We start from the raw sequence: 72089 nt of genomic DNA on the forward strand, positions 1-72089 counted from the left end.
TGTGAGAGTTGGACTGTGAAGAAAGCTGAGCACTGAAGAATTGATGCTTTTGAACTGTGGTGTTGGAGAAGACTCTTGAGAGTCCGTTGGACTGCAAGGAGATCCAACCAGTCCATTCTCAAGGAGGTCAGCCCTGGGTGATCTCTGGAAGGACTGATGCTAAAGCTGAAACTCCAGTACTTTGGCCACCTCATGTGAAGAGTTGACTCATTGGAAAAGACTCTGATGCTGGGAGGGATTGGGGGCAGGAGGAGAAGGGGACGACAGAGGATGAGATGGCTGGATGGCATCACTGACTCAATGGACGTGAGTCTGAGTGAACTCTGGGAGATGGTGATGGACAGGGAGGCCTGGCATGCTGCGATTCATGGGGTCGCAAAGAGTTGGACACGACTGAGCGACTGAACTGAACTGAACTGAAGGCCTATCTGGACTATCAGCTAGCTACAAGAGCAATCCTGGCAAATTGTTTAAATTCTCTAAGATTCTTTTTTTTGGGGGGGGGGTACACTTTGGGGCAAAAATCCTTGATTTTGCTACCTTGAGTCCTCTCTGTTCAAGTCTGATATAACAGATTGCATATGTACTTTATAAAACTGATCTCCCAACAGATAGTATGGGCAAATTCAGATGACTTGACAGAGGGCAGCTGCTTCTTGGGGTTTGGCTGTTACTGATGGGATGGAGTGCAGAGGAGTGGCAGAGAAGAGGATTGTAGAATTTTTCTAGACTATTGTTTTCATCCAGAAAGTAACAATGCTCTTATATTTGAAGACACCCACCTGTATATGCTTTGTTTTTTCTAGTAGTCATGTATGGATGTGAGAGTTGGACCATAAAGGAAGCTGATCACCAAAGAATTGAAGCTTTTGAACTGTGGTGCTGGAGAAGACTCTTGAGAGTCCCTTGGACTGCAAGAAGATCCAACCAGTCAATCCTAAAGGAAATCGACCCTGAATATTCACTGGAAGGATTGATGCTGAAGCTGTAGCTCCAATACTTTGGCCAGCTGCTGCAAAGAGCTGACTCATTGGGAAAGACCCTGATGCTGGGAAAGATTGAAGGCAGGAGGAGAAGGGGATGACAGAGGACGAAATGGTTGGATAGCATCACCAATTCAATGGACAGGAGTTTGAGCAACCTCTGGGAGATAGTGAAGGACAGGGAAGCCTGGCGTGCTGCAGTCCATGGGATTGCAAAGAGTCAGACACGACTGAGCAACTGAATGGCAATGTATATGTGTATACAGAAATTCTAAGATTGTCAGAGCTTTGCATTGATTCTGGAGCAGAGTTTCAGGACTCCTGGAGCGGTGCCATCATTTCACATTAGGATTGTAGTCAACAGGCTTCTCTTGGCCTCCCTGATGTGTGAAAATCTTGTAGAGGATGGAGAGTCTGGAGGCTAGTATCACATTGTTCTTCTTTCAGGCTGGAAAGTCCCATGAGGGCAATACTAAAAATTTAATTGGAACATTTATCAGCAGTGATATGGAATCCATCTCTTAAAGGCTTCCTGGGAGAGTTCCTGAAGATTTATAGGAGGCACTGCCTTGATTAAATGGCTCTGTTGCTTCCTTCTTAGTAGAAACAACACATGCCACCAGGCCACTTAGAACCTTATGTTCCCTCTTTCCTAATAAACCACCCCTCTTACAATTTATTTAGGGAATAGCTCATGCTATTTAATTCAATATTTTGATTAGCAGAATGAGCACTCACAGAATATCAAGATAAATTGAAATATCATAACTAACTTCATTTAAAAATGATCTAACTATAGATAACTAATGAGAACCTACTGTATAGCACAGGGAACTCAACTTAATGCTCTGTGATGACCTGAATGGGAAGGAAATCCAAAAGGGAGGAGAATGCATGGAAAAGTATATCTGATTCATTTTGTTGTACCGTAGGAACTAACACAACATTGTAAAGCAACTATACTCCAATCAGATTATTGAAAAAATAAATTTTTTAAAAGCAAATTTTTTGGTAACCTTTAGTTCATTGTTAGGAACATGAATATTTTACAATGTGGAAAAAAAATTTGAATTTCTTTTCATTTAAAACATATAGCTTTTGATTTAGCCCAACTTTTACAAATGTATAATTTTTCCACTATGAAACAATTAATGTTTAGAGAAAAATATGAAGAAAAAAGTCACCTTTCCCAACTTCAAGGGTTAACAACTGTTAATATCTTAGTTTAGTTCTAGTTCTTCATGCTGTGTCTATAATTCATGTAGTTTCATTATGTGTCATAAGTGAAGTGAAATGAAGTGAAAGTTGCTCAGCTGTGTCTGACTCTTTGTGATACCATGGACTATACAGTCCATGGAATTCTCTAAACCAGAATACTGGAATGGGTAGCCTTTCCCTTCTCCAGGGGATCTTCTCAACCCGGGGATCGAACCCAGGTCTCCTTCATTGCAGGAGGATTCTTTATCAGCTGAGCCACAAGGGAAGCCCAAGAATATGGAGTGGATAGCCTATCCCTTCTCCAGTGGATCTTCCCAACCCAGGATTCGAACTGGGGTCTCCTGCATTGCTGGCAAATTCTTTACCAACTGAGTTATCATGGAAGCCCATTATGTCATAAAGTTGTATATATTAGCTTTAAAACAATGCATTTTTATTGTTATAAATAAAATGTTTTGTATACAACTATAACATAGAGAAAAATATAAAAAAAGAAATCAAAATCATTTAGAATCTTACCTTTTAGAGATAATCACCATTAAAATATTGGTGTCTGTTCTCAGAATATTCTTTCCTATGTATTTTCTTTTTTCCTCCTTATTAAATACTTCAAAAAGTGTAGAAAAGACAGAGAATAGTATAACAAACACTTATGTGCACATCATCAAAAATTTAAAAATATAGATATTTTTCTCCATATACTTTAGAATCTTTTGGTTTTTTTCTGTTATCCAGCGTCCCTTCTCCTCCTCTTTTTTGTCAAAACAAAATACTGTAGATGGTGCTGAAACTCCTGTATCAACTGGGATCAACTGATACAGGATTGATCTGTTTTATCAATTGATCAATTGGGCTTCCCTTGTGGCTCAGCTGATAAAGAATCCACCAGCAATGTGGGGGTTGGAAAGATCCACTGGAGAAGAGAAAAGCTACCCACTCCAGTATTCTGACCTGGAGAATTCCATGGATTCCATCGTCTATGGGGTCGCAAAGAGTTGGACATGACTGAGCAATTTTCACTTTCATCTTGATAAAATATTAATACAAGATATTTTTATCAGGAAATACAATATCTTGATAAAAGATATGCTCAATTTTATCTTGTCAAGATTTACGTTTATTAAAACATATAACTCTAGTCTACTTAATTTTCCTGCTAAGTAATCTACCATATGGACAGCCCACAATGTGAGCATTATACTCTTGCCATGTGCATTCTTGTGTAGATCTCTTGACAAGAATCTCTCTTAAATATTCGGCATTGCTAACTTGTTGGGTAGACTTGTCTCCAGTTTTTCTAGGAATTGACCACTTGTTTAAAGTGGTTATAACAATATGTATTCCCACAAGTGTCACTGGATAGCTTGGTTTGTTTTTAGCTTAACTTGGTATTGTGAAGTTTTAAAATTTTTGCCAATCTTAACAGTGTAAATGGCATTTTTTAATGTTTCTGGAGAAGACTCTTGAGAGTCCCTTGGACAGCAAGAAGATCAAACAAGTCAATCCTTAAGGAAATCAACCCTGAATAATCATTGGAAGAACTGATGCTGAACCTGAAGCTCCAATACTTGGGCCACCTGAAGTGAAGAACTGACAAATTAGAATAGACCCTGATGCTGGGCAAGTTTGAGGGCAGGAGAGGAGGGCAACAGAGAATGAGATGGTTGGATGGCATCACTGACTCAATGGACATGAGTTTGAGCAAACTCTGGGAGATGGTGAAGGACACAGAAGCCTGGCGTGCTGCAGTCTATGGGGTGGCAAAGAGTTGGACACGACTTAGCAACTGAACAACAACAACAACAAATAGCTTATTATTGATGATAAATGTAACCTTTGTTTCTAAGTCACAACTGGCACGGATTTTCTTAACTCATTTAGGAGCACTTGTCAAGTGTGAGGTTTCCCGAGGCGTCTACTCAGGGCTACTGTTGGATCTGGTTGCTCAGATCCACCTTCTCCAGGCCTATACCACCAGCATTAATATTCCTGCCTTCAGGGACTTGGAAGGTCCTTGCAATAGAAAACAGTTGCAGTAATAGGGAAGATTGTATTAAAGCAACTTTAGGGTCTTCTCACCTAGTAATCATGCAGATATTAAAATATTATATTTAGAAAAATTACACAAGTTATATGTGAAAACATGCAGTATCAAATTATATTAAAAATACAAGCCCCCCCTTGGAAGGGGGGAACAGGGTGAATTGGGAGATTGGTATTGATATATGTACATTCCTGTTCATAAAATAGATTATAATGAGAACCTACTATATAGCACAGGGAACTCTACTCAGTACTCTGTGGTGACCTAAGTGGAAAGGAAATCTAAAAGAGAGGGGCTGTATAGCTGACTCACTTTGCTGTACAGCAGAAACTAACACAACATTGTAAAGCAACTATACTCCAATAAAAACTAATTTTAAAAAGTACAAGTCCCTCCCTTAATTCTCCTCTTCCAATAAAGAACTGCTTGTAGTAGATAAACTCTGCTTGTTCCTTCATATTTGTGAATATTCTTGAACGTGTCTCCTTGGGGGCCCACGAGTAGAAGCTGAATGTGATTTTTTAACTTAACATTATTTGTCAACATCTGCACAGTATTCATTATGTGAAAGCATCAGAACTAACCTAGTTCTTCTTCTGATTATGGCATTTAGGTTGCTTCCAGTTTTCCATTATTGTCAACAATGTTGTGGAAAACATTCTTGTAAATGTCTTTGGGCATCAGTGTGAGAATTGCCTTCTGAGAAATTCCTAGAAGCGCTATTTACATGCTAATATTTTTTTACATTTTAAAAACTTTATTTTATATTGGAGCATGGTTGATTACAAACATTACGTTAGTGTCAGGTATACAGCAATGTGATTCAGTTATATAAATACATGTATTTATTCTTTTTCAAACTCCTTTCTCATTTAGGTTGTTACAAAATATTGAGCGGAGTTCCCTGTGCTGTACAGTAAGTTCTTGTTCATTTTCTATTTTAAATATAACTATGTGTCCCTGTCAGTTCCACAGTCTCTGTCTGTCCCTCCCACACCACCCTTTCCCCCTGGTAACTGTAAGTTTGTTCTCTAAGCTTGTGAGTCTGTTTCTGTTTGTTAGTAAGTTCAGATGTCCATCGACAGAAGAATGGATGAGGAAGAGATGGTATACACATACGATGAATATTGATGAAATACTGCTCAGCCATAAAAAGAATGAAATAATGTCTTTTGCAGCAGCATGGATGGACTTAGGAATTTTCACACTGAGTGAAGTTAGAGAAAGAGAAATATCATGTGATATGGCTTCTGTGCTGTGCTAAGTCACTTCAGTCGTGTCTTTTGTCCTGCCAGGCTCCTCTGTCCATGGAATTTTCCAGGAAGCACACTGGAGTGGGCTGCCATTCCCTTCTCCAGGGGAACTTCCCCACTCAGGGATGGAACCCATGTCTCTTATGTCACCTGCATTGGCAGGCGGGTTCTTTTACCACTAGCGCCATCTGGGAAGAAACCATGTGAGGAATCTTAGAAAGAAAAAAAAGGATACATGCTAATTTTTAAGTTTCTGAGGAATTCATGACTTCTAAGTAGGTTTGGAGACTTACTAAGTGGCACAGTGGTAAAGAATCCACCTGCCAATGCAGGAGATAGCAGAGATGTGGGTTCAATCTGTGGATCCGGAGGATCCCCTGGAGGAGGAAATGGCAACCAGATTCAGTATTCTTGCTTGAAAAATTCCATGGACAGAGGAGCCTGGTGGGAATATTGTCCATGGGTCATGGGGTCACAGTGGCTGGGAACACACACACAAGAAGGTTTTGGACATGGTACCTAGATTCTTTGAGCTTTGTAGTCTGTATAATATGGCAGAAACAATACTAACTGCTTGGTACGGTAGTTTTGGCAATAAAAAGAGATAATGTGGAGATAGTCCATACAGAGTTTGGACCACAGTAAGGATTCAATCCATATTGATTCTTTCACCTCCTACTTATACATCACTTCCTAGTGAAAGGAAAGAGTGAAAAACAGGGAAATAAAACACATTCCCATTTTTATCAGACTTTGGTCTTGAACTGGCATTCTTCTCAAATATCTTTAACAGGCACCCAGGGAGAAAAACAGTCTATTTCCTATCCAGAATGTAACAGGAAACATAACAGATGGAAAAACCCTTCAACTCTCTGTGTGAAAGATCACTGTGGTGATTATATTTCTTAAATGGTAAAGTGAGGCATAAAGGCAATCCTCAATCATTCATATTTTCCATCAGCTTCACATTGCTCTTATTTTCCCATCTGGGGATAATTGTAATAACAAGAAAAAGTAGTGTAGCACTATGAAAGGTTTACTGAATGCACTGGATCTAGTAAGAAACAATTAGAAATGGTTTATTTTTTCCCTCTACCCTTTAAATTTGTTCTGTGGACTCATTCTATTCTTATAGAGTCATTGGATAAAGTTTTTGGCACCCAATATTTTCATGAGCAATTCTAGGTTTAAAGAATTCTGTCCAATTTAATTTCAAAATTCAAAAATATGATCTAATTTCAAAATTCAAATTTAATTTCCAAATTCAAAAAAGTATATTTTTTCTTCTATATTTTAATACAAAGAATAACCAATGAGGAATTGTAGAAGGAGGTATATCAACCTTCTTCAATGTGTTATTAAAAATTCAATGGGTTATTTTAAATGGAATCATAAAAATTTTAAATAATCCAAAAGAAGTCAGGGAAAAAAGGAACAGGGACAAAAACAAGGAGGACAAATAGTAAAGAAGACAAATAATAAAATGGTGGACATAATCTAATTTCATTATTGAGCTATCAATAAACCAGTATTTAGTAACATTAAATGTTAATAACTACGCACTCTAATTAAAGTCTAGAGATTGCCAGATTGATTAAAAACAAAAAAACAAAAACACAAGGCCCAATTATGTATTGTCTATAAGAGAGTCACTTTAATTATAAATAAACACATTTTAAAACACATACTATGAAAATAGAAAATGATAAAAATCTGGAGTAGCAATATTAATAATCAGATAAAATATGCTTCAAGTCAAAGAGATAAAGAGGATTGTTTTATGAGAGTAAAAGAGTCAATTCATTGGGAAGATGTCAAAAATGTTAAAAAGTACCTAATAACAGCTTCAATCTACATGAAACAGAAATAAAATTAAAGGGATAAATAGACAATCTACAATTTTTGTTGGTGACTTCAACATCCATCTCTCAAGCATTTGGTAGATCAGCTACCAAATATTAGTAAAGGCATGGATGAGCAGGACATTAAACATCTTGAGTTAACCTACAGAAAACTATACCCAATGATCACAAAATGTCTCTATCTATCTGCAGGTGTGCTGCCTGTGCTAAGTCACTATTTGTGACCTTATGGACCGTATCCTCCCAGGTTCCTCCATCTGTGGGATTCTCCAGGCAAGAATATTGAAGTAGGTTGCCCATGTCATTCTCCAGGGGATCTTCTCAACCCAGGGATCAAACTCGAGTATATTATGTCTACCTGCATTGACAGGCAGGTTCTTTACCACTAGTGCCACCGGGGAAGCCCCATCTGTCTGTCTATCTGTCTGTCCATTTATCTATCCATTTATCTATAATTTTTCCAATGTGTATGATCTTTGCCAGGAGAGATTACTGTCTGAGTCATGAAAAAAGACTCAGTAGATTAAATCAAATCAAAATCATAATGAGAGTATTCCCTGACCATAATAAAATTAAAATAGAAATCATCAATAATATATCTAGGAAAGTCTCAAATATTTGGAGATTAGATATAATCTATGAGTCAAAAAATCATAACAGAAAACATAAAGCTGCAATCTGAATGGTAATAAAAATACAACATATCAACATTTGCAGCTATAGTGGTGATTAGAGGGAAATTTATAGCTACACATGCTTATATTAGAAAAAAATGAAAGGTCTAAAATCAATGGCCTAATGAAGATAGGAAAAAAAGAAAATAAACCACCCAGGAGGTGACATGAAGGAAATGATATGGATCAAACTTTAGAAACCAACTAAATTGAAGAAGAATATAGAGAAAACAAAGGAAATGCTGGCTTTATGAAAAGGTTAAAATCAATAAACCATTAGCTATTCTGATCATGAAAAAAAAAAAAAAGAAAACATGCATTCTCAATAAAAGAAGTGGAGTTATCACTATGGACCCCACAGACGTGAAAAGGATGACAAGGGAACATTATCAATAGTTTTATGGTGACAAATTTAACAACTTGGATAAAATGAACAAATCCTTTGAAAAATGCAACTTACAAAAAATGACATAGGATCTTGCTCAAAAAAAAAAAAATCGGCTAATCAAAAACTACATTAAGAATATAAATATGCAAGCCATAGTCCGGGAGGAAATATTTATAAATCCATTGGCTGACAAAAGAAATGGTTTCCAGGATATATGAAGAATTTTTATAGTCTAACAATAAAAGATTTTAAAAAGTCCTCCAAAAGGGGATAAGATTTCAAGAGACACCTCACAAAGATAATATACAAATGGGAAAAAGATTGGTTGATATCATTAGTCATCAAGGAAATACAAATTAAGGCCACAATGAGTCCCTACACACCCAACAAAATGGCTACTTGAAATACTTAACACCAGTGTTGGCAAGAATATGGAGCAACTGGAGGTTTTGCTATATTGCTGGTGAGAACATAAAATAGTACAACCACTTTGGAAAATTTCTGAAATTTCTTTATAAAACTAACCATACAGCTACCTTATAATTCAATAATTTCACTGTTAGGTATGTACTCAAGACTAATGAAAATGTATACTGAAGAAAAAAAAAAGAATTGTAGAAGAACATAACAGTTTTATTCATAATAATCAAGAAGTGGTAACAGTGCTGGTGTCCATAAACAGGAGAGTAGATAACCAAGCCACAGTCATTTACACCATGGAATATTGCTCAGCAATAAACCCAAAAGCACTCTTTATATGTGCTCAAAACCATTTTATTGGCTTGAAAGAAGGCTTATGCCAGAGTGACCACTATATGATTCAATTTACAGGGAATTCTAAAATTTGGCAAACTTAATCTGCTGTTGTTCAGTAGCCCAGTCATGTCTGACTCATTATGACCCTTCTCAGTCCCATGGACTGCAGCACACCAGGCTTCCCTGTCCTTCACTATCTTCTGGAGTTTGCTCAGACTCATGGCCATTGAGTTTGATGCCATCCAACCACCTTATCCTCTGTCATCCCCTTAACCCTCTGCCTTCAGTCTTTCCCAGCATCAGGGTCTTATCCAATAAGTTAACTCTTCATATCAGGTGGCCAAAGTATTGGAGATTCAGCATCAGACATTCCAATGAATATTCAGGGTTGATTTCCTTCAGAATTGACTGGTTTGATCTTCCTTGCAGTCCAAGGGAAAAAGGGGTCTTACAGACTTTATAATCCTACCACTCTTCACAGCGGAGACTCAGAGATGTGATGTTTTTGCCTGGGAAAACACAACAAAGTAACAGGAGAAATCAGCTGATTTCTGGTTCACTGCTCAGAAGTCAGCTTTTCACAACCTCCCCTCTGCCAGGGAGAAAATGAAGGCAGAAAATTTCCTATTTCTGAGCCTGTGCTCCACTGCTCCGGTGTTGAGCCTTTGACCTGTGAGTGACTGAGAGCAGAGCACTCCCCAGAGAGCTCTAATAGGACCCTCAGGTCACCTGAAACACTGCCCATCATTTGAGTAGTTGCTTCTTTAAAAGAGGAATTAGCCTGAAAGCTTTGTCTAGCTTTGTGAGTCAGCTGGAAAAAGACCAAGCGACTCTGGACTAGGGTTGCAGAGAAAAAGAACCATGTTTGTCTGACCGAGGGGCTGAGGGGTGAGGGCTGAGTGATGGGACCTCTTGATTACCAGCTGAAAAACTGTGCTTGGGCTCCTGTGAACTCTGCCTCCATTTTATTGTGTGTATTTCAGGGCTTGTCTCAAATTCTTGTTCTTCTTCTGAAGGGTGGGGCAGAAATTGCATTTGAAGTCCTTGCTGTGAGGGGTGGGAATTGGTAGACTCAGGCGGCCATGAGTAACCACAAGTTAGAGTTGCCACTGGGCAAAAACGTTAACTGTGTGGTCTGGAGCCCTGTGTTTGTCCCACTGACCAGAGCTGTGTTTGTCTGAGGGTCCTTGTATGATGTGATCTCAGAGGGGAGGGAACTGTGCTATTCAGCACTCCATGAATATGGACCCTAGGCTAGGAACTTTATGTTGCTTGCTTTGTTTCAGACTCACAATGGCCTTGATACTATATTTTCCTTTTATAGAAGAGACATTAAATAACTTGCCCATAATCATACAAGTCACAGATAAGGAGGCCAAGTTCTTTAAGTCAGTGGTCCCCAACCTTCTTGGTACTAGAGATGGGTTTCATGGAAGACAATTTTTCCATGGACCAGGATGGGGGTGTGGTTTCTGGATGATTCAAGCACATTACATTTAATGTGCACTTTATTTCTGTCTTGATTACACCACCTTCACCTAGTTCATCAGGCATTAGATCTCTCAGAGGTTAGGAACCCCTCCTTAAGCAATCCATGAAACTTCCCTCCCAAGAACCCAGAGATAAAGGCAATAACTTTGAGGTCCAACTAACCAGTTAAACTAATCAACTTGACATTTAACAAAAAGCAGTCCATTACCTCCTAGTGGCCCTAAGAAGAGCCACTTGACTATATAGTAATCAGTGATAAAAATGCTTCTATCAAAGAAATATGTGAGCAGAGTTTATGGGCAGCAGTGGGACAGAGCAATATGGGAAAGAGAGCTGTAAGCCCTGGGACATATTGGAGGGGACTTCTCCCAGTTCACCCTGACCCTGGCATGAGGTGGTGATGGTGGGAGAATTGAGGAGATGTGGGTCAAAGGATACAATTTTTCTATTAGGAGATCAATAAGTTCTGGAGATCTAATGCACAGCATAGTGTATATAGTCAATGGTACTGTAATATGTTTGTCAAAATTGCTAAGAGATTAGATCTTAAATTTTCTCCACAAAAAGAAATGGTAAATTTATACTCTGGCTACTTGATGTGAAGAGTTGACTCGTTGGAAAAGATCCTGATGCTAGGAATAATTGAGGGCAGGAGGAGAAGGGGTGACAGAGGATGAGGTGGTTGGATGACATCATTGACTCAATGGACATGAGTTTGAGTGAACTCCAGGAGACGGTGAAGGACAGGGAAGCCTGGTGTGCTGCAGTCCCTGAGGTTGCAAAGTGTTGGATATGATTTAGCGACTGAACAACAACAATTATATTAATGAAAGAAGTGTTAACTAATGCTGGGGAAGTAATCACATTGCACTGTGGTCATAATTTAGTAGCTAAGTCATAGCCAACTCTTGGGACCCCATGGACTATAGCCCACAAGCCTCCTCTGTCTGTGGGATTTCCCAGGTAGGAGTACTGGAGTGGGTTGCCATTTCCTTCTCCAAGGGATCTTCCCAACCCAGGGATTGAGCCCACATCTCCTGCACAGCATGTGGTCTCCAGTATCCTGCATGGCAGGTGGATTCTTTATTGACTGAGCCATCAGGGGAGTGATATTGGGCTATATAAGTGTATCACATCAGCAAGCAGTACACTTTAAACCTACACAATATTATCTGTCAATTATGTCTTAATTTAAAAAATCATCAGAAAAATAAAAATAAAAATCTTCTATTTTTGGAAAAAATATGGATATAAATTCATTCTGTTAGCTTGTATTACTCTGTACTAGGGAAGGCCATGACATACTGTTTGAAATACATTCATCAATGTTGAAAACTTTCATTTTGGTGAGCAGAACTGATTTCAAATTATCTTCTCATCACAAATTTGTTCCACTGGAGAGAAAACCCAGTTTTGGAGTTCTTGATATAAGAAGGCATTTGCTGGGGCTCTGAGGGAACTTTTGGAACACTTTGGATTAAGTTCTTATTTTGTGAAAATATTATCTGCTTTTATCTCTTTGAGGATTCTCATGATGGGTTTCTGAAGATTTTCTCTCTTTTAGAAAATATTATTTATTTATATATTTGGCTGCACCAGGGTCTTTATTGTGGCGTGAGGGATCTAGTTCCCTGACTGGGGATTGAACCCAGGCCCCTTGCATTTGAAGTGCAGAGACTTAGCCACTAGACCACCAGGGAAGTCCCCAAAGATACATCTTTACACAGTCCTTTTTTATCCAGGTGGTTTTATTTGTCTTTTTGCTATGGCCTCTGCCTTTGTTGTTATTGTTGTTAGAAACTTTCCTCAGATATCTGGTGACACTTAGCTGTCTGTTTTGGTTAAAAAATAGAGCATCTAAAAGTAGTTAGAGTTCTTTGGGAGGGGGGCTTCCTTGGAAGGTGGTCTGGCTGGGCCAGTTTTCTGAGAACTGTACCCTACCAGCCCTATCTTTCAATATTTTCAGCTGTGCAGGTAAGATTCTCTCCAGAGAAGAATCTTCTTGTTTCCTGCCTGAGTGTCTACTATCCTGTTTGCAACCAGTTGGGAGGAAAAGCTGGAGGATATCAGCGTTCATTGTGTAACTGGTCACTTATTTCTAGTGTTTTCAGCACTTTGTGTATGGAGAGCTCCTACTGAGAGACCCTATAGAAAAGACACTTCTGGGTGGTGCCACTTTGAGGGAGGGACAGTCATTTCAGAGCAGGTAGAAAATCTGGGCTGTACTGCTACTTAATTTGAATTCAACCTTGTTTTTCATCTCACTTTTACCTCTGCCTCTGGAGGTAAATTATGTTGCCAACTCAAGCTTTTAGGGGATTCTGGTTGCTTTCCTATTGCTAGCTTAGGGTTCAGCAGTCCTGGGTCTGCTGTCAGGCACCACTTACACTTTCTGCTTCCCAGCTTCCTAAGTGCTGGGTAGGTACCCAGCTTACTAGGTACTGTCTTTGCTCTTTTTCTTATCTTAGAGGGTTTACTTTTTTAAGATCCTCTCACTGTGACTTTAATGTAATGTAAAGAAGGAATGAAAGCACGTTCATTTATTCTATTGCCTCTCTTAGCCCATGCTGATATATTTTTCTTGGGGCATCCCTGGTAGCACAGTGGTAAAGAATCTACCTACCAATGCAGGAGATGTGGGTTCTACCCCTGGGTCAGGAAGTTGCCCTGGAGAAGGAACTGGCAACCCACTCTAGTATTCTTGCCTGGGAAATCCCACTGACAAAGGAACCTGGTGGGCTACCGTTCATGGGGTCATGAAGAGTCGGGCTCAACTGAGCAACTAAACAACAATTGTATTTCTCTTAGAGTAAAATCTTCATCATTCCATGTTTCAGTTAATTAGAATTTTATATGTGCATTATACTTTGATGAAGGAGAAAGAGTAAGAGACAGCGAGAGCGAGAGAGAGACAGACTGAGAAGGAAGGAAGGGACACATGGTATTATAATAGACAAACCCACTGGTCTGTTTTTGGAGTCAATAAAGATTTAGCCCTGTTTTGTTTTTAAAAAGAAGTGATATTCAGACAATGATCTTGAATCAGTATTGGGGCAAGGGGGAAGTTTTTTTGTGTTCAGTTTATAATCCTTAGGACAAAAGAATAAATATTGTAAAACACATTAAAAAAAAGTTTCTGATTAGCCCACAAATAACTGGGCATGGAAGGTAGCCCAAGCATCTCTGGCTAAGTCAGGGTCTGTGGAGATTTTCTGTGCATCAGTGACTTGCCCTTTAAATTATTGTACTTTTTCTTCAGCTTAACATTCAAAAGAGTAAAGGGAGATGCAGAACATAGAAGGAAGAGATCACCCATAACCTGCCTCTTTTCCCTCCTACCCAAAGACAACTGCCATTAACAACTTGCTATATTCTCTTCCTATACTTTTTGAGACACCTTTTTAGAAGATATTTTTATTCATGAAATTGTCTTAGGCAATGAGTAAGTTGTGAGCGAGGACCACCCACTCTCCTCTCCTCTCCTCCTCCTTGGAGGTGATTGACTTAGGAACCCCATATCTTAACCTTACAGAGTCGACGCTAAGTCTTCTGTCTGGTTACTCTGCGGCGCCCTCTCCCTGTCACCCTCCCCTTCGTTCTTTCCCTTCCTGCTTCACACCCCGCCCACACATACACACACGGCCAGAGAAGGCCGTGCAGAAAAATAACGCTATCACTCTCCGAAAGAAGGGACAGCTATACTTTTACAGAGGACAAAAGGCAGTTCTGTCTATAAAAAGGCTTTTCTATTAGTGCTGGCGAGGGGCTGAGAGGGATTTCTCCCTCTCTCCAGTTGGAGAGAGAGAGAAAGTGTATGTGTGTGTGAGAGAGTGAGAGAGACAGAGAGAGAGAGCGGGAGGGCCGCGGACAAATGCATTGTGGGAAGAGCAGCCTGACAGAACGCGGGGCCGGCAGCTGCAGAGCCGAGATAGGAACGTGGAGTGCTTCACGGTGCCAAGTCTGTCAGAAACTGCTCCTGGGGTCTGAAAAACAACAGCCGGATCCCGCATTCCTCTGACAACCACTCAGAAATAGAGTGCAAAGAAGTGGGAGGAAGGAAAGATGTAGGGCGAGCAATCAAAATGCTTCCTCCTTCTCCATGGAAGCCTGTGAAACGTTGGCTGCTTGAGCGGCTCAGGTGAGGGGAGATTTTGGACAAAGAATAACAGTGGTGCTGCCAAGCCACATAACCTGCTCGTCTTCAAATAGTGAATTTTCTTAAAGTGCTTGGGAGAACTGTCCCTTAATTTACATAACCCCACTTATCCTAGATTGCTGCTTCAGTTTTCTGAAGTGACTGCTTGGTTGATTATGTCAGGGGTCAGCAAACATTTTCCAGGAAAGAGCCAGATAGTTGATATTTTAGGCTTGGTGGCCCATATGGTCTCTTGTTGCAGTTATTCAACTGCACTGTTGTAGTGTGAAAGCTGCCATTGAAATACGCACAGGAGAAAGTGTGGCTGAGTTCCAATGTAATTTTTTTTTATGGACACTGAAAATAGAATCGTACTTAATTTTTTTACTTCTGTGAAATATTATTATTCTTTTGAATTCTTTCAACAATTTAAAAATGTAAAAAGCATTCTTAGACATTAGGTTGGATTTGGCCCATTGGCTGTGATTGGCCAAACCCTGGTCTTTATCCAGATCACAGAGGTGTAGACACAGGCAGGAGAGTGTACTAACTCCTTCCCGCCATCTCTTCCCTACTCCTCCCTCCCCTTCCTTTACCTGCCCTTTCTTTCTCTTCTCTTCTCAGCTTCACATTGTGCTGATTTCAAAATTAACAGAGACTTCTCTGGTGCTCCAGTGGTTAAGAATGCAGGGGGCATGGGTTTGATCCCTAACCTGGGAAGATTCCACATGCCAAGCTGCAATAAAGCCTGTGGGCGACAACCGTGGAGCCTGTGCTCTAGCCCACGAGCTGCAGCCACTGAGCCTTAGTGCTCCAACTACTGAGGTCCGCACGCCCTGGAGTCCATGCTCCACAAGAAAAGTCACTGCCATGAGAAGCCTTGCAATAGAGAAAGCCTGGGCACTCAGCACAGCCAAAAATAAAAATAAAAAATAAATTAGAAATTGAAAAAATAATAAGAAAGAACATTAATGAAAGGAAACTAAGGGAAGTGAAGGATTTCTTATTTAACCCATTAGTGGCAGTGTCAGAATAAAAACTCAGAATTCAAGGAGCAGTCTCTATAGCCCAGAGCAAGACTATAGGATTCTTTTTTGTGCACATAAGCTCCTTAAGGTTGTGCTGGGTCTGAAACTGACTTCTTTGTTAACTGCCTGTTCTATGATTCTTGAATGCATAATTAATTAAGTTGTAGTAGTTAACGTGCTTCACGCAACTGGGCTGTAGAGATAAACAAGGTTGGACCTGCCTTCTAGGAGCTCATTTCTTCAGGGTATTCTTTTGAATGATTCCTGTAAACCTACCAATGTGTTGTTTTACCCTTAAATAATTAAATTCAGCTATACTTTCATAAATTGTGATTAGAATTAAAATTTAGAAGGATATCCACCCTTGAAGCATGCAGGTAAAGGGAATTAAAAGCAAATATGTAACTCATACTTCCTACCTGTGCATTAGGGTTTGAAATAACAAGACAGTTATTTTATTTTTTTTTACTATTATTTTTAAATGACACCAAAAAACTGAAACTAGTTTTTGTTTACTAAAATTATCCTAGATCATGTGAACTTGAAAAATACCTAGGTTAGTTTCTGTTGTATTTAAATGCATATAAGCACTTTCTTTTTGGGGGCTCCAAAATCACTGCAGATGGTGATTGCAGCCACAAAATTAAAAGACACTTACTCCTTGGAAGGAAAGTTATGACCAACCTAGATAGCATATTCAAAAGCAGAGACATTACTTTGCCAACAAAGGTCCGTCTAGTCAAGGCTATGGTTTTTCCAGTGGTCATGTATGGATGTGAGAGTTGGACTGTGAAGAAAGCTGAGTGCCGAAGAATTGATGTTTTTGAACTGTGGTGTTAGAGAAGACTTCTGAGAGTCCCTTGGACTGCAAGGAGATCCAACCAGTCCATTCTGAAGGAGATCAGTCCTGGGTGTTTCAGTCCTGGGTGTTCTTTGGAAAGAGTGATGCTAAAGCTGAAGCTCCAGTACTTTGGCCACCTTATGCGAAGAGTTGACTCACTGGAAAATATTCTGATGCTGGGAGGGATTGGGGGCAGGAGGAGAAGGGGATAGCAGAGGATGAAATGGCTGGATGGCATCACCGACTCGATGGACATGAGTTTGAGTAAACTCTGGGAGTTGGTGATGGACAGGGAGGCCTGGTGTGCTGCGATTCATGGGGTCGCAAAGAGTCAGACACGACTGAGCGACTGAACTGAACTGAAGTACTTTTTGCTTTAAGCTAATTAAATAGTTTTTACATATTAATTTTGGCAATGCCATCCAAAGGTAAAAAAATAACATTTATAATGTACATAAATAGACATATGCAGACACAGACAGAAACTTCTTAGCTTTCATTTGAAAATTTTAGCCATGAATCAGGTACAAACAAAGTTCACTGGTCTATAAATAACAGTTGGAATAAATAAAGTTTATTGCTTAGATGACTAAGATTTTTTTACTATTTGTGATGACGACATTATCATTTGTATTTGCCCTTGACAAGCAATTTTAAGACAGCTGTGGTTTAGAGTTTAGGCAAGAACCCTATTAGCAGTTTGTATTTACAAAGGCCTTTCCCCCCTGCTCCCTTTTTCCTCTTAGTCTCAAGCAAGTTTTAGTTATCTCCTAGGTGATCCCATTTTAAAGAGATAGCAAAAGAAAATATAAGTTTTTTCCCTAGAGTTTTGAAGTATATTTGTCTGTTATCAAAAATCTTAGGCTAATTATTTTTCTTCTTTCTTTGAACAATTTTGGCTCCAATTACCTTGATCTTATGCAATATCTAGGGCTTCCCTGGTGGCTCAGATGGTAAGGAATCTGCCTGCAGTGCAGGAGACCTGGGTTCCATCTCTGGATTGGGAGATCCCTGGAGAAGGGAATGGCAACCCACTCCAGTATTCTTGCCTAGAGAATCCTATGGACAGAGGAGCCTGGCTGGTTACTGTCCATGGAGTCAAAAAGAGTTGGACATGACTAAGTGACTGTCACTTCCCTTATGCAATATCTGTTACAGTTTGAGAGGAGCAGGTGAAGTTTGGGGACTGTAAATGGTATGTGGCCTTTGACTTGCTTCTACATTTACATTTCCGCTTTTGTAGAGATGGCGACACAAGGACAGTTGCTTCTACTGTTTCTCGTATATTAGCTCCAAGCGGATCCATTTCCTGATCATTTGTAGGAGGGCCTTTGAAAATTCTGATGACAACAGGTGAATTTTTAAGAGAGAAGTTTTATTGAAAATTTTTTGCAGTCTAATTGCTGTGCTTTTATCTTGTTAGGGAGTCTCTAAGGCCAGCTGTTTTGTGTGTGTGTGTATATATATATATATCACTTTAATTATTTAAAATGAAGTATAATTGACTTATAATGTTATATTAATTTTAGTTGCACAGCATAGTGATTTGATATTTTTATACATTACAAAATAATCACCAGAATAAGTCTAGTTATCATCAGCCACCATATAAATTTATCACAAGATTATAGACTATATCCCCATGCTTATATTGCGTCCTCGTGACTTATTTATTTTGTAACTAGCATTTTGTACTTCTCAACCCCTCTCATCCATTTCACTCCTCATCTCACCCCTTTCCTGTTTGGCAAACATCAATAACAAGACTGTTATTTTAAATGAGAACAAAAAAATCTTACTTTCAAATGAATATATTTCCTAGCAAATAAAACTTTGATTCCTCTGGTTCCAGACATTTCTGAAACTGTCCTTATTGCCTAGGTTACTTCCTTCTGTAAAAACTACTGCTCATGTCTTTATCCTTTGTGGCTGGATGTGCTTTGGAAATGACAACTTTTTCTTTTGAAGTCATGTTTTGCAGATAACCTGAGCCATCTTGCCTGGTGGTAAGTTTGGGTGAAAAACTTCATGTAAAGCACATTGTGAAGTAATGGGTTGTTATGGCAAAGGCTCCAAGTATTGGGTTGAGGCAGAGGGGTGGAGAGAATGCAGACTTCAGAGTCAAACAGACAGTTTGGAGCCTACCTCCATTGTGAATTGCCTGTGTGATGTCAGAAAAGATACTTCTTTGAGACTCAGTTTTCCTATCTGTAAAGTGAGACTAAGAATCCTTTCCTTACACTGTTGTTGTAAGGATTAGAGATGATGTAGCCATGCTGGTGGCTCAGCAGTAAAGAAAATGACTGCAATATGGGAGACCAGGGTTTGATCCCTGGGTTGGGAAGAACCTCTGGAAAAGGGCAAGGCAACCCACTCTAGTATTCTTGCCTGTGAAATCCCATGGACAGAGGATCCCAGCAGACTACCGTCTATGAGGTAGCAAAAAGTCAGGCACACTGAGCATGCATGTACACACACACACACACACACAAATATTCTTATTTAGCCAATTCACTACAAAGGATAAGGTGACATGAGATAGAATCTCTCCAAAATAGGATTTTGGGAATAAACTCTAAGGCAGTGTTAAATAAATGAATCAAGATATTTTTTACTCCTGTTTTTGAAGTATGTGACTTCTTGGGTTTTGGTAGTGTTGAAATTTTCCACGGAAGAATTTGACATCTCACTTCTGAGTCATACTAGAAACACCATGTTTCATTGCTAGTTATTATTTTCCTTTTTTTAAAAAAAGTGTTATTCGTCCAGCTTGTCTTGAAAGATCAGTTAAATGTCATATTATCCCTACTTCTGTTAATCTTTCAGAATGCTCACCACAACAGTCACAACAATTTCTTCATGCTCAAGTTTATTTAAGAAGTGTTTCTCTAAATATAGTGTTACTGAATTTTTATTTCATACATCCAAGTTTATTTTTCCACATAAAAATAGAGATTCACTATAAAACATCTGGAAAACACAGAAAAATAGATTTAAAATATTCTTTTAGTCTTATAACACAAAGCTGAAAGTAAAAGTTGCTCAGTCGTATCCGACTCTGCGACCTCATGGCCTGTACAGTCTATGGAGTGGGTAGACATCCCCTTCTCCAGCGGATCTTCCCAACCCATGGATCCAACCCAGGTCTCCCACATTTCAGGAGGGTTCTTTATCAGCTGAGCCACAAGGGAAGCCCAAGAATATTGGAGTGGGTAGCCTATCTCTTCTCTAGCACATCTTCCTGACAGGAATCGAACCCGGGTCTCCTCTATTGCAGATGAATTCTTTACCAGCTGAGATACCAAGGAAGCCCCACAACACAAAACTAGCCACAATTAAATCATCACTTCTCTTTTGGTATATTTCACTCTGATGCAATTACTATTTTTACTGTCTCTTCCCCAGTCAATAACGGTGATGACATGATGTGTATATGAATGTCTATATATAAGCAGTCCATAAATATGTATCTTTCAAATAATGTATATTTATTGTTGTTCATGCTAATATACCTATTAATCATAGGGAAGTTGAAAAATACTGAAAACTGTAAAGGAATTGTGAAAGACATCTAGTAATCCTATCATACAGAAGTAATTTCCTTAACATTTTTTTCTGTTGCAATTTTAGACTATTGAGATATTACTATATATTCTGATCTTTAAGTATAGTTAATGAACATCTACTAGAATAAGGGATTCAGTAAAGGATTCAGTGAAGATATTGCTTTGGGGCAGAAAGTAGTATGTTTTTCAATGATAGACATGAGTGCCAAAGACAAAGGGAAAGTCGCTCAGTCACATCTGACTCTGCAACCCCAGGGCTATACAGTCCATGGAATTCTCCAGGCCAGAATACTGGAGTGGGTAGCTGTTCCCTTCTCCAGGGAATCTTCCCAACTCAGGGATTGAACCCCATTTCAGGTGGATTCTTTACCAACTGAGCCACCAGGGAAGCCCATTCAATATGGGTTTTGAAGACTTAGTCCTAGGTATGAAAATAGACATTTTACTTCTATCAGCAAGGGCTTCCCAGGTGGTGTGGTGGTAAAGAATCCACCTGCCAATGCAGGAGATGTATGAGACGTGAGTTCCACCCCTGGGTTGGAACGATCCCCTGGAGGAGGAAATGGCAACCCCCTCCAGTATTCTTGCCTGGAGAATCCCATGGACAGAGGAGCCTGGCAGGCTACAGTCCATGGGACTGCAAATGGTCTGACATGACTGAGCACACACTCATATATTCTTTCAATAGCGCAGTTTGGAAAAAATAGACTTTATTTTTTAGAGAAGTTTCAGGTTCACAGCAAAACTGAAAGAAAGGTAGAGAGATTTCCCATATGTCTCCTGTTCCTACATGTATAGAATCTCCTCATTACCCGTTACCTGGGGAATGATATGCTCCATTTAGTCCTTTTGGTCATGGTGTGCTGGTGTCTGCTGGTGAAGTTCTGGTCATTTTTCTTGATTTTGATGTACCCACAGAATGACTTCTTTGTCCTGGCTGAAGACTCTGCTGATCACAACCCCCGTGGGTACCTTTTTTCCTCCCTGTGGCATGTGGATACTTTTGCATCCCTACACCACCCTGGGGGAACGTAGCCTTGGTCAACTCTAATCACCTCCCTTTGTAGGTCTAACCTGTTCTTGAGGTGCCATGTTGCTCAGGTGACCAGCTGAATGTCAGTCTTCCAAGTGAAGGCGGAATCTTCCAGTTTGTATCTGGGAAAGGAAGAAAAGGCTGGCTACATTCTCTAGAATTTCCAGTTTAGTTGGTTGTTATCAATACAGCCTCCTCCTGGATTTTGTCCTGGCCAGTGAACCAGATCAATACATCTGCGCAAGTGCTTACCCTTCTCTTTTCTCCTCAAAGCTCTACATCCTCCTGTCCCAGAACTTCTCCATTTTCTCCCCAGGGAGCTTAAAATTCTCTTTATTATATGCAGAGCTTTCTAGCTTCATATTATAGCAAAATCCTATGAGTTCAATCTCAAAACTTGAATGTACCTTGCATTTGCTTTGATTAGTAAATATTTTTTCCCCATTGTCTGTTTTTTTTTTAATTTAAAAATGCCTTTCATTCCTGACAAAGGCTGACTTTCAATAAAACCCTAGCCTTTTCTCAGTTATTTTTGGCCTTTCTTTCCTACCAGAATATGCTATGGATGAGGAAACATGTGGTAACAAGGCTTTTGGCATTTAAGACTACATCTGGCAATACTGACACATATTTCTCCTTTTTCTCCATTCCCAAGTATATTTGGTGTTGGACATTTGTTGACACCCTGAGGGATGCTGATGTTCTGTGGAAAACAGAAAATGCTGGCTTTCCTAAAATTTGAGGTATTTGGTTTGACAAAGGTGGAGAGAATAGATGGGTGGGGAATTCCTATGGCTGATGGGTTTTGTACATTGCAAAGTTACACAGACAAGTCAGAATCTAAAAATCTTTTTTAAATTCTATTTTTATTATTATTTTTAATTGAAGTATAATTGACTTATTGTATCAGGACTGTAGGGCTTCCCTGGTGGCTCAGCGGTAAAGAATCTGCCTGCAATGCAGGAGACACAGAAGACACGTGTTCAATCCCTAGATCAGGAAGATTCCCTGGAGGAGGGCGTGGCAACCCACTACAGCATTCTTACCTAGAGAATCCCATGGACAGAGGAGTCTGGATGGCGATGGTTCACTGTGTCGCCAAGAGTGGACATGACTGAGTGACTAAGCACAACACAGCACATCAGGAGTGTAAGTGAGATAATTCACATTTTCCCCCCTTTTTTCCCCAATATATGTGCATAGTACTTATCACCCCAGTGGCTCAGCTGTCTTAGAAGCAAGCAGCTAGGACAGAGAAGGATCTGAAAGAAAGGGAAGAATATACTTGCCTAATTTCTTGATTTCTGCTAAAGAAGGTAGTTTGTTAGCAAGACCTTGGCTTGATTTCCCAGATGTAACAATCATAAAATAAGCAATTATTTTTATGCTCAGTTGTTTTATCATAGCCATCAGTCTGGTAACAGCAAAAGCTGTTGTTCAACTGTTTAGGGTATAACGTGCAGTTTCTATGAAAGGGGCATGGCCTTGATTTCACTCAAGCACCAAATTTATAGCTCTGTCTCTAATTGGCTTTTGTTTCTTAATGATAAGATATGTTCCTGCCCATCTTCCAGCATCTCTTCCACCTCCAACTGCTCAGTATCTCCTAGCAATGATTTCACCGTCTATTTGATGGAGACAATTGAGTTGATCAAGAATGGACTAATCTTAAAGCCCTACCCTGACAAGTCTATCCTCCAAATCCACTCCTTTTGTCTGTTCCATAACCTCAAGGAGGGCCTACCAATTCCAAGATGCTGTCTGATTTCTATGGAATAACTGATTTGTCTGAAAGTAATGTACAAATGTGTCATGAGTGTATTAACACTACAGAGAATTCTATTTTCTTTCAGGAGTAGACAAAGCCTGATAATAAGTAGCCCATTGTTTGGCAGCTTTATACCCAAGTCCTCAGGGACCCAGACTTGTGTAGCTCACCACTTAACTCTTTCTAAATGTAATCTGCATTTTTAGCAGTTTCTTCACCTGAAATAAGAAGGAAAAGATGAATAAGGTGAGAGTCCAGGGCATGTCCCAACTGTACCTTAAGGAAAGACCCCAGAAACAGCCACGTGACTTTCCTCTTACCATTCCAAAGGCCAAAACTTAGTCACATGGCCACACCAAGCTGGGACGAGGTGGTGTGTCCAGGCAAAAAAAACTCTCTTTTTATGGAAGAGGGGAGAACTGGCTTGGAGGGGTACTCAGGAGCTTCTGCTATAATGAAGAAACTCATTTTCCTTTGTATTCTTTTTTAGCTTTTTATCTTATACTGGAGTAAAACCTGTTAACAATGTTGTGATAGGTTCAGGTACACAGCAGAGTGACTCAGCCATACGTATACATGTATCCATTCTCCTCCCAATTCCCCTCTCATCCAGGCTGCCGTATTACATTGAGCAGACTTCCATGCACTATACAGTAGGCCTTTATTGGTTACCCATGTTAAATATAGCAATGTGTACATGTCCAGCCCAAACTCTCTAACTATCCCTCCCCCTCTCCCTCCCCCCTTGGCAGATATAAGTTCATTCTCTAAGTCTATGAACCTGTTTCTGTTTTGTATATAAGTTCATTTATATCATTTAATTTTTAGATTTCCCATATAAGGAATATCATACAATATCCCTTATGTTTTATATTCTACTCTAAAACTATCTCAAAGAATATTTTTGATAAGGACAGCCTCTCTGGAACAGATTTCTGGTCTGCCTGGTTGGAAAATGAGCTTCTTAGTTGAGTATGAGTTTTATTTATTTGTTCTTAAAACCTATATTATTATGAAAGTTATAGTAATATTGCTATCTTAATTACATTCCTTGCTAAATCACCTGTTTTATCATTATGCATGTGGCATTATTCTATACTTTGAAGAAAGAAAAATTTTCATGCAAGCTTTTCACAGAATAGTGGTAACAGTTCTCCAGTGGAAAATACACTCTTGAAGTATTTAGACAACACTGTGTCTGAGTACAGAGCCAAGAATGATTGAAATTAGGGAGGATTAGGATAAGGATGTTCTGGTTTGTGGCTGAAGCTGGTCTCCCTCCAAGCTCTGCTAGGAAGCTCTTTCACAAGTAGCAGCCTCAGCTTGTCCACAGTGGGCAACAGAGGTAAAAAATATAATGTGGTACTTGTCTCTAAACTCCTTGATTGCTTTGAAACTGCCGACAGTAAAACAAAGTTTGCCCAAGGCAAAAATTCCACTGTTTTTCTTCTGTTGCCATTTGGGTCCACTGTAGATCAATGAGAATGAGTGGATTTTTAGTCACACAGTAAAATTTTATTAATGGTCTATGATGTCCCAGACACTGTCCCGGAATTTGGAAAACAACAGTGAAGAAGTGTGCAGCTATTTGGCATTTGGATTACTGACCCATTCTCTGACATTCCCCTGCTCTGTTGCGAACAGCATTTCTCAGGCTCTTTTGCCAACTGGCTCCTGGTTATGCTTCAACAAGGGGAGGAAATCAATTGTGAGAGGAGTGGAGAAGCTTGAGCTTTTCTCATCCATCACTTCCATCCCCATCCCAGACTTTAGGTGGTACCTCCAACCACGGCTGTATCTCTTCAGTGGTTTCAGGTCTACTAGACCCCATGACTCCATGGTCCAAGCTCCTACAGGCAGCCCCACTGTAGTTTCACTTTCCACCAAGTGGCTCAGACTTCTGGCCTCTGGTGACACCACTTTTTCTCTCCACTCCGAGGGACAGAAGATTCTTGCTCATCGTATCTTTTAACGCCTTTGTTACTAGTTCCCATTATTAAATGTTACGTGAAGCCTCTGGCAAAACTCAATATGAAAGTTACAGCTAGGACCCTAGGGTTTTACAGCTCTCTCCCATTGGTAATTATTCTTACTCTGAGTTACAGTTACAGGTAGACACAGTTGTTTAATCCTTAAAATCCAACTGACCATGTGGCTTGACCCATCAGTTGTGAACTGGGTGCTGGCTGATCTTTTAATACCAAGGCTTGCCTGTGTGCAACAACACTACATCATCAAGTGGAAATGGCAAACATGAGATCAGGCTCTACAAGTTTAAGAGACACAAGTATAGCATTGTTGCTAAGTCGTGTCTGACTCTTTGCAACGCCAAGGACTGCAGCATGCCAGGCTTCCCTGTCTTTCACTATCTCCTGGAGTTTGCTCAGACTCATATCCATTGAGTTGATGATGCTCTCTAACCATCTCATCCTTTGCCACCCCCTTCTCCTCCTGCCCTCAATCTTTTCCAACATCAGAATCTTTTCCAATGAGTTGGCTCTTCACATCAGGTGGCCAAAATATTGGAGCTTCAGCTTCAGTATATGTCCTTCCAATGATTATTCAAAGATGATTTCCTTTGGGATTAACTAGTTTGACCTCCTCGCAGTGTAAGGAACTCTAGTCTTCTCCAACACCACAATTCGAAAGCATCAATTCTTTGGCACTCAACCTTCTTTATGGTCCAGCTCTTACATCCATACATAGACTACTGAAAAAACCATAGCTTTGGCTAGATGGACCTTTATTGACAAAGTGGTGTTTCTGCTTTTTAATACGCTGTCTAGGTTTCTCCCAGTGTATAGTGTATGAGCAGATAACTCAGATCCCCAGGCATTGGCTTCTGCAGCTTTGCCATCCTTACTTCCAGCTACTCCTAATGGAGTGTCTCCTATGACTAGCTGATGGAGGAAGAAAAAAAACTTGGACCTGGTGAACAGATGCTTCTGCATGATAGGCTGACAACAGTTGGAAGTGGACTGCTTCTGATTTACAGCTTCATTTGGGAGGAATGAAGGGAAGCCTCTGAGTGGATAGAACCTTTGGCAATATATCTGGTTCCCTACTTTGCAAGGAAGGAGATATAAGTATATTCCTACACTGATTCATGATAGTGGCATAGACTGGTTAGTCAGGGAGTGAGGATGAATCAGACTGGAAGATTGGTCACAAGGAAGTCTGGAGAAGAGGAATGTGGCTGAACTTCATGAAAAGGCACAGAGTGTGAAAATATACTCCCCTACTTTGCCAACTAAGGTCCGTCTAGTCAAGGCTATGGTTTTTTCCAGTGGTCATGTATGGATGTGAGAGTTGGACTGTGAAGAAGGCTGAGCGCCGAAGAATTGATGCTTTTGAACTGTGGTGTTGGACAAGACTCTTGAGAATCCCTTGGACTGCAAGGAGATCCAACCAGTCCATTCTGAAGGAGATCAACCCTGGGATTTCTTTGGAAGGACTGATGCTAAAGCTGAAACTCCAATACTTTGGCCACCTCATGAGACAAGTTGACTCATTAGAAAATACTTTGATGCTAGGAGGGATTGGGGGCAGGAGGAGAAGGGGACGACAGAGGATGAGATGGCTGGATGGCATCACTGACTCGATGGACATGAATCTGAGTGAACTCTGGGAGTTGGTGATGGGCAAGGAGGCCTGGTGTGCTGCGATTCATGGGGTCGCAAAGAGTCGGACACGACTGAGTGACCGAACTGAACTGAACTGATGAATATGGTCCCCATTGGGCACCCATGGAAGTGGAGGCCCTCAGTAACTAGGAAAACAAGGTAGCCCATTCTGTGGACATCACTTGATCTCTTTCCTCCAAGCTTGCTCAGTGGTCTCATGTACAAAGTGGCCATAGTAGCAGTGATAAAGGTCATTCATAAGCTCAAATAAATGGACTTCCCTTCAACAAGCCTGATTTGGCTCAACCACTGCTGAGCACCCAAAATGTGGCTGTAGGATCAGTGCTGCGCAAGATAATATCAGGTTGATTATGCTGACTGACCTCCTTCCAAATGAAGGGGGTCTATCCTGGAAATCACTTTGCCTTTTCTGCCTCCAGACTTTCTATCAAAGGCCATATTCACCATTATGGTATCCCATTTAATTGTGTTCCTGACCAAGGAATTCATCTTATTGTGAGAGAAACTGACCTCAAGCTCAGCACAGATTTCAGCATCTTACTGCATAAACCCTCTGCCTGCAAGATAAGGCATGCACTTTGAACAGTAATAGGAATACAATGTTGTTTTCACCCAAGTCAGATACATGGATCTGGGAATTACAGGTGAAAATGGGAGAAATTCTCAGTATTACATTTAATGGCCCACATACAACATGTTTTCTTCCTGTATCAGCAACTGCGGTTCACAGGTCCTAATTCCCAAAGGAGAGATGCTTCTATCACAAAGGATGTTTATGGTTCTGTTGAACTGGAAGTTGAACATCACTCTTGCATACAGCATTTTTGGCTTCTGAACAGCAGGCAGAGAAGAGACTCCAGATTTCTTAACTATATCCCCCCTACCTGCATCTTACCTGTCTCATGTGGTTCATTATTTATATCTTTAGTTGTGGAAAAATCTTTTTTCCTAGTGTTCAAGTCATCCTCATAGATAGTGGCTCCGTATATGTGTGCTAGGTCGCTTCTGTCGTGTCTGACTCTTTGCGACCCTATGGAATCCATCAGGCTCCTCTGTCCATGGGATTCTCCAGGCAAGAATACTGGAGTGGGTTGCCATGCCCTCCTCCAAGGGGATCTTCCTGAGCCAGGGATCAAACCTGCATCTCTTACGTCTCCTGCACTGGCAAATGCGTTCTTTACCACTGGTACCACCAGTGTTCCACATATAGTTGTAGTTTTGCTGTGCCCGTGGAAGGAGTGAGTTCATGGTCTTTCTACTCTGCCATCCTGGCCACTTCTCCTTCCTACACACTGCTTAGTGGGCACTGTTTATTCTTTTGACTTAGAGAAGGGAGAGGGACCAAGGTAATTTAGAAGAAACAGGGTTGAGAAGAATGAAGTGAAAATGTTCAACGATACCGTGTGGAGAAAGGAAAATAAAGAGGAGAAAATGGCAGAATGGTTACTTTCTTGGAACAACAAGAGTGAGGGAAGCCAAGAACACAGTTGGAGATGGACCAGGTTGAGCAGAAGTTCCAACTGAGGCTGAACTGAGAGTGCGGCCTGCTTATCTTGATAACAGTCTCACCTTCTGCTGATGATGCCCAAATGAGAAAAATCTAGGAAAAAGGGCCAGGGGAGGCAGAATCATTATGATCCAATGTACCTTACCTTGGGAGAAATCTGAGGAAGAATTTGGGAAGGATTGTGTTGCAGACAACAGGTGAGATAGTAGTGGGAGAATTTCTGGCTTGGTATAAAGTAACTGGGACCTCTGTTTGTGAATTTCTATTTGGATGCTACACCATGTGCTGTGTGTTAGTCACTCAGTCATGTCTGACTCTTTGCAACCCTATGGACTGTAGCCAGCTAGGCTCCTCTGTCCATGGGATTCTCCAGGCAAGAATACTGGTGTGGGTAGCAGTTCCCTTCTCTAGGGAATCTTCCCGACCTGGGGATCCAACCTGGGTCTCCTGCATTGCAGGCAGATTCTTTACCATCTGAGCCACCAGAGCCTGCTAAATTTTATCCCACCAGTGTAAAGAATGAGCTCTGATTATTATGGTTGTCACTGGCTGGATGTCTATTATTTTCCAGAAACTGTGGTGGAAATTTTATATATGTCATTTAATTACATTTTTTCAATCTGCATATGAATTAGATATTATGATCATTTTATAAATGAAGAAAATGAGCCTGAAAGCAATTAATAAATTGCCCAAGGTCAGATTGCAAGTAAGTATCAGACATAAAACCCACATCAACTAATTCCCAAGCTTCTGGTCTTTCAATTATGTTACAAACTTGATCACAGAAAGAATTACTTTATTTGTTTGGGCTCTTTCACCAACTATTAGGTTTATCTGTCAGATAATCTAATCAAATGAGTGGGAATATGTCATTTAGAAAGACTTTGAGGAAAAAAGATTAAAATGTTAACTCATGGCCAATGATCAGAATATTCTGTTTTTAAAAATATATGTGAGAAATTGGACCAGTTGTATGTTCAGTTCGGTTTCATCAACGTTTATTGACAATGTGCTATTCTTGGGAAGAATGGAGATGAAGTGTCCCTGCTCATCTAGGACAGCAGAAAATCACTTTTCTGCAACTTACATATTGGTAGGGCTTCCCCAGTGACTCAGAGGGTAAAGAATCTGCCTGCTATGCAGGAGACCCAGGTTCAATCCCTGGCTTGGGAAGATTCCCTGGAGAAGGGAATGGCTACCCACTCCAATATTCTTGCCTGGAGAATTCCATTGACAGAGGAGCCTGGTGGGCTACATATTGGTAACAATTGCAAAAAAAAAAAAAAATCACACCCAAGGCTTACATTAGACATCTAAATCTTGCCAAAATACACATAATACAAACAAGGCATAGCAAGTGCAAGCAGAGCTAAATAAATGCTTTAGTGCCTCCTTCTCTTGTATTAATCCTTCTGTTGGCCTTACAACCAAACGAAAGAGATTTTATCTCAATTGAAAAACAATGTATGTTGTTATGTTTATTGGACTAATGTGTTCAGCTCAGTTCAGTTCAGCCGCTCAGTCGTGTCCAACTCTTTGCGACCCCATGAATCGCAGCACGCCAGGCCTCCCTGTCCATCACCAACTCCCAGAGTTCACCCAGACTCACGTCCATCGCGTCAGTGATGCCATCCAGCCATCTCATCCTCGGTCATCCCCTTTTCCTCAGTAAATAGAATTCATGTTCAAAGTTTTTCCTCAGTGTTAACATTAACTTGTTCCTTTATGTGATTCTCAAAAAACAGTGTAGGTGAGAGCAAAATTAACGCTGACAAAATATCATTGCAGAAAAAATGCTCCCATTCTTCATTTACAGTCTTGGAAATAGGTACTAATAATGAATTTATTTGCCTAGAAAAATTTGGGGGTAGTGACCCATTTCACAACCATTCCTGAGGTGAATGTCCATTTAATCCTAGGCCTCTGGCCATTGGCAACTGATATAGTAGATAAAGATCTCTAACCTCAAAATATTTTTTCACAAGCATCCAAAACAGGTGAGGGAAGATACAGAGATCAAGGCTAGATGAGCTGAGTTATACAGATGACGGTCCTCTAGAGAGAAAACACCATCTTGGTTGCTGTGTTCAATAGCAAAGGTTAATAGAAGTTCTTGCAACATCATGCTAGCTGAAACATTAAGGGAACAGACCATTCAAGAGTGAAATACCAAACAATTTCCTGGGCAAAGAGTTCTGATTAGCTGAGTTCCTGCCTAAAAGCAAGAGTCAAGAGGAGTCAAGGGTCTGCAAGGAAGTCAGAAATACCAGCAACGAAGGAATGTCAGTTTCAGTAACAAAGGAAAAAACCTCTACTTGCATTTCTTTGTTTATAATATGTCTATATCTTTTTCTAAAAATATTTTTTATTGGAGTCTAGCTGCTTTAAAATGTTGTGTGAGTGTCTACTGTTCAGCAAAATGAATCAGCCATATATATATATATATATATATATCCCTTCTGTTTTGAATTTTCTTCCCATTCAGGTCATCACAGAGCTTTGAGCAGAGTTCCCTGTGCTATGCAGTAGGGTCTCATTAGTTATCTATTTTATTCATAGTATCATTAGTGTCTATGTGTCAGTCCCAAACATATCTATATCTATATTAACATTTAACATATAATAACATTTAACATATAATAACCTTTTCCTTCCTTTCATAGTCTGTGCATTTGCAGAATATAAAGATAGAATTACTACAAATCATAATAAATGGCTATTACCTAGAGACCCTGGAATCACTAAAATGTGGTCTCACGACATTGTCCCTTTTTTCGTAGTGGGATAAACATTTGGGATGTTTCCCATTGGAGGAGAGTGAGACTGTTATTATATATAGAATAATTACTTCTGGTTGTATGGAGAATATGGATATGTGGGAAAAAAGATTTGTGTGCTGGGTGTAGGGATGTGTATATGTAAGTGCCTGCGTGCGTGCACTCATGCGCGCGCACACACACACACACACCCCCCAGACAGCCGGGGACAGAATGTCAGAGACAAAGCGGGATGGTGGCCCAGCTCCTGATGCTTTCCCCAGTGCCATAGCTGCAAGATAGAGTTTGTCCCCTGGGCATGGCTATTTGTTCCAAGAATAGAGACACCTGACCCTAACAATTTGAAAATCTGAGTTGAGACACATGGAAATAGAGTTGGGGTTGCATAACCCTGAGCCCTGCTGTAGAAAGTATGTCTTCAACCCCCAGCTGCTGGAGGTCCTGGAACTTCTTTGTTTTAGTCGTTGGAAAACAACCACTCAGTTCTTCCTTTATTCTATAATCACTCCTAAGCCTTTGAAATATATCCTTTGCTTGAAATTTAGAAAAATAGAAAAAAACAGGGCAGAGAGTCTAATCTTAAAATTAAGCTGAACTGAGAGGGCTGATGAAAATGCATATGTTGGTTTGAAGGGCTGTGTTTATTTATTTTTTAATATATTTATTTAAATGGAGGATAATTACTTTACAATATTGTGAAGGTTTTTGCCATACATCAATATGAATCAGCCATAGGCATCCTTGTCTCCCGATCCTGAACCCCCCTCCACCTCCCTCCCCACCCCATCCCTCCAACTTGTCCCAAAGCACCGGCTTTGGGTGCTTCATGCATCGAACTTGCACTGGTCATCTGTTTTACGTGTGGTAATATACATGTTTTAGTGCTATTCTCTCAAACCATACCACACTCACCTTCTCCCACTTAGTCCAAAGTCTGTTTTCTATGTCTGTGTCTTCTTTGCTTTAGAAGGGTTTTGTTTATATATCACAAAAATAAGAGAGGGAGATAGACTCTATATATCTCCAAATATATCTATATCCATCTATATATCTGTATACATATAAATACAAATTTTTTTTAATTTAAAGTATTTGTTATTAGGGTATAGTTGCTTTACAATGTTGTGTTAGCAAAGTGAACCAGTTATATGTACACATTTTTGCTGCTGTCGAGTCACTAAATCTTGTCTGACTCTTTGGCGATCCCGTAGACTGTAGCCCACCAGGCTCGTCTGTTCATGGGATTTCCCAGCATCCCCTCATTTTTTGGCTTTCCTTCCCATTTAGGTCACCATAGAACATTGAGTAGAACTCCCTGTACTATACAGTAGATTCTCATTAGTTATCTATTTTGTCCTTAGCAGTGTATATATGTCAATCCCAATCTCTCAGTTCATCCCCAACCCTCTTCCCTCCATAAGTTTGTTTTCTTACATCTGTGTCTCTATTTCTGCTTTGCAAGTAAGTTCATCTGCACCGTTTTTCTAGATTTCACATATAAGCAATATTATATGATATTTGTTTTTCTCTTTCTGATTTACTTCACTCTGTATGATAATCTCTAGATCTATCCATGTCTCTGCAAATGGCACTATTTCATTCATATATGCATAGTTGCATTTGAAATATATATGTGTGCATACATATATATTTCAAATGCAGCTATTCTGATATTATCCTTCTGAAATGGATTTTCTTTATCATCCACATTTCTCATGGATCTCTTTCTTCTCGGAAACATCAGTTCTTTGAACTTGGCTCCTTTTCTTTATATTTTAAGAGCTGATTTTAATTGTAACTAATACAAACTAGCATAAACAAGTAAGGAATTCATTTTCTTATGGAAGAAGAGCAAAGGTGGTGCTCAGTGGCAGATCACGAATGCTGCTGTAGCCCAGGCCCTTCCTGACTTTCTGCTTCATGCCCTCAGCATATGGCTCTCATCCTCATGGTTACAAAATGACTACAGGATCTCTAGGCATCAAGCCAGCTTGACAGACAGAAGACTGAAAGGGAAGAGGCAGCACTAGTAACTTGATGCTTGTGTTTCAGTGGCCAGAACTCTGTTGTACAGTGCCCTCTAGCTCTAAGAAAGGCTGGAAAATCAATTTTTTAAGCAAAAAAGTTAAGGAAGAATAAGGTTGGAACCCATGCCAAGTGAACCAAAGAACTGTATCTTCCATAGCCTTCCAGAAAAGTTTTAATGAATTTTCTTGGTGGCTCATATTTGGGAACGCATGTACACCTGTGGTGGATTCATGTCAATCTATGCCAAAACCAATACAGAATTGTAAAGTAAAAATTAAAAAAAAAAAAAAAAAAAAAAAGGAATAAAAGGCAATGTAGTCTCCCGAGTACAGTTTTCTGATTTCCTGGACAGAAATCAGTCACACACTGAAGACTGTCCTCACTCATACCTATTGTCAATAGACTTCATTCACAAATGTGTATTGTTGATCAACTCAGCAGGTCAGTGTGTGTGTGTGTGTGTTGTGTGTGAGAAAGAGAGAGGGAGATATTCCATTTTTTATACATATATTCTCTTTTTAAAATATTCTTTTCCATATCATTTATCGTAGGATACCAAGTACAGTTCTCTGTGTTATAAAGAAGGACCTTGTTGTTTATCTATTCTTTCTATATAAGAGTTTATATCTGCTAGCCCTAATCTCCCACTCCAAAACTCCTCCAAGCCCCTCCCCCTTAGCAACCACCAGATTGTTATTGATAGGATACCTTTTACTCCCCAAAATGACAGTCCCAAAGAGCTTTGTACTGTGGGTGATATCTATTGACGCTTACAGCATTGGCAATGAAAATTTGAATTTTTTACATTTACTTATATATCTATTAAAGTGACTTTAATAAATCCATTCTATAATGGTCCATTCTATGAAAACATTCTATAAATAAGATTTTTATGGAATACTTAGCTATATTTTCCCAAAACAAAATACTTGTAAAAAAAGTGGCAGTTTTACCTTCTTGCAAATCTTTTTTTAATATCTTACTAAATTAAAGACAGCTGGAGTGTCATAGCCCTTGCGTATTCAGTGTTTGTGATAAGTTGTTTCAGTTTATTTGAAAAAATTTAGACTCATAGAGGCTACATAGTTGGAAAAGGGAGACATATTTAATAGTTTTTCTTTTTCAGATAATTGTGAGTATTCTGAGATACATCATTAAATCTAGGCAAGTGGTAGTTTCTTAAGCATTAGTTGTAATTCTCTACTTCTGTTTATAAAATTTTCCTTTTCTGTTACACTTAAATCCATGTGGTCTATCTCACAACGTTAAGTGGATTTTTTTTTACCCATGCGTGATTTTATAGATCATGTATTGATCATTGGGAGATTCCTGTTTTTAAATGAGCAATACATGTACATGGAACAGGATCTGGATGTATAATGCAAAATTTTACCTCTTGTCCTTGTCCCTCACCTTTGTCCCTATCCCAGAGGCCATCAGTTATCAACTTATTAAAGATCCTTCCAGAGAGAGTTTATAAATTCATAAACATAAAAAAGCATGACTTGCAATCCTCTCTTAAAATCCCTGGTCCCATCTTTGCATGTCTCACAAACAGGTGGCCATGCCACCGTCTTTACCAGGGGAAGAGAAGGGCGTCACTCGGCAGGTCCGTGCCAGGTGCCTCCGTATACACGGTCTCACTTAATTGTCACGACGACTGCGTGAGCAGGTTGGATATCTGAAGCTCAGAGTCGTAAGGTGACACACATAGACCCCAGAGTTAAGGGCTGAACTGGAGTTTAAAGCCCTGTGTAGTTGGCCCACCTCTGAAGCATCTACATTTGAGTTCCTCTGGCTTCGTTTACTCCAACCTTTGATCTATCCTATTTTTGCCGGACTGTTGACGCTTTCTGCCACAACCGATTACCCAAGTCTTTGGGTAATCTCTGTTGCATTATCTTCCATCTGACTTCTTGACAATGTATACTGATGACTGCAGAAGCTAGGACTCTCCCGTTTGCAGTGTTTAGAGCAGTGATTTGCAATGAGTTGACAATAAGTTTTTGTTAATTAAATTATTTGTACTTCCTCTCACTTGAGCCTGGAGCCCTCTCCATTGCTTCCTTGGTTAAGGAATTTTTTTCCATCCTGATCTCTCTAGGAGAATTGTTAATCAAAGTGCAGTCTGCAGACCAGCAGCATCAGCAGAAGCATCTTAGAAATTCAGATCCTTAGGAACCACCCCTAGACCTGGTGGATCAGAATCTTGTGTTCTCACAAGAGTCTCTGGTAGTTATTATGCACACTGATGTTTGAAAAGCTCTGTTCTGGATATGCCTTTAGACCAAATCTACTCAGCTTCTTGTAACCAGGTTTTACAAGGTTCTATAAGTACCTATAAAATATACTCAATTTCTCCTCTTGGTCCAGAAAACTTAACAATGTTTCCTACCTTGTTCTATAAGAAAAGGGCTTCCGTTGGCTTAGATGGTAAAGAACTCACCTGCCAATGCAGGGGACACAGAAGTGGGTTCGATCCCTGGGTCAAGAAGATCCCCTGGAGAAGGGAATAGCTACCCACTCCAGCATTCTTGCCTAGAGAATTCCTTGGACGGAGGAGCCTGGTGGGCTACAGCTCATGGGCTGTAAAGACACAACTGAGCGACTATCACTTTCTTTAAGAAAAAGCTTGTTGATCTTGTTCTAGAGCATATGCCTTAGTGTACTTGAATTCTGGGTGAATTTTATCTTGCTTTCACCCAAATACCATCTGGATAAAGATAAGTGAGGATTCTGTCAAGCTTCTTTATCTTTGTGCACTGGCAGTTTTTGGTACACTTGCATTTGTGACTGTATGTTAAGATTTATTTTCAGTTTGAATGTTTATAGGTATGTTTCTCTGCTAGGCAGAAAGCTCCCTGAGGGCAGGATGAGACAAGGCTCCCTGGGATCAGAGCCTGGGATGGTGATTCTATTCAAGGGAGTTATTAAAGGAATGCTCCTGGGAAGAACCTGAGAGCCAGGGAAGGATGTGGGACAGGGAGAAATGAAGCAAAGGTGGAGTGACTGCTCTGCTATCTTGCCTCACCCTGACCTGTGCGGAGCCCAGGAGTGTGAATAGCATCACAGAGTTGCCCTGCCTTAAGGCATGGGGCTGGGATTCTCGTACCCACATACCAGTCATTGGCAGAGGCTGCCCTGGGGAGAGGCTTCCTGGTGCTAGAGTTAATGAACCCACCTGCCAAAGCAGGAGACATAAGAGATACAGATTTCATCGGGTTAAGAAGGTTCTCTGGAGGAGAAAATGGCAACTCACTCCTTTACTCTTGCCTGGAGAATCCCACGGACAGAGGAGCTTGGTGGGATGCAATCCACAGGGTCACACAGAGTCAGACATGACTGAAATGACTTTGCAAGCATGCACACCCTGGGGAGAGGTGGATCCTCTATGGCTTTTCTGCATGAGTCTGCTCCTTTTTTTTTTTTACCCTGGCCATTCAGCTGGGCTTGTGGGATTTTATTTCCCTGACCAGGGATTGAACCCAGGACCTCGACAGTAAGAGCCTGGCATCCTAACCCCTGGACTACCTGGGAATTCCCAAAACTGTTCCTTTTGACTGAGGCTGTATGCCCTTGGCAGCCACTACTCAAGCAACTGGGAGTGGGGGCTCAGTGTCCAGTGTGTCTTTTTATTTTAAATTCCATTTCCTTAGTTTCTAATACAGTTCCTGGTACTCAGCAGGTGTGCAATAAATCTTGGTTACAGGAATAAGTCTCTTCCTAACGTGATATATACTCATCTGTTAATTAAGACAGATGAGATTCATTGTCTTTGTTTATGTTCATCCAATTAATAAGGTAAATCATCTTCTACTTAGTTAATTTAACAAGGCTAAATGAGAGAATCCAGATAAATGCACCTAACAAACTGTCTGTTGTTTAATAGGCAACAGTAAATGTTAGTTTATTTCTTTTTAGGATTAAGTGGGTTATGTAAATATATTTTATTGGGAAGAGTGTCAACTTTCCTGTTTATGGCTTGTAACACATTCTGGAGAATCAAGAGAGATTTCAGTTTTTATTATCCATGCAGTCTCTATTTGAGTCTTCCTGAGATCACCAATCTTAGCTATGCAGAGGCATAATAAGGATATAATCGGAGATATAATAATAGTAATGATATTAGAAGGTACAGGAGGTATTAAGAAGATATGGTTGTTGTTAAAATGGTTGCAATGTGAAAAATCATAGCTGCCATGTATTTAGCTTACAGGCCAGGCACTGTGCTACGTGCTTCATATTCCTTACTGCTGATCATCAAAATAACCCTAAAGATAGAAATTTTAAGTGCTAGATACACAATAAGTGACAAGGTACGCAATTGTTGTTGTTGTCCAGTCGCTTATCGTGTCTGATTCTTTGAGACCCCATGGACTGTAAGCACGCCAGGATCCTCTGTCTTTCACTATCTCCTGGAGTTTGCTCAAATTGATGTCCATTGAGTCAGTGATGCTATCTAATCATCTCATCCTCTTCCGCTCCCTTCTTTTGTCGTCTGTCTTCAACCAGAAATGCAGGGACACCTATATTTTTGTATTAAAAATGTTATTTATGTCCTATGCTAGAGATCAGAATTTTATGAATTTCTTCACACTTTTTTGTTTACAATTATTTTTTAAAAATTCAATTACACAAAGAAAATCTCTATTATCTTTTTAGAGCCTAGGATTTCTAAAAGTCTTAATTTCTCACCCTCTTCTCCAGCAAATATTATTAGCTCAATTTTAGAAGGGAGGAAATTAAAACTCACAGAGGTTGGACAGCCTGAATCAGTCAGGGGTCATGGGATGAGTAAAAAGGAAAAGGAGATGAAACCCAAATGAGGATTTACATTCACCTCTTCAGTGGAGAGGAGCTGCTGAAAACACTACAGAAGTCAGTTTTGAATCCACTGAAGATGCTGCAGAGACTGGGTCTGGAATCAGCTGGGGCTGCCAGATTCTGGAATAATCTGAAAATAATCTGGAATAATCTGGAAAACACCTAGCCATCTCTAGTAACTGCCACTCTGTTGGAATCAGAGCAGAAGACCTCTCTGGTCCTGTTGCCTTCTGATCTCTTGTAGGTGCTCACCATGAGAAGAACAGAAATGACGCCAGCAGGTGAGAGAGTCTGAGAAGTGGAGTCTGCAGACTTCTGGCCCTGCAGAGCAGAATGGGGAAGGGTGGGCACAGGTTGGAGAGATGACAGGGAAGTATTCAGGATACCCAGACCGTATGGAGGTGGTATGGCAAGAATCCCCTCTGTATAATGTGTATGTTTAATGGCAAAGCTATCCTATTGAGTTCATATTTATTTCACTTGAAAATTCATGTTGGAGTGAATCTAATTTACTTGATTTGAAAATATATACTTCTGAGGTCTGAAAACTAGTTCATTTGACTTCTAATTAAGTTCTTAAACTTTGAACATGATCTTTCAAAAGAGCAGAGAAATGTTCCATATTGGTGAGCTTATGAATTTTGGCATTTGTGCACATGGGTTGAAATCTCAGCACTCTGGAACCCTGCTGGGGTCTTCTGTTGCTACTCATTATGGCATTTTCTCACATCGCAGAGAATGTGTTTGAAACTGAAATGGCAATTTATATTCTTACTTGCAATATCTCAGCTATTTGGTGGAAATTCTTGAAATGTGACTAGGGCCAAATGGCATTGGATTTTCCCATTGCTGTTGCCCTTTCAATAATGATTGTTTATCAGACACCCTGAATTAGGTACTGAGTTACTAGATAAGATAAGCATTCCTATTAGTGAGGTACTCCTACCCTGATATTTGACTGAAATGGAGAGATTTTTCTGTTAGTCCCCATCTAACGCTTTTCTCTGAAACACTTCAACTTAGATTGCATATCTTCTTTTCTTTTTAAATACACCAATTTTCCACTTCAACACAAGGAATCAAAGACAAAAGAGGAACATTAAGGAGGGTAAACTTTTTATCATAATGTAATCCTGGGATGGTCCCAGTTTAGCCAGATATTCTTCCTAACTTGTAATATTGGTCCTCTATTTCTATGCTGGAACAATGAGTGAGAAGTGACCTTACCTTGAGAGTATGTGTATTTGACAGTGGAAGGACAGGTGGGAATACTCTGGCCTGATTTCATTCTTATGTTGCTGCCACACAAGAATCATGGTGGTGAAAGGCAGAAGATAGTAACAGAGTGATTCTATAACTCAAAACTATCAGAATACTCTCTAAGAATAACGTATGGGATAGGGCCAACTGTGAAGCATTTTTCTCAGTTTTACATTCTCACTAAAAAAATACTCCCCACCACCTACTAAATTAACCTAGAATTCACGGCATGGAGTTGATCCATTGGACAACTGATTTTGTTCTTTTCCAATCTTGTCTACCATTACACTCAACCCCAATCCTCCCCAGCTTCAAGTTTTTTGTTAAGCAAAGCAATCCTTTTTAATAAAATAAAACATTATATAGAGCTGCAAGATATGGCCCAGATAAAGGCAGAACTGTTTGGTTAGAAATTGTGAGGGATCCAGAGCCTGACTGCCTTATCTTCTTTGTGCCTTGGCCACCAGGGGCGGTGGTGCTAGTGGTAAAGAACCTGCCTGCCAATGCAAGAGACATAAGAGATGCAGGTTTGATCTCTCGGTGGGGAAGATCCCCTGGAGGAGGACATGGCAACCTATTCTAGTATTCCTTGCCTGGGAAATCCCATGGACAGAGGAGCCTGGCAGACTAAGGCCCACAGGGTCACCAAGAGTTGGATATGACTGCACCAACTTAGCATGCATGCATACCTTGGCTACAGAGGCAGCTGTTCCAATTTCCAGACTATAGTAGCATTCTAAATGTTTCATCTTTCTTATATCTTTTACTTTCTTCTGTTGCTCAGTTGGAATTTTTTCTTGGCATGCCCTTCTTCTCTAGCACTTCTTGTTCAAATATATCTCCAAACTAAATTCTACCTCTTCCAGGAAGCTCTTCACTTGAAACCAATCTAGATCTCTTCTGCTTTCCCACAGCACTCTATTTCCAATGGTTGTATTCAGGGAACTTTTCCTTACTATATAGTAAACTGTCCTGAAGTCAGGGAAGTTTTGTCCACTTTAACATAATCATCATGTCCTGAACTTGTTAGGTACTCAGAGGTTTAATTAATTACTTTATTTTTTTTTAAACAATAGCTAGGACATGAAAGAGATGGGAATACCAGACCACCTAACCTACCTCTTGAGAAACTTATATGCAGGTCAGGAAGCAACAGTTAGAACTGGACACGGAACAACAGACTGGTTCCAAATACGAAAAGGAGTACATCAAGGCTGTATATTGTCACCCTGCTTATTTAACGTATATGCAGAGTACATCATGAGAAACGCTGGTCTGGTAGAAGCACAAGCTGGACTCAAGATTGCTGGGAGAAATATCAATAACCTCAGATATGCAGATGACACCACCCTGATGGCAGAAAGTGAAGAGGAACCAAAAAGCCTCTTGATGAAAGTGAAAGAGGAGAGTGAAAGAGTTGACTTAAAGCTCAACATTCAGAAAACTAAGATCATGGCATCTGGTCCCATCACTTCATGGCAAATAGATGGGGAAACAGTGGAAACAGTGTCAGACTTTATTTTTGGAGGCTCCAAAATCACTGTAGATGATGATTGCAGCCATGAAATTAAAAGATGCTTACTCCTTGGAGGGAAAGTTATGACCAACCTAGATAGCATATTCAAAAGCAGAGACATTACTTTGCCAACAAAGGTCAGTCTAGTCAAGGCTATGGTTTTTCCAGTAGTCATGTATGGATGTGAGAGTTGGACTGTGAAGGAAGCTGAGCACTGAAGAACTGATGCTTTTGAACTGTGGTGTTGGAGAAGACTCTTGAGAGTCCCTTGGACTGCAAGGAGATCCAAGCAGTCCATCCTAAAGGAAATCAGTCCTGGATGTTCATTGGAGGGACTGATATTGAAGCTGAAACTCCAATACTTTGGCCACCTGATGCAGAGAGCCAACTCATTTGAAAAGACCCTGATGCTGGGAAAGATTGAGGGCTGGTGGAGCAGGGGACAACAGAGGATGAGATTGTTGGATGGCATCACCGAGTCAGTGGAGGTGAGTTTGAGTAGACTGTGGGAGTTGGTTATGGACAAGGAGGCCTGGTGTACTGTGGTCCATGGGGTAGCAAAGAGTTGGACATGACTGAGTGACTGAACTGAACTGAATAGAACTGTAAGAGTCTCAAGCCTGCAGTGATAGAAACATGGCTTCAAATGCAGACAGATATCCCAGATATCCTACATTAAGGAAGTTAGTGCTTTTCTATGTGTAGGAGTATCCAGGAGTCTGGGCTCAGTGGAATCATTTCTTTGATATGCACCTCAGCTCTCTGAGGCCAGCATTCCTTGTTTTCACATCCTGAGTTTCCTCAGGGCTCACCATGGGGAGTTGCTGCAGTCTGATGTCTGCTAGAAGGCATGTATTCTTTCCTCCCTGAGTTTCCTCAGAGTTCACTGGTTCACCATTGGTAATGGCTACAATTATTGATGACTGTGACATCCTTTGTTTGTCAATATGACAGGAAATATTCCATTTCTCACCCAGAACCTGGATAGTTCCTTGTATGAAGAATGTAGTCAATTTTTGTTTCCTTGCTGAATTGAATGGAGCCAGTAGAATTACTATTCTAGAAAATTAATGAGAATTATATGGGAAAATAATGGGCTCCATTGACGGGAAGATTGGGAAACATCAAGTTGTATCTAAATACGTTATTTGAAAACAGGATTTAAAAAACCCTTTGATTTTCTAATGTGCATGATTTGGCTACATATCTCTTCACAGAGAATCTCAGAGGACTAATGTTCATTGTGCAGAAGTTGAGAAACAGAAATAGGCTACAGGTCCTGGAGGGAGTGGGAAGAAACTCTGCCTGCCCTCAGGGTGTCTTTCTTGTCCAAGGCTGGCTGGCAGTCTCTTCAGAGACCTTGCGTGCTGTGTGCTAAGTCACTTCAGTTGCGTTTGATTCTGTGACCCTATGGACTGCAGCCTGCCGTACTCCTCTGTCCATGGGATTCTCCAGGCAAGAACACCAGAGCGGTTTGCTATTTTCTTCTCCAGGGGATCTTCTTGACCTGGGGATCGACCCCATGTCCCTTACATCTCCTGCATTAGCAGGTGGGTTCTTTACCGCTAGTATCACCTGGGAAAGACCCTACAGGTTGCCATTTCCTAGGCCGATTCACCAGTAGCCCATGGTCTGACATTCAGGCTCTTAAAAGTGGTTGGTCAGCCTAAGAATATGGACTATCTGTCAAGCATTGACTCACTTAACCAAGTTTAGATACTGCCGGATAAACATTGTTCAGAATTTGTTCATTTGTCATAAGCCTTCTCATTTCAGGTGGAATTTACCGTATGAATTGATTCAGTTATGTAAGCTTTTGCTTCTTTGTCTGATCTACAGGCAAAGTCAAATTATAATGATAAGGCTGTTGAGAAGCCTGAATCAGAAACAGTGGGGAATTCCTCAACTGATTTAAAGAGACGTCCACAGTTAGACTTTCTCCTTCCTCTTTCCCTTTCTCCTTCTCATTTATTTATCAACAATATTTCTGGGAAACCAACACTATTTCTGGGAAACCAACAATGTGAGGCAGAGAGCACTGAGGAGAACCTTCCTAATTTTCAGTCACTAATATTCTACTTCTGGTCATGTGATCTTTTTATTTTTATTTTTTAATTTTTTTTTCATTTTCATGTGATCTTTTTAAAAAATGTGTTTATTTATCTTCGGCTGTGCTGGATCTTCGTCGCTGCTCTCCAGCTTTCTCTGCACAGCAAGGGGGGGCCACTCTCTAGTTGCAGCATGAGGGCTTCTCATGGTGGTGGCTTCTTGTGAGCAGGGGCACTAGGGCAGGTGGGCTTCAGTGGTTTCAGCACACAGGCTCAGTAGTTGTGGTGCTTACTGGCCGCCCAGCATGTGGAATCTTCCTGGACCAGGGCTTGAACCCTTGTACCCTGCTCTGGCAGACAGAGTCTTAACCACTTGACCCCCAGGGAAGTCCTAGCCATGTGATCTTGGTGAGGTGATTTAACTTAGTGCTGCCACGTTCTCTTGCATAAGAGCACCCACTCCAACCAGGTTAAGGAAATTATTATATGCAAGATGACTCAGACTAGCACCTGGCATCATGGCCTGCATACCTCTTTAATGTGCACATAGATTAGCTAGCCTGCACCTTTTAAATTTTATTTTTTATGCACATCAGGAAATTGAGTTCCAAACGATTAATTGCTCTGCCCTAGGTCAAACCCAGTTAATAAGTAGCAGAGTTTGTTCAGGACCGTGTTGTAAAATCTACTGTTTACTTTACAAAGTCATGGATTTTGGCATCCTGGGGGGAAGAAATAAAACATAATAGTTATATGGTCTCTCATTTCCCTTTAACAAATTCTGTACAAGTGAAGAATGGACTCTAATTTCTACGTTTATCATCAACTTTTGATGGATTTTGTCATTTTCCATATTTATCTCCTATAATTTGGACCTCCCTCAAAAGACATCTTAACAAATGAGATCAATTTTGTTCTCAAATGTTTTTTTTTTTAATTTTTAAAAAGAAATTACAGTCATCTCAGACTCATGTTCTTAGGGAGGAAGCAGCACATTTGGCAATTTCCATTGCTTCTGGTTGTGATCGGATTGAATTTCAGGCAGTCATCTTCAAGCTACGCCCTAATTAAGATGAACAGATACTGTCAGCCGGCCTGTTTAATCAGTTTCCCATCTGGCATAATCATGTTTATGAGCAAGATCTGCTTTTTCTTGGCCTTGGCAGTAGCTAAAATTAACAGAACAAAGCAATCACAATTCCTAAGGTGAGAATCAGGGTCCACTCTTCACCTGTAGTCCTAGATGGGAAAGCAGAATTTCAAGCTACAGAATTAAGTGTATGTGATATTTTGCATTGCTGGACTCCCCAAAGGCTCATGGCATCCATCCATTCATCCATCCTCCACCCATAATCCATCTATATTTCTGTTTACATTCTCTTCCAATAAATATCCCTTGAGCCCCTCATATATACTGGACTCTCTATGACCCAGGGCATACTGTAATGAAAAAGAGAGTATTCCTGCTCTCAAGAAGCTCTTGGTGTAATGAAAAAAGTATCAAAAACATATATATAGATCTGAAAAGTAAAGTATACTGCTATTTAGAGGGGGGTAGCATATGAAAAATTCTTGCATTGAAAATAATTGTCTATACAGTTTTGTATTCTGTCTCTAAGAATGGTAATTGTGCCAAAGGAGGGTATAGAAGTTGACATTTGTCGCACTACTTCTTCAAAGTAGCAGGCCTTTGATAAATTATTTATATCTCTATGATGGATGGTGTTTTATTGATTGCCTGACTAAACAAAAAACCAGAAACACTGAGAGAGAGATTTCAAGTTAACACAGGTATGAATGAGCTAGTACTACTGCTTTCTATCAAGAGAACAATTTGGGCATCAAAAAAAAAAAAATCTATGGGAATGTTTCTGCATATCTCCTATAAGCTATTTGGATCTCAGCTGCCAGTGTGGCAACTCTTGTAATGTAAACAAAGGCAGGAAAGATATTAAAATGCTCTTTGGTTCAATCATGCCCTCAATGTTATATTTCACAAGGGGGTTAGTTAAAGTTCTGTTAATAGGAGACTTAGGCAACTAGATCATGTTATTTTAGGAAGAAAATGAATAGTTAGTTGCTAAGGCATGGTGTGTTGCTCAGTGGACTTACAAAATATGCATAACCTAAAAGTTGAGAGTTTTGTTTTGTAATTTTTAGGACTTTGAATTCAGGAGACAGCATCTCAAGTAACCCTGAGAGAACTGCTTTGAGGAGGTAAGGGGAAGAGTCAGGTTATGTAGAAGTTTTGCCACAAAGGGCAGATTGTCTGAACATCAAATGATTATCATTAATTAAAGAAAATCAGATATCCCAAGTTAAGAAATTTATCAGTTTTCTGTGTATGGGAAGATGTAAGAGTCTGGGCCCACTGAAATCATTCCTTTGATATGCACCTCAGCTATCTGGGGCCAGTGTTTTCACATCCTGAGTCTCCTCAGGGCTCTTGCAGGGAATGACTGCAGTCTGATGGCTGCTAAATGGCAGATATCCTTTTCTTCCTGAGATCCTTCAGGGTTCACCAGCTCATCAACTCCCCTGTGGTGGTTGCAGTTGTTGATGACTGTGACCTCCTTTGTTTACTGATATGGCAGGAAATATTTCATTTCTCAGTTTTTAGGAGATTTCGATTGACACTGGCTACACCCTTTACTGGAGGAGAGAATGAAATGGAATAGGAGTTCCCATCTTCTTTCTCCCATCCTCAGTGTTCACACCTTCTCTTCTCTCTGTGAGCTTGGGCAGAAGGAAGCCTCCGTTATGATATGAGGAAAGCCCTATGAGATTAGAACTAAGTAAAAAGGGTTGGAGTTTCACACAAGAATGGGGTGGTGACACCTCCATATGGTGATACTTGAGTTGTGAGTACAGGAAGAAGACAAGAACAGGGAGCAGTAAGAGGGTCACTGAGAAGAAGGGTGATGAGGATCTAGACCATATTTATAAGAACAACTAACAAAGGTCCCAACTGTAAGCCCTTAGACACCTGCTTGAACTGTGGTGCAGGAGGAGAAGGGGATGACAGAGGATGAGATGGCTGGATGGCATCACTGACTCGATGGACGTGAGTCTGAGTGAACTCTGGGAGTTGGTGATGGACAGGGAGGCCTGGCGTGCTGCAATTCATGGGGTTGCAAAAAGTCAGACACGACTGAGTGACTGAACTGAACTGAACTGAACTGGGAAAGTATAAGTAATTCTGACCAAGTCATCACCTTTTGTCTCTGTTGCCTGGGTGGTTGACTGAATCATTAGTAAAAGAACGGCTTCTACATCTGTTAGCATTCTGTCTCTCTTTCTTCAAGGAGGAGAGTGTGGGATTATCCACAAATGAAGCTGTTGCAGATAGCATGTAGGATCACTTCGTGGTGCTCTGGCGGGGCGAGGCATGGAAAGTGGAAGAGGGAACACAGACCTTCCTCTTGGGGTCACCTGTTTGGAGAAGACTGCCAATCATCATGTGTGCTCCTGGGCAATGCAGACTGCTGGGTGGATCTCCTGGATTCCCCTGATAAACTCTTCCCTATCCAGGGACAGAAATGGGACCTTGCCATCTGGTTACATGAAAAAGCACTTTATAATGGTTTAAGTTATTTAAATAAGTGGACTACAGAGGGAGGAAATGAAGTCCTTGGACGTTGCAGATGTTGCTCATCAAATTGAAAGAGGTGTTTGGGGTAGAATTCAAACACTGTAAAGGTGATCAGAAGCTGCCAAAAGTAACTGCACATCAAAATTGGCTATTGAGCTGTTGAAAATACAACTGCCTGGGTACTACCCCAAGACTGGCCAAATCAGAGCATCTGGAAGTAGAGGCAGGGAATTTATTTTTTACATAGTGATGCTAAAACACAGCCATGTTTGAAACCCCTTGGACTAGATGAGTTTTAGGATAGAAATTCAACTGTGAGATTTTATGTTTCACAGTTAAAAGTGTTAAAAATTTTTTGCACAAGATGAGAGTTGGCAGGTAAGTTTTATTTGAGGCAAAATGATAACTGCAGCTCAGGAGACAGTGTTTCAGGGCTCCAAGAGACTTCTCTGAGGAAGTGAAGGCAGAAGCCAGGATATATAGAACTTTTATAACAAAGCAGGCTTCCTCTGTGGCTCAGCTGGTAAAGAATCTGCCTGCAATGCTGGAGACCTGGGTTCGATCCTGAGCTAGGAAGATCCCCTGGAGAAGAGAAACGCTATCCACTCCAGTATTTCGGCCTGGAGAATTCCATGGACTTTACAGTCCATGGAGTCACAAAGAGTCAGCCATGACTGAGCGACTTTCACTTGGGACATCAAAAGATTACTGTTAATTATAGAAACTAGGTATGTCAAGTTAAAGAATTTAGTGCTTTTCTATATATGGGAAGATCTAACAGATTGAACTCACTGAATTCATTCCTTTGGTATGCACCTCACCTATCTGGGGCTAGTATCCTGTCTTTTCACATCCTGAGTTTTTCCTCAGGGCTCAGGGCTACAGTCTGATGGCTGTTAGATGGCAGGTATTCTTTTCTTCCCACCTTGCCTCAGGGCTCACCAGCTCCCCAGCCATGGTGACTGCAATTGCTGATGACTCCGACATCCTTTGTTTACTGATATGGCAGGAAATATTCCATTTTTTAAAAAACAACTGTAATCTTGGAAGTTTGATAAACTTTAACTGCCACTCTATATGTTGGATCACTTTTTAAAGCCTGGTCCTTCAATATCTCTTAGACATTGGGTGTTTTACTGCATGTTGAAGGACAGTCATACCAAGGGCAGTTGTGTTTCAGTTATTACCTGCTGATGCTGGCTGGTAGACCTATTGAGTGATCTGGTGCCTGGGTTCCCAAAGACCTACAAACAAGCTGTAAAAGAATTCTGGAATTCTTTCCGGAACACTGAGAGCTGTGTATATAACAGCACCATTTGGTACCAATTATCTTTCTTCTTTGTGTGGGCTGAGGTCAGCAGTGAGGGAAAAATATGATGAGGAAGACAAAGGTGTACAAGATAACTGATGTAATACAAGCATTTTCAACATTGACACTCCCATGTTGGTGCCAGGCACACATGGGGCAGAGAGCCTTAGTAACCGGCCATTTTATAAAGGATCCTGGCAAAACTCTTCTTTCTCTCTGAGGCCATTTTATACTTGTCACCAGATGACCAAGGGAAGGCTCTTAAAGGACAGACCTAGTGTGAACCCCAAAGTGATGGGATGCAGGATAGGAGAACAAGCTGTACAGTTTAGCACCTGGGCTTAAGGATTTGTTTTTGGACACTTCCCCACATTTGCATCAATCTTAGTTACAACTCAACTTGCTTCTCATACTCTTGCCTCCATGGAACATGCTACAAAAGCTAGCCTTCAATCGATCAGGCATCAACCCATCACATCACTTTTTTCCTTCCTAAAATATTTCAAATGTTCTTCATTGCTAAAAGGACAAATCTCAGCTCCTTAGCCTGAATACTTCCCTAGATTGGTCTTCAACTCTGCATTTTTCATGCCCCATACTTGAGCTATAAGTCCTTAGTATCCTGGACAAAGTTTCTTGGGCTTTGCCTGCTTGATTTTGCCTGCAGAACTTACTCTATTCACATCTCCTGACTATCTAGTGATTCTCTAGACTTCTGCTGAAGTTCTTCACAATTTTCCCTCTGATTCTCCACCCCCAAACTGAGTTGATCTCCAGGCTTGGGCTACTGTTCTATCTAGAACATAAATTTGTATGTAATTGACTATACTTTGCAATTATTGCTTTCTAGAATCAGTAATTGTTTTATTTAAAAAATCTTTTTATTCAAATGACAACCCTCAGAATGGGAGTTCAGCTCAGTTCAGTCGGTCAGTAATGTCCGATTCTGTGACTCCATGGACTGTAGCTTGCCAGGCCACCCTGTCCATCACCAACTCCCAGAGTCTACCCAAACTCATGTCCATTGAGTCGGTGATGCCATCCCACCATCTCATCCTCTATTGTCCCCTTCTCCACTTGCCCTCAATCTTTCCCAGCATCAGGGTCTTTTCCAATGAGTCAGCTCTTCACATCAGATGGCCAAAGTATTGGAGTTTCAGCTTCAACATCAGTCCTTCCAATGAATACCCAGGACTGATCTCCTTTAGGATGGCCTGGCTGGATCTCCTTGCAGTCCAAGGAACTCTCAAGAGTCTTCTCCAACACTAGAGTTCAAAAGCATCAATTCTTCAGTGTTCAGCTTTCTTTACAGTCCAACTCTCACATCTGTACATGACCACTGGAAAAACCATAGCCTTGACTAGATGGACTTTGTCGGCAAAGTAAAGTCTTTGCTTTTTAATCTGCTGTCTAGGTTGGTCAGAATGAGAGAATAACAGCAAATGAAAAAACTGACAAAGCTCCTGCAACTCACTACCAGAAAAACAAACAATCCAATAAAAAAGTGGGCAAAAAATCTAAACAGATATTTCTCCAATGACATACAGATGGTTGATAAACACATGAAAAGCTGCTCAACAGCATTCATTATTAGAGAAATGCAATTCAAAACTACAATGAAGTATCACATCACACTGGTTAGAATGGCCATTATCTACAAACAATAAATGCTGGAGAGGGTGTGGAGAAAAGGGAATCCTCTTGGACTATTGGTGGGAATGTAAATTGATACAGTCACTATGGAGAACAGCATGGAGATCCTTTAAAAAAAAAACTAGGATTAAAACTACCATATGATCCAACAATCTTACTATTGGGTATACATCCTGAGGAAACCATAATTGAAAATGGCACAGGTACCCCAATGTTCATTGCAGCACTGTTTACAGTATCTGGGACATGGAAACAATCTGGATATCCATAGACAGATGAAGGGAGTTGTGGTACATACATACAATGGAATATTGTGAAAGGGTTATTCACTCAGTCGTGTCCAACTCTTTGCAGTCCCATGGACTGTAGCCCTCCAGGCCCCTCTGTCCATAGAATTCTCCAGGCAAGAATACTGGAGTGGATTGCCAGGGGATCTTCCTGACCCAGGGATCAAACCTGTGTCTCCTGCATTGTAGGCAGATTCTTTACTGTCTGAGTCACCAGGAAATACTCAGCCATAAAAGAGAATGCATTTGCTTGTAGACTTTTGGATCGCAGCCATTCTGACTGGTGTGAAATGGTACCTCATTGTGGTTTTGATTTGCTTTTCTCTGATCATGAGTGATGTTGAGCATCTTCTCATGTGTTTGTTACCCATCTGTATGTCTTCTTTGGAGAAATGTCTATTTAGTTCTTTGGCCCATTTTTTGATTGGGTCCTTTATTTTTCTGGAATTGAGCTGCATAAGTTGCTTGTATATTTTTGAGATTAGTTGTTTGTTAGTTGCTTCATTTGCTATTATTTTCTCCCATTCTGAAGGCTGTCTTTTCACCTTGCTTATAGTTTCCTTTGTTGTGAAGAAGCTTTTAAGTTTAATTAGGTCCCATTTGTTTATTTTTGCTTTTATTTCCAATACTCTGGAAGGTGGGTCATAGAGGATCCTGCTGTGATGTATGTTGGAGAGTGTTTTGCCTATGTTCTCTTCTAGGAGTTTTATAGTTTCTGGTCTTACATTTAGGTCTTTAATCCATTTTGAGTTTATTTTTTTGTATGGTGTTAGAAAGTGTTCTAGATTCATTCTTTTACAGGTGGTTGACCAATTTTCCCAGCACCACTTATTAAAGAGATTGTCTTTAATCCATTGTATATTCTTGCCTCCTTTGTCAAAGATAAGGTGTCCATAGGTGCGTGGATTTATCTCTGGGCTTTCTATTTTGTTCCATTGATCTATATTTCTGTCTTTATGCCAGTACCAAAAGTCTACAAGCAATAAATGCTGGAGAGGGTGTGGAGAAAAGGGAACCCTCTTACACTGTTGGTGGGAATGCAAACTAGTACAGCCACTATGGAGAACAGTGTGGAGATTCCTTAAAAAACTGGAAATAGAACTGCCTTATGACCCAGCAATCCCACTGCTGGGCATACACATCGAGGAAACCAGAATTGAAAGAGACACATGTACCCCAATGTTCATCACAGCACTGTTTATAATAGCCAGGACATGGAAACAACCTAGATGTCCATCAGCAGATGAATGGATAAAAAAGCTGTGTTACATATACACAATGGAGTATTACTCAGGCATTAAAAAGAATACATTTAAATCAGTTCTAATGAGGTGGATGAAACTGGAACCTATTATACAGAGTGAAGTAAGCCAGAAAGAAAAATACCCATACAGTATACTAAGGCATATATATGGAATTTAGAAAGATGGTAACGATAACCCTGTATGCGAGACAGCAAAAGAGACACAGATGTATAGAACAGTCTTTTGGACTCTGTGGGAGAGGGAGAGGGTGGGATGATTTGGGAGAATGGCATTGAAACATGTATAATATCATATATGAAACAAGTCACCAGCCCAGGTTCAATGCATGTTACTGGATGCTTGGGGCTGGTGCACTGGGACGACCCAGAGGGATGGTACAGGGAGGGAGGAGGGAGGGCGGTTCAGGATGGGGAACACGTGTATACTTGTGGCAGATACATGTTGATGTATGGCAAAACCAATACTATATTGTAAAGTAATTAAACTCCAATTAAAATAAATAAATTTAAAAAAAGAGAGAATGCATTTGAATCAGTTCTAATGAGGTGAATGAACCTAGAGCCTATTATACAGAGTAAAGTAAGTCAGAAAGAGAAAAACAAATGTTGTATATTAACACACATATATGGAATCTATTCCCATCCAAACCAGATCCTATAAAACTACTAGAGGAAAACATGGGCAGTACACTTTTTGACATAGATTGCAGCAATATTTTTTTGGATCCATGTCTTAGAGTATTGAAAATAAAAACAAAACTAAACAAATGAGACCTATTTAAATCTAAAAACTTTCTTACAGCAAAGGAAATGCTAAACAAAACAAAAAGGCAAGCTTTAGAATGAGAGAAAATATTTGCAAGAGATACAACCAACAAGGGGTCAATCTCCAAAGTTTACAAACAGCTTGTACAGCTCAACATAAAAAAAAAAATCCCAAACAACCCATCGAAAAATAGGCAAGAAGATCTAAATAGACATTTCTTCAAAGAAGACATACAAATTGCCAAAAGGCGCATGAAAAGAAGTGCAACATCACTAATTATTAGAAAAACGTAAATCAAAACTGCAATGAGGTATCACTTCACACTAGTCAGAATGGCCATCACCAAAACATCTACAGAAGGGGAACCTCCTGAACTCACTTGTTTATAAATCTGGTCTGTCTCTTCTAATAGACTGTAATTGTCTAGTAAAGGCCTGGTTTATTGTCCTGTTCAGTATGGCACCTCAAAAGTACTTTCTATACATAAGAATCCCTAGTATTTACCCTTAAATGCTAGGGATTTTTATGTTCTTTATGAAACAATAGATTCCAGGAACCTTGAGAAATAGTTATGTACCAGGAATATTGATTTGTCAACCTGTGTTTGCTGTGTTTATCCTAAGATTCAGGCTAACCTGAGTACGTCTCGAATACCAGATAAATAGACACTAGGTATTTCTGGAAAAGACACTAGGTATTTCAAAGAAGAATTGCAAATTTATTCTGAGGAAAACCAGGCAAGTTAGAGGGGAAGAGTGATTTTGAGTGTAGTATAATACTTATTATTGTGAGAATTGCCTGACCCATCCCTCATGAGTTGACTAGAGGAAAGTCCTTGGAGAAAGGTGAAGGTGAAGTCGCTCAGTCGTGTCTGACTCTTTGCAACACCGTGGACTGTAAGCTACCAGGCTCCTCCGTCCAGGGGATTCTCCAGGCAAGAATACTGGAGTGGGTTGCCATTTCCTTCTCCAGGGGATCTTCCCGACCCAGGGATCGAACCCAGGTCTCCCGCATTGGAGGCAGACGTTTTAACCTCTGAGCTACCAGGAGAAAAGAGTATAATAATTACAGAGTGAGTAAATAGCGATAGCTTAGTAGAATCAATGTGAGACATTCAGAATCATTTTCTAGCTAAAATAAGCCCTAGTAGAGGTGGTAATGTAACTGTGCTACTAGGAATGACACTGTTAAAATACATGTTGGTATAGAATAGAGATATGGACCTAGAAAGGAAGCCAGAGAAGCTAAAGGCTGAAGAGAGAGAGCAAGAGACAGAGATGCAGGAAATGACAGCTGACTCATTGGAAAAGACCCTGATGCTGGGAAAGATTGAAGGCAAAAGGAGAAGGGGGTGGCAGAGGGTGAGATGGTTGGATAGCATCACTGACTCAAGGCACATAAATCTGAGCAAACTCTGGGAGACAGTAGAGGATAGGGGAGCCTGGCATGCTGTAGTCCATGGTGGAGCAGAGTTGGACAGGACTTAGTGAGTGAACAACACCAACAACAATGAGCAGAGGAGAGACGAGAAGCCTAATGGACACAGATGGACACATGGTGAAAGCACAAACAAGACAGCCTCCAATAGTCCCTGAAATATTTGAAAGACAGTTTTGTTTCTTCTAAATGAAAGACAGAAGCAGAAAAATGCGTTTTTATTTTGTTTGCAGATACAATCTCCCTTTTTTTAAAACCCCCGTTTCTTCCCTTCCTTTTAGTGTGGCCTTAGAAAACACAGTTACAAAAAGTCATGCATAATGCTGTTCTCGTCAGCTGATGGGCCGAGACATGGATAAGTACAAAGAAAACCATGCAGAAGTGCTTCAGGAGTCCCCTCCTGGAGTGGTGTCCAGGAGGAGTGTCCTCTCCTTTCTGGATTACATTTCCTGGCAGATAAGTATTGGGATTTAATATAGCCAAAGCTTTTAGCTGTTGTTTTGTCCCAAAGGAAAGCTGAAGAAGGGGGAAAATGATTCCCTCCTTCCAGGCTCCACTTTGCATCAGTGTACACCATTGTTGACATCTGAAAGGCAGCTCATTTGCAAGATGGGGTCTAAAAATTAGGTACTTTAATTTTCTTTCCATTGTGAAGTTCATGCGGATGAGAAATAAACCAGTGGCTGTTATAAATGTTTGGGTCAAAGAGCAGCTCTCTGTAATACAGAGACTGTTCACTGAGAAAATGTCTCAGGAGATGAAATCAAGGGACTTCCCTGGTGGTCCAGTGGTTAAGGTTTCACCTTTCAGTGGAGGGGCTGTGGGTTCAATTCCTAGTCAGGGAGCTAAGATCCCACATGTCTTGAGACCAAAAAACAAAATATAAAACAGAGACGATATTGTAACAAATTCAATAAAGACTTTAAAAACGGTCCACATTAAAAAAATTATTAAAAAAAAGGTTGATTTGGGAGCTGTTTGTCTAATATTGACAGTGAAGTGAAAGTCACTCAGTAGTGTCTGACTCTTTGCGACCCCATGGACTATGGAGTCCGTGGAATTCTCCAGGCCAGAATACTGGAGTGGGTAGCCATTCCCTTCTCCAGGGGATCTCCCCAACCCAGGGATCGAACTCAGGTCTCCTGCATTGCAGGAAGATTCTTTACCAGCTGAGCCACAAGGGAAGCCCAAAAATACTGGAGTGGGTAGCCTATCCCTTCTCCAGTGGATCTTCCTGACCCAGCAATCAAGCCAGGGTCTCCTGCATTGCAGGTATATTCTTTACCAACTGGGCTATCAGGGAAGCCCATAACAGTGACAAAATGCTGGCCTTTAAATTTTAACTGGTAATTAAAAAGTGGGAGTTTATCTTAAGTTGTTTTTTTTTTTCATTTAATTATTGTGGCTAAAGCATTCCCTGCTCTGCTAGAAGGTGAAAAGTCTATGAGAAATTCCTGGCATCTTCATTTATGAGATATAAAAAGAAAAATCAAGCAATTAATTTGCTGTTAATTAAAAAAAACAAAACAACACAACAAACTATCACCTAAGACCTAAGGACATGCCTGTAAAATGTAGCGCCCACTACATAGTCAGGAATCATGGTGTCATAGACTTAGGAGTTGAGAGGATCTGGAAGATCACCCGATCCAATGCCCTCACCTTACAAATGAGAAAACCAGAGGAAAAGATAGATTGTTGGCTGAAAAAGTTGCACAGTGTGTCTGCTACTTCTTGTGGCTTCCCAGATGGCTCTGTGGTAAAGAATCTTCTTGCCAATGCAGGAGACACAGTTTCAATCCCTGGGTTGGAAAGATCCCCTGGAGCAGGAAATAGCAAATCACTCCAGTTTTCTTGCCTGGGAAATCCCAAGGATGGAGGAGCCTGGCAGGCTACAGTCCATGTGGTCACGAAGAGTCAGACATGCCTTAGCAACTACATAGCAGCAGTAGCAGCATCTACCACTTCCTGGCTAGAGTGAAGTAGCTATTAGGAAAATAGGACTTGAGCTAGAGCTATGTAGGAAAAATTACATAACAGTTTAGTTTCCCCAGAGTACAAAGAAGTTAACTAGAACAGTAACACCATACTTCAAATGTTTGGTTTTAAACTACTTTGGGTTATGGGTGACATATAAAAAGCTTTACATATTTGATGTAAACAACTTGATGAATTAGGGGTTAAGTATACACTCATGAAATCATCACCACCATCAACATCATAAGCATATCCATCACCTCTCCAAATATCTTCCCACCCCTAAGATGACAAAGAGGAGGATAATGTGTGGAAAGAACCCTTACCATAAGATCTACTCTCTTAGCAAATTTTAGATACAATATAGCATTGGTACTATACATACTACACTGTACAGTGCATATTATTTATTTTGCATAATTGAAACTTTGTACCCTTTAGCATTTCCTCTCCATTTTCCTCTCCATCCAACCTGGGTAACCACCATTTTACTCTCTGCTTCCTTGAGTCTATTTTAGATTCCACATGTAAGTGAGATATTACAGTACTTGTCTTTCTGTGCCTGGCTTGATTATTTATTTATTTATTCCACTTTAGTGATGTTTTTTATTTTATTTAAAAATTTTAATTTAGTTTAATTTTTATTGGAATATAGTTGATTTATAATGTATTAATTTCAGGTGTACAGCAAAGAGAATCTGTTACACATGTCCTCCGGGTCCATCCACGTTGTCACAAATGGAAGGATTTTTTTTTTTAAAGATAAGTAGTATTTTATTACATCCATATACCTTATTTTCTTTACCCATTTATCTCTAAGTGGATGTTTGGGTTGTTTCCATATCTTGGTTACTGCGAATGATGCTACAATGAACACGGGGTTGCAAATATCTCTTTAAGATTCTGATTTCAATTCTTTGGTAGATATACCCCAACGTTAGATTGCTTGATCAGCTGATGGTTCTTTTTTTGTAACTTCTTGAGGAATCTCCATTCTGTTTTCAATAACATCTGTACCAATTGACAATTAACAGGAGACACTGAGCTCACACACTGGGATCCATTGCCCAGTCGTGGGGAGAGGAAGATGGTCTGAAAAGGAACAGACAGGTTCTTTATCTTAAGGTGAAGAAAGTCCACCCCACCCCCCCCAAAAAAAAAGAAGAAAGAAAGAAAAAAGCCCACCATTCTTTTTAAATTATTGTTTATTTATTTATCTGGCTGCACTGAGTCTTCACTGTGGCACATGGGACCTTCAGTCTTCCTTGCAGCCTATGGGGTCTTTAGTTGAAGCATGTGGGATCGAGTTCCTCCAACCAGGGTTTGAACCCAGGTCCTCTGCACTGAGAGCTTGGAGTCTTAGCCACTGGACCACCAGGAAAGTCCCAAACCCACCATTCTGAAGATTCAATAGGAACAAATTTTGGGGATTATTCACACCTTCTGTAGGGCAGCAACTCCAAATTATAGAACGTTAGCCCTGAGATAGACCCAGGAGGTCGTATGGTATGGCCCTTTTCTTTTTTAAATTAGTCTCTCTCAAAGATTTCTCTTAAACCACCAGTTTCAGAATCACTAAAATAGAAAATCTGTAGTCTTTAATCAAGTGTTCTAAATTAGACTCTGAAGGTACAGGGGTGAGGATTTGCATTTTAATCACATTTCAGGTGAAAAGGAACCACTGGTTTTGTGGTTCTTGACCTGTGTGCTAAGTACTAAATCACTTAGGTTGTCTTCGACTCCTTGTGATCACATGGACTGTAGCCCGCCAGGCTCCTGTGTCCATGGAATTCTCCAGGGAAGAATACTGGAATGGGCTGCCATGCCCTACTCCAGGGGATCTTCCTGACCCAGTGATCAAACCCATAAGAACCCAGACTTTTATGTCTCTTGCATTGGCAGGTGGGTTCTTTACCACTGAGCTACCAGGGAAGACCTGGACTGCCCATTATATTCACCCACAGACGATATCCTGACTGTGGGCTAATTGAATTGGAATTTCTGAGAGAAGGTCAGGGCACTGGTATTTTAAGGTACAGACTGTGTTGAGAACTACTGGCATAGAGGGTGGTAAAGTGACTTTCCAAAGGACACTGAAGTGAATAGTGGGAGAATTGGAACCAATCCCATCTTCCCTAAAAGAGTCAAACAGAGTCTGAATGGCCTCCAAGACTGACAACAAAAATATCAAAGTTAGAAAAATGGAACTGGTGATTTGAGGAAGAGGGTTATAGCAGTCGAGCATCAGCAGGGATTGATGGGGGATGTTGATTGCCTTTTTGGACTATCCATAACTCAGCATGCCGTGGGCTGACTGTGTTTAATCAGAAGCGTACGAACAGAAATGAGCCCCCGAGCACTCAACTTATGATGAAACTGCTGCAAAAAAGCCACAGATAAAACAATCCTTACCATTATCCAATTAGTGGCCAACGCACTGTCTTCTTGTTAACAAATCTTATAGCCCCAGGTACCCATCCAAATCGATGAGCAGGTGCATGCAAACCTGGTTGTGGAGCTGAGAGAGAGAATGGAAAAGAACAGGTTTCACGTGATGCAAAAGGAGAGGGCAGGAGCTAGGTGTGTATTGTATCCCCCTCCTTTTTCTAGATGCATGATTCTGCGTTAGGAAGGTGGATCCATCTCAGCTTCGACTTCATGAATCTCTTGATGCCTTAGCTCCAGATGCTAATTAAATTCCTAGCTGGCAACGGTTGTGATCTGTTGCACACTTTGCTTGTGATATGTATTATACTTGCCTCGGTTTTTGAGTTTGTGTTTTGGGGTAAGTGAAACTGGTCCTAGTGGGGACTATTCAGTTCAGTTCAGTTCAGTTCAGTTCAGTCACTCAGTCGTGTCCCACTGTTTGTGACCCCATGAACTGCAGCATGCCAGGCCTCCCTGTCCATCACCAACTCCCGGAGTCCACGTAAACTGTCCACTGAGTTGGTGAGGCCATCCAACCATCTTATCCTCTGTCATCCCCTTCTCTGCCTACCCTCAATCTTTCCCACCATCAGGGTCTTTTCCAATGAGTCAGCTCTTCACTTCAAGTGGCCAAAGTATTGGAGTTTCAGCTTAAACATCAGTCCCTCCAATGAACACCCAGGACTGATCTCCTTTATGATGGACTGATTGGATCTCCTCGCAGTCCAAGGGACTCTCAAGAGTCTTCTCCAACACCACAGTTCAAAAGCATCAATTCTTTGGCGCTCAGCTTTCTTCACAGTCCAACTCTCACATCCATACATGACCGCTGGAAAAACCATAACCTTGCTAGATGGACCTTTGTTGGCACAAAAATAATGTCTCTGCTTCTTAATATGCTGTCTAGGTTGGTCATAACTTTCCTTCCAAGGAGTAAGTGTCTTTTAATTTCATGGCTGCAATCACCATCTGCAGTGATTTTGGAGACCAGAAAAACAAAGTCAGCCACTGTTTCCCCATCTATTTGCCATGAAGTGATGGGACCAGATGCCATGATCTTCGTTTTCTGAATGTTGAGCTTTAAGCCAACTTTTTCACTCCCCTCTTTCACTTTCATCAAGAGGCTCTTTAGCTCTTCTTCACTTTCTCCATAAGGATGATGTCATCTACATATCTGAGGTTATTGATATTTCTCCCAGCAATCTTGATTCCATCTTGTGCTTCCACTAGCCCAGCGTTTCTCATGATGTACTCTGCATATAAATTAAATAAGCAGTACTTGGATGCAATCTCAAAAATGACAGAATGATCTCTGTTCATTTCCAAGGCAAACCATTCAATCTCATTAAATAATGATATTGATAACAATGATAATCCAAGTCTATGCCCCGATCAGTAATGCTGAAGAAGCTGAAGTTGAACAGTTCTATGAAGACATACAAGACCTTCTATAACTAACACCCAAAGAAGATGTCCTTTTCATTATAGGGGACTGGAATGCAAAAGTAGGAAGTCAAGAAACACCTGGAGTAACAGGGAAATTTGGCCTTGTAATACAGAATGAAGCAGGGCAAAGGCTAATAGAGTTTTGCCAATAGAACACACTGGTCATAGCAAACACCCTCTTCCAACAACACAAGAGAAGACTCTACACATGGACATCACCAGATGGTCAACACCGAAACCAGATTGATTATATTCTTTGCAGCCAAAGGTGGAGACGCTCTATACAGTCAGCAAAATAAAAGGACCAGGAGCTGACTATGGCTCATATCATGAACTTCTTTCTCATTGCCAAATTCAGACTTAAATTGAAGAAAGTAGGGAAAACCACTAGACCATTCAAGTATGACCTAAATCAAATCCCTTATGACTATACAGCAGAAGTGACAAATAGATTTAAGGGACTAGATCTGATAGACAGAGTGCCTGATGAACTATGGACAGAGGTTCATGACATTGTACAGGAGACAGGGATCAAGACCATCCCCATGGAAAAAGAAATGCAAAAAAGCAAAATGGCTGTCTAAGGAGGCCTTACAAATAGCTGAGAAAAGAAGGGAAATGAAAAGCAAAGGGGAAGAGAAAAGATATACCCATTTGAATACAGAGTTCCAAAGAATAGCAAGGAGAGAGAAGAAAGCCTTCCTCAGTGATCAATGCAAAGAAATAGAGGAAAACAATAGAATGGGAAAGACTAGAGATTGCTTCAAGAAAATTAGAGATACCAAGGGAACATTTCATGCAAAGATGGGCTCGATAAAGTACAGAAATGGTCTGGACCTAACAGAAGCAGAAGATATTAAGAAGACGTGGCAAGAATACACAGAAGAACTGTACAAAAAAGATCTTCACGACCCAGATAATCATGATGGTGTGATCACTCACACTCACCTTGAGCCAGACATCCTGGAATGTGAAGTCAAGTGGGCCTTAGGAAGCATCACTACGAACAAAGCTAGTGGAGGTGATGGAATTCCAGTTGAGCTCTTTCAAATCCTGAAAGGTGATGCTGTGAAAGTGCTGCACTCAATATGCCAGCAAATTTGGAAAACTCAGCAGTGGCCACAGGATTGGAAAATGTCAGTTTTCATACCAATCCCAAAGAAAGGGAATGCCAAAGAATGTTCAAACTACCGCACAAATGCACTCATCTCACACGCTAGTAAAGTGATGCTCAAAATTCTCCAAGCCAGGTTTCAGCAATACATGAACCATGAACTTCCAGATGTTCAAGCTGGTTTTAGAAAAGGCAGAGGAACCAGAGATCAAATTGCCAATATCCGCTGGATCATGGAAAAAGAAAGAGAGTTCCAGAAAAACATCTATTTCTGCTTTATTGACTGTGCCAAAGCCTTTGACTGTGTGAATCACAATAAACTAAAAAATTCTGAAAGAGGTGGGAATATCAGACCACCTGACCTGCCTCTTGAGAAACCTGTATGCAGGTCAGGAAGCAACAGTTAGAACTGGATATGGAACAACATACTGGTTCCAAACAGGAAAAGGAGTATGTCAAGTCTGTATATTGTGGTCACCCTGCTTATTTAACTTATACGCAGAGTACATCATGAGTGGGGACTACAGTGGATCTGAAACAGTGAAGGCCCCTCCATGGAGAATGGCTCCCCTTGTCTTTATTTTGTCACTGGCTTTGGTGTGAGCATCCCTTGATACTGCAAGTGTAAACAGGTAAGATCAAAACAGTAATGGGTATAATTTAGAAATTTAGTCCAATCCAATACTGCCTGTGATAGGATGACTCCCTGAAGACTTCACATCTTTTCAGCTCTGTAGAGAAAGAGACTAGGAAACTCCCTAGGTTGGCCTTCAAAGGGTAAATCACTTATTTACAGTGATTCTTGTGTAAGCCCCTGATCCTTCCTAAGAGGAGCTGAGATGGGAGGATATAAAACTGTCTCCAGGCAGATCACCATCATGATCATAGGCATGTTCAGGCAATCAGACTATTTCTATTCACTTAAGGAGGGGAGCTGAGGGCCCCACTGACAATCCACGGAAGTATCCTGAAGATATGGATAAGTTTTTTTATGGGCATGAGGAACTGTGTGCCTCAGGTGTTAAGTAGGACAGGGACTAGAGTGAGGTGAGTAAGGGACCCATGCTGGGTGCTGAACTTAAGTTGGCTCCATAAACTCATAATTAAATAAATACTTTATTTAGAAAATATTTTATTTTGCTATTATTTTTAAAAATATTTTATTTATCTAAAAAAACCTTGCATTCCTAGGATATATAGCCTCCTCTTAAATTATGTTGCATTATTCAGAAAACTAAGATCATGGCATCTGATCCCATCACTTCATGGGAAATAGATGGGGAAACAGTGGAAACAGTGTCAGACTTTATTTTTTGGGGCTCCCAAATCACTGCAGATGGTGACTGAAGCCATGAAATTAAAAGACACTTACTCCTTGGAAGGAAAGTTATGACCAACCTAGATAGCATATTCAAAAGGTGAGACATTACTTTGCCAACAAAGGTCCGTCTAGTCAAGGCTATGGTTTTTCCAGTGGTCACGTATGGATGTGAGAGTTGGACTGTGAAGAAAGCTAAGCGCTGAAGAATTGATGCTTTTGAACTGTGGTGTTGGAGAAGACTCTTGAGAGTCCGTTGGACTGCAAGGAGATCCAACCAGTCCATTCTGAAGGAGATCAACCCTGGGATTTCTTTGGAAGGACTGATGCTAAAGCTGAAACTCCAGTACTTGGCCACCTCATGCAAAGAGTTGACTCACTGGAAAAGACTCTGATGTTAGGAGGGATTGGGGGCAGGAGGAGAAGGGGATGACAGAGGATGAGATGCCTGGATGGCATCACTGACTCGATGGATGTGAGTCTGAATGAACTCCAGGAGTTGGTGATGGACAGGGAGGCCTGGCGTGCTGCGATTCATGGGGTTGCAGAGAGTCGGACACGACTGAGTGACTGAACTGAACTGAACTGATCCTCTTCTTATTCTGTAGAATTTGATTTGTTGGTGTTTTATTAAGAATTGGTATGCATATGTTCATGAAGGACGTTGATTTGTAATTTTCTTTATTTTTTTTCTTTTTGCTATGTGATCTTTTGTCTACTTGCTGCGAGTTGGGGCTACTCTAGTTGCAGTGCACCAGCTTCTCACTGGTGTGGCTTCTCTTGTGGCAGAGCATGGGCTTTAGGACATGTGGGCTTCAGTAGCTCTGGTTCAGAGGTTAGTCTCCCTGTGGCAAGTGGGATCTTTCCAGATCAAGGATTGAATCTGTGTCTCCTGCACTGGCAGGTGGATTTTTAATCACTGGACCATCAGGAAAGCCCTGGCACTATCTTCTAAAGCTGACCTGGTATGTCACTCGTGGCCCAGCAATTCCAACAGAGATCCACACATAAGTTCACCAAAAACTATGGATAAGAATGCTCAACATCATTAATCATTAGGAAAATGCTGATTAAAACCGCAATAAGATACTACTAAATATCTATTAGAATGTCTAGTAGGTGTCTATAAGAATTGAATGCTCAAGTGTTAATGAGGATTAGAAGCAATTGAAACTCTTATATACTCACTTCTATTGGAAATGCAAAAGATACAATCAGTTTGAAAAATAATTTTAAAGTTTCTAAAAAGTTAAACATATTTCTATCACATGACTCACTAATAGATATTTACTCAAGAAAAATGAAAGCAGGTGTCTGCAGAAAGGCTTGTACAGGAATATTCATAGCAGCTTTAGTTTTAATAGCCACAAATAGGAAACAACCCCAGTGCCCATCTGCCGGGGTCCAGCCCCAGCAGGATCCAGGGGTACCCTCAGGAGAAACGGTGTCAGGGAGAGAGAGAGAGGGGAGAGAGAGAGAGAGAGAGAGAGAATGACATGGGGTGACCAAGCTTCGGTGAGCGAGGCCAGTAACTTTATTTTCAAAAGGAACTTTTATACCTTGACTTGTACATAGAGGAAAGTGAAAGATGCAAAGTCATGCAGAGTCAGCCCAAACATTACATCTGTTTTGTCTTTATCGAAATCAGGATTTTTTCTGCATACCTTTCCCATAAACAATGTTGTGTACATTATCTTCTGGCCTTGGGGGCCTGTGGACATTTTATGACCCTCTTTTGATAAAGGCTGCTCAACCAGAAAACTTATTTTCCCTTGAAGTGTTTTTTCTTTATATTTCTAATCTATGGCAACCTCAGAAAGTACTAAACAAAGTTACATTCTCAGGGAGCAAAGGTGCAGTGAGTTACAACAAAGAAAGAACCAATTAGCTCAAAGGTCTGATGTGGTAATTCCAAGGCTACTACTTGTTTTTCTTACATTCCAACTATGTTAACTAATGCACTCCCAGGTGCACAGTGGATAAGGGATATGGGAACTTGGCAGCAAGCATTGGCTCAACAGTGAAATCCTACACCAGCACTACTCTAATAGTTTTTAACTCTTCAAAATGCTCTATATTTTTAGAATGTTTTAGGCTTCCCATGTCTCTCACAGTTGGGAGGCTGTGAACAATCACATGCATAGCTGCAAAAGTCTGGATAAACCTGCCAAGCAAGCTAGAATGCCAACAGAGGGGATTTGAATTGAAATATTCCTTTCATGCCCAAGAGACTTATCAACTAGAGCCCTAAGTTGATTTTTTCCAGAGAAAGGTGGTTGGGGATAGCCCCCTGTTAATGTCAGAGGAGTTGGTGAAAGGCACAAAATAGTAAGACAGACAGATTCCGGTTTTGGGGTAGATGCTCGAGCAGATCCAGGGGATCCCTCGAGTCCTGATCCGCCTTGCTTGTCAGGTCTCTTCCACATGACCTTGCCATGGGTGGGATCTCCCGTGCTGGCTCCCGGCACCCATCAACAATGAATAGGTAAGCATATTATGTGGTATATACATACAATCAAACTCTGGGAGATGGTGAAATACAGGGAAGCCTGCAAGCTGTAGTCCAAGGAGTGGCAGAGTCAGACATGACTTACCGACTGAACTGAACTGAACTGATATATACAATGAAACACCATCAATAACAATTAAAAAGGAATAGACTATTGATACACACAACAAAATGGATAAACTCCAGAGTAATTCAGCTGAGTGAAGAAAAAGAGTATACATTGTACGATTCCAATCATAGATAATTCTAGAAAATGCTAACTAATTTATAGTGATAGCAGACCACTGGTTGTGTGGGGATTAGGGGCAGAAGGAAGAGGGGGGAGGAAGGGCTTACAAAGGGAGAGGAGGAAACTTTTGTGGATGTTGAACATTTTTTTGAAGAGTAAGTTCTATAATTTTATTGTGAATCTTTTAAGTAGATATTTTTCAAAATTAAATGCATGTGCTTGATTTACTGCAGTATGACAAGTTTCATATATATTTTCTCCATTGTAATTAGTATCATAGGGTCTATTGAGAGATTCTCATATTATTTATAGATTAAATGATTTTAGTGACAGTTTCATATGTGTGTTTTGAAATTAGTCAGATTGTACACTTTAAATATGTGCAGGATATTGCATGTTAAGTATAAAATATAAAATCATTAAAAATAAGTACATGAAACCTTTGCTCTTAAGTTGCTCATTGCATAGCAGTGGACAAACATATCATTATTATGCACATGTGTAATTATAGAGGGCTTTGGCAGTATACAGTAGCAAGCCAATCCAGGAGTGCCTTCTGTTTGGGGGTATCACAGAGGCTCTAGAGGGGGATGGTTGGTGAAGTGCAGGGGCTCTAAAATGATCCATTCAAGACAGGGTCGGAGACATACTTAGAAGCCAGATGGTTAAGCTAAAGAGCTTGTTTGCCACATTAGGAAGATGTGTGGCAAGAAGAGAAGTCAGACCCATGAACACATTAACAACATTAGTCACAATTTTTGGTGAAGACCCAATTTTCTTGGTAAGATTTATGATTCACAAATCTAGTCATTTAAAGATCAATGGACCTTGACTGAACAAATTGCCCTTTACTCTCTTATTATCTACTGCATGTCCTAGAAAAATGGGTACTAACACGAATGTGTTGGTTCCATTTCTAATGGGATTGGAGCATTCATTCCAGTCAGGAATAACAATTTGTCTGTCTTTTTGTGTTATCTTTCTTTGAATGTAGTAAAAATACACTTTTTCCTGCTTATTTTTTAATGTATTTAAAGGATATATTAATTTTCCCCAGTGGCTCAGAGGGTAAAGCATCTGCCTACAATGCAGGAGACGCAGGTTCGATCCCTGGGTTGGGAAGATCCCCTGGAGAAGGCAATGGCAACCCACTCCAGTATTCCAAAATCCCATGGACGGAGAAGCCTGGTGGGCTACAGTCCATGGGGTCGCAAAGAGTCGGACATGACTGAGTGACGTCACTCACTCACTCACTCAAAGGATACAATAAATATTTCTGTTAAACTTGGTCTAAATAAAGTAGTGTAACAGGTCAATTTGTTTAAAGATTTAGGGAAGGGATGTTTCTGGTAACCTACCCAAACTATTATGGTAACTACCCCAAGACTAATTTGCCTTCAGCTAACTTAGGGGGGATGAGTAGAAGAAGGAGAGAGAATAGCAGGAGAAAAAGCAGAAGAGGAAGCAGAATAATGTGAGACTACACCAGTCACTGCTTAGTAAACAGTGTAATAAAATTGCTATTAAAGCCCTTTCTTATTTATTGAAATCTATATTTTGATGATTTTGGCCCAGTTTTATATTTGCAAAAGAGCCAGAAAGTGATATATACTTCTTAGTTTTCATTCTATATTATTCTCTCCAAAGTGCCAATAGATCAAATCTATGGATTGTATTTTTTCAACACTTGGAACGGAAATAAAATTGTTGCCATTATATAAAAACAGGCTCTGACTTTCAGTGACTTAAAATAGTTAATGTTTCCCAGTACCTCTATAGTTTTATTTATTTCCTTTTACTTAGGCCCCACAGAAACCTACTAAATTGTTTTTGTTAGACCTATTTAGAGATGAAGGAAATGGAGGGATAGAGATTGCTAGATTGCTCAAATAGTTAATACTACTACTATTAATTATTTCCTTTGCTATCTGAAGGTAGAGTGTTTCTAAGAGAACTTTTTTTTCCAGTTATAACTGAAATGGTATAAAGTGAAGAAGCAATTACCTTAAGACACATCTTGCTAATGGATGCACAAAATAAATTGAGATAAATCACAGTTGCTCACAGACACAGTTCAAAGTTGTAGCAGCTTGGTGGTTGCAGTTAATAATGCTGTATTGTATACTTAAAAGTTGTCAAGAGAGCAAATCTTCAATGCTGTTATCACACACACAAAATGTAATGATATAAGGTGATGGATGTATTAACTAACCTTATTGTGATAATAATTTTATAATATACCCACATATCAAATCACCACATTGTACCCCTTAACTTATACAATGTTATATGTCAATTATATCTCAGTAAAGCTGGAAAAAATGTACCAATTGGGTTGAAGAATATATAGGTAGGAACTGGAGTAGGAAATGGCAACCCTTTCCAGTATTCTTGCCTGGAAAATTATATAAACGGAGGACACTGGTGGGCTACAGTCCATAGGGTCGCAAAGAGTTGGACACTACTGAACAGCTGAGCATGCACGCAAGTAGAAATTGGCAGGTGAATGGTTAGTGAACTCGAAGAAAGGTCAATATAAATTTTGTAACGTGAATCTCAGAGAGAGAATATAATATTTTTAAACATGGAGCTTCAGTGTCTTGTGGGATTATATCAAAGAGTTTAAAATATATGTCCCTGGAATCCCAGAAATAGAAGAGAAGATATGGCACAAAAAATAATAGCCAAATATTTCCTAACTTTTGTGGAAAACATGATCTTATATATCCAAAAGACTTAAAAAAAAAAACAAAACCAATAGGATAAGTACAAAGAAAACAATACCTAGGCATATCATAGTCAAACTGTTGAAGACTAAAGATAAAGAGAAAATCTGGGGGCGGGGGTGGGGTGGGGTGGGGAAGACCTTATATACAAGATACCATTGTCTAGATCTTTATCTGGGAAAGAAATGAACGTCAAAAGATGAAGGAATGACATTTCTAAAGCACAAAAGAAAAAAAAAAGCTGTCAACATAGAGTTTTATGTCATCAGAAATATTCTCAAAAATGAAGGTGCATAAAAGACATTTTCAGATACACAAAAGCTGAGAGATTTTATTGCCAGCAGACCTACATCACAAGAAATGGGAATGTGGATTATGGTAGGCATATAGAATTCTAAAGATGCTCTTGTCTTAAGTCCTGAAAATTGAATATGTTATATTACATGACAAAGAGGAATTAAATAAGAAGATGGAACTAATGTTGCTAATCAGCTGACCGTCAGGGCAGTACAGTGGGGAGAAGGGACAGGCAATGTAATCAGAGTCCTTAAATAAGGAAGAGGGAGGCAGAAGAGGCCATTTCAAAGTGGGAAAGATTCCACTGGCTGTTACCGGCTTTGAAGATAAAAGGAGGCCAGGAACTCAAATATATGTGCAGCTACCAGAAGCTGGAAAATGCAACAAAATGACTTGTCTCCTAGAATCTCCAGATAGGAATATAGTCCTGCTGCTACACTGATTTTAGCCTGGTGAGATTCATTTCAAATTTCTGACCTACAGAATTAAAAGGTGGTACATTTGTGTTCTTTCAAGCTACCAATTTTGGGGTAGTTTGTTAAAAGTAATACGTAAATGATTCATCATGAAGGAATTAACACTAGATAGAAACTTGGATCTGGGAGAAGGAATGAAGAGTATAGGAAATGGTAAATAACTGAGTAGATGTAAAAGAGCATCTTTTAATTCTACCCTTAAACTCTTTAAAAGACTAGTGATAATTTAGTGCAAACATTACAGTGTTTCATATGGAATTATAATGTATGTGGTTGTAAAATAGAACAGCACATAGAATGGGGGGCTGAAATGAAATTATATTGTTGTATGTGTTTTAAACTTTTGTGTGATGTGGTACGATACAAACTCTATGTAGCCTATGATATCCTAAGGACATCTATTATAAGATCAAGGCAATCAGTAAAAACTATTAAAAGCTACAGCTAAAAGAAAGCATTAATCACCGAAGAAGCCTTTCTTATCTCTCCTTGCTATTCTTTGGAACTCTGCATGCAAATGGGTATATCTTTCCTTTTCTCCTTTGCCTTTCAATTCTCTTCTTTTCATAGCTATTTGTAAGGCCTCCTCAGACAACCATTTGCCTTTTTCCATTTCTTTTTTGTGGGGATGGTCTGACAGAGTTATGGGATATAAGCTCAATATGCAAAATTAGCTTTTTTTATGTACCAGCAACAAAAACTTGAAAATAAATTAGTAATAAACCATATTCATAAATTGAAATAGTGTTAAGATTTTTTACTAAAACAGTTTTTCTAAAATGATTTTTTGATTTAGAGATTCAGCATAATCCCATTCCCCGACTGAGCGACTTCACTTTCACTTTCACATACATATCAGTCACTATCTTGGGATCAGAGAATGTAGAAATAAATGTCCCAGCTATCACCTGGGTAAGAAGATAGGGTGAAAAAATTTGATAAATATGGGACATCCTTGGTGGTTTAGTGGTAAAGAATCTACCTGCCAATGCTGGAGACACTGGTTCAGTCTCTGCTCCAGGAAAATCCCACATGCCATGGTGCAACTGAGCCCATGCACCACAACTATTGAGCCTGTGCTCTAGAGCCCGTGAGCTGCAGCTGCTCAAGCCCACAGGCCCTAGAGCCCATGCTCTGCAAAGAGAGAAGCCATCACAACGAGAAGCCCAGGTACTGCAGCTAGAGAGCAGCCCCGCTCACGGCAGCTAGCAAAAAGCCCACACAACATCAAAGACCCAGCACAGCCAAAAATAAATAAATAAAAATTAAAAAAAAAAATAGGCAAATGTGGTCCAGTGTCATAAGTAGTAGTATGCTGTTAAGTCATGTCAGTCGTGTCCGACTCTGTGCGACCCCATAGACAGCAGCCCACCAGGCTCCCCCGTCCCTGGGATTCTCCAGGCAAGAATACTGGGGTGGGTTGCCATTTCCTTCTCCAGTGCATGAAAGTAAAAAGTGAAAGTGAAGTTGCTCAGTCGTGTCCGACTCTTAGCGACCCCATGGACTGCAGCCCACCAGGCTCCTCCGTCCATGGGATTTTCCAGGCAAGAGTACTGGAGTGGGGTGCCATTGCCTTCTCCAAGTACTAGTATAGAGATACTATATTAGTCACGGAGGTTAGGATATGATGTAGTGATAAACAGCCCCAGGGTTTCAGTGCATAATCAAGAAAAAGTCTTATTTCTTGCTCACACAAATTCCTTTGTGGATCTAGCTGTTTTTCCATGACAACTATTCTTCATCTGGTACCTTGGCAAGCCAGGATACTGGAACTTCCACTATGTTAGAGCTTTACCATCTGCAACATGTGACCCCAGTTGAAGGAGGAAGGAAAGAGAAGGTTGGAGACTCACCAGCCAGTCCTTAAATGCTTATGCCTGGGAGTGACACTAATTATTTCTACTCACTAGCTAAAACAAGTTGTATAGCCATGTATAATATCAAAGCCTGGAAAAGTAGTCTTTTATATGCATGGAAGGGAGGATTTGAATATAATAATGAGTATTAATAATGTCTATCATATGCACAGTGTTATACTTCGGAGGCATTTAGGAAGTGAAGTCTAATACAGTATAGCCATCTTCTAAAGAAAGGAAAAAAATAAATTCCAGGAAGAAGGAACCATATGTGCAAAGGTATGACGATGTTGGGATAATTGTTCTATAGAAAAAGTGGTGGGTAGAAAAAGACTTAAATTGTAGTCAGGTCATGGGCCACAATCTGCCCCTTCAAATGGTGCAAATAGTTGCTGGGTTTGCAGTTATCACCATTTGTTGTTGTTGAGTGGCTAAGTAGTGTCTGACTCTTTTCAACTTCATGGACTGCAGCAAACAAGGCTTCCTTGTCCTCTATTTCTGGGAGTTTGCTCAAGTTCATGTCCATTGAGTCTATGATGCCATCCAGCCATCTCATCCTCTGTCACCCCCTTCGCTTCCTGCCCTCCATCTTTCCCAGCATCAGCGTCTCTTCCAGTGAGTCAGCTCTTTGCATCATGTGGCCAAACTATTGGAGCTTCAGCATCAGTCTTTTCAATGAATATTCAGTTACTACCATTCAAGAACATAAAGGATTTTAACACCAAATTATTGGTTAGTATGCTAACCAAGAAGTTCTTGAAGCAAATTAGAACCAGAGAAAGAGTTTCCCAACTTGCAGAAACTGTGCAGAAGTTTAAGGAGCAGTTGGAAAAAAGGGATCATCTATAATGTAGCTCTCAGACCTCAGAGTGCACACTCCACTCAGATAAGAAAAAAGTCATTCTTACTTTTTTCTAGGGAGAGATACATTTAATCTTCTTTTCCCCCAACTAACACTGAATATGTAGGGTTCCTAGACTATATTTTGAACTTCTTTTTTCCTTTTGAAGATTTTCTAGGCATGGTAGGAGGCATCTCTGGTTCCTGCCAGGCTTCATGAGGGTTTCACGCCAGGACTGATTGGTATAATATGAATAATGACTGGAGGGCAGGTTGTATTCTACCTGCATGCTGCAAGTGCTCAGTAAATGTTCAACACAAACAACATCAAAAGGGTGTTCTCCCTGTCACACCATTGGTACAAATCTGGTGGATCAGATTGGATATTTCAAGAGCATTCATCTAACCTGCACGTTTTTTGGTGAGCAACAAATATGTATGTAGCTTGATAGGTCAGGCATTTGAGCCAAAAGGGCATGTTTCATTGCAGTTAATATAGATTATTGTATTCTTTATTTGAGGGGGAAGCTGGTCAGCAAGTAGTATAATAAGATCATAGAATATTAGATTTTCAAAGAAACTTAATTTTCATCTGATCTGAATATCATTTTATAAATGGGAACAATGATTTGTTTAAAGTCATGTAGCTGGTAAAACTAGTACTAGAACCAAGGTCTGTTCTCTTTCTTATGATCTTTCTGTTTTAGTGAAACTTTATTTTTACTAGTACCTCATTCAGATTAATCACATAGTGATTATTATTAATGGCAATACTGCTTTGATTTACTCATATATTGACATTTTGTTTCAGTTCTTATTATTTCTTACATACCACTGCTAGCTTCTCATTTTAATTCTTAATGACCCAAGTATAATCCTTAAATTGGAGCTCTGTTAGTGAGGAGATGTTGATGATAAACTTTATCAAAATGTGCCTGAAAGTATCTTTATTTCATCTTAATTATGGAAACAACCTAGATGTCCATCAGCAGATGAATGGATAAGAAAGCTGTGGTACATATACACAATGGAGTATTACTCAGCCGTTAAAAAGAATACATTTGAATCAGTTCTGATGAGATGGATGAAACTGGAGCCGATTATACAGAGTGAAGTAAGCCAGAAAGAAAAACACCAATACAGTATACTAACACATATATATGGAATTTAGAAAGATGGCAATGATGACCATGTATGCAGGACAGCAAAAAAGACACAGATGTGTATAGCGGACTTTTGGACTCAGTGGGAGAGGGAGAGGGTGAGATGATTTGGGAGAATGGCATTGAAACATGTATAATATCATGTAAGAATCGAATTGCCAGTCTATGTCCGATGCAGGATATGGCACGCTTGGGGTTGGTACGCGGGGATGACCCAGAGAGATGTTGTGGGGACGGGGGTGGGAGGGGGGGTTCATGTTTGGGAATGCATGTACACCCGTGGTGGATTCATGTCAATATATGCCAAAACCAATACAGAATTGTAAAGTAAAAAAAAATAATAATAAAAAAATAAATAAAAAAAATAAAAATATTGGCAAACAAACAAAAAAAATAAAATATAAAGAAAAAGTTAACTATAATGAGAAACAAAAATTTGGGAGTCAGTAGAGCTGGGCAAGGGCACACAGAAAGTAAATTAGTAACATCTGCTAAGGCCAATATTTTTAAGTTCTCTAGAGTAAACCTAGTAAAACTATGATTTTAAAATAGAATGAAAAAAATTGGTGCTGTGCCCTTGATTTACTTCATGATCACAGTCTTGAAATAAGTACTAAATAAGCACAGAAAATAATTTCAGAATGAAAAATTTACCAACATTTTAAAACATAAGCAGTATTTCATTTTGACAATTTTAGATAAAATAATCTATAAATAACTTTAGACAATTCAAGATCTCAAAGTGTAAAAACTGTA

This window comes from Oryx dammah, unplaced genomic scaffold (assembly GCF_014754425.2).
Source record: "Oryx dammah isolate SB20612 unplaced genomic scaffold, SCBI_Odam_1.1 HiC_scaffold_16, whole genome shotgun sequence".
Classification (NCBI taxonomy): domain Eukaryota; kingdom Metazoa; phylum Chordata; class Mammalia; order Artiodactyla; family Bovidae; genus Oryx; species Oryx dammah.